Source organism: Hordeum vulgare, chromosome 7H (genome assembly GCF_904849725.1).
Source record: "Hordeum vulgare subsp. vulgare chromosome 7H, MorexV3_pseudomolecules_assembly, whole genome shotgun sequence".
NCBI classification, from domain to species: Eukaryota; Viridiplantae; Streptophyta; class Magnoliopsida; order Poales; family Poaceae; genus Hordeum; species Hordeum vulgare.
Genome location: NC_058524.1, coordinates 85,856,587 through 85,928,675, shown reverse-complemented (window position 1 = coordinate 85,928,675; position 72,089 = coordinate 85,856,587). Strand labels below are relative to the sequence as shown.

Here is a 72,089-nt window from a genome sequence, read left to right as displayed (position 1 = left end):
GATCGCTAAGCGGAAGCGTTGCTAGAACGCGGTTGATGGAGTCGTACTCGTAGCGATTCCGATCTAGTGCCGAACAACGGCACCTCCGCGTTCAACACACGTGCAGCCCGGTGACGTCTCCTGCACCTTGATCCAGCAAGGAGGAGGGAGAGGTTGGGGAAGAAGTCCAGCAACACGAGGCGTGGTGTCGATGGAGAGACGAGGTCTCCCGGCACGGCTTCGCCAAGCACCGGCGGAGAGGAGGAGGAGGAAGAGCAGGGCTGCGCCGAGAGAGAGGGAAAACCGTGTGTCTCAATGGCCAAAACCCCTCTCTATTTATAGGAGGAGGGGGAGGGCTGCGCCACCCCTAGGGTTCCCTCCCTAGGGGCCGGCGGCCACCAGATGGGAGAGGGGGGCGGCGGCTAGGGTGGGAGGGGGTGTGGCGCACCACCTGGTGGGCCTAAGGCCCACCTGCGCCTAGGGTTGCCCCCTCTCCCCACCACTTGCGCATTGGGCTGGGTGTGGGAGGCGCACCAGCCCACCTAGGGGCTGGTTCCCTCCCGCACTTAGCCCATCTAGCTTCTTGGGGTCGTTGCCCCCCTTCGGTGGACCCCCGGGGCCACCTCCGGTGGTCCCGGTGGTCCCGGTACGTTACGGGTGACGCCCGAAACACTTCCGGTGTCCGAAACCATCCGTCCTATATATCAATCTTTACCTCCGGACCATTCTGGAGCTCCTCGCGATGTCCGGGATCTCATCCGGGACTCCGAACAACTTTCGGTAACCTCGTATAACAATTCCCTATAACCCTAGCGTCATCGAACCTTAAGTGTGTAGACCCTACGGGTTCGGGAGACAGGCAGACATGACCGAGAGACCTCTCTGGCCAATAACCATCAGCGGGGTCTGGATACCCATGGTGGCTCTCACTTGCTCCATGATGATCTCATCGAATGAACCACGATGTCAAGGATTCAATCAATCCCGTATATGATCCCCTTTGTCTATCGGTATAGAACTTGCCCGAGATTCCATCGTCGGTATACCTATACCTTGTTCAATCTCGTTACCGGTAAGTCTCTTTACTCGTTCCGTAGCACGTCATCGTGTGACTAACTCCTTAGTCACATTGAGCTCATGATGATGTTCTACCGAGTGGGCCCAGAGATACCTCTCCGTCACACGGAGTGACAAATCCCGATCTCGATTCGTACCAACCCAACAGACACTTTCGGAGGTACCCGTAGTGCACCTTTATAGTCACCCAGTTACGTTGTGACGTTTGATACACCCAAAGCACTCCTACGGTATCCGGGAGTTGCACAATCTCACGGTCGAAGGAAAAGATACTTGACATTAGAAAAGCATTAACATACGAACAATACGATCTAGTGCTAGGCTTAGGATTGGGTCTTGTCCATCACATCATTCTCCCAATGATGTGATCCCGTTATCAATGACATCTAATGCCCATGATCAGGAAACGATGATCATCTATTGACTAACGAGCTAGCCAACTAGAGGCTTGCTAGGGACACATTGTGATCTATTTATTCACACATGTATTACTGTTTCCTGTTAATACAATTATAGCATGAACAATAGACGATTATCATGAACAAGGAAATATGATAATAACCATTTTATTATTGCCTCTAGGGCATATTTCCAACAGTCTCCCACTTGCACTAGAGTCAATAATCTAGTTACATTGTGATGTATCGAACAGCCATAGCATTATGGTGTTGATCATGTTTTGCTCGTGGAAGAGGTTTAGTCAACGGGTCTGCAATATTCAGATCCGTGTGTACTTTACAAATATCTATCACTCCACTCTGCACATGGTCCTGGATGGAGTTGTAGCGGCGCTTGATGTGCTTCGTCTTCCGGTGAAACCTGGTCTCCTTGGCTATGGCAATAGCTCCAGTGTTATCACAGAAGAGTGTCATAGGACCCGACGCGCTTGGAACCACTCCAAGGTCGGTGATGAGCTCCTTCATCCAAATTCCTTCATGAGCCGCTTCTGAAGCAGCTATGTAATCCGCTTCACATGTAGATGCTGCCACGACTTCTTGCTTGCTGCTGCACCAGCTCACTGCCCCACCATTCAACACATATACGTATCCGGTCTGTGACTTAGAGTCATCCGGATCTGTGTCGAAGCTAGCGTCGACGTAACCCTTTACGACGAGCTCTTTGTCACCTCCATAAATGAGAAACATTTCCTTAGTCCTTTTCAGGTACTTAAGGATATTCTTGACCGCTGTCCAGTGTTCCGTACCAGGATCACTTTGGTACCTCCCTACCAAACTTATGGCAAGGTTTATATCAGGTCTGGTACACAGCATGGCATACATTAGAGAGCCCACGGCTGAAGCGTAGGGGACAGAACTCATCTTCTCTCTATCTGCTGCCGTGGTCGGCGACTGAGTCTTACTCAATCTCATACCTTGCAAAACTGGCAAGAACCCTTTCTTTGAGTTTTCCATATTGAACTTCTTCAATATCTTGTCAAGGTATGTACTTTGCGAAAGACCTATGAGGCGTCTCGATCTATCTCTATAGATCTTGATGCCTAATATGTATGCAGCTTCTCCAAGGTCCTTCATTGAAAAACTCTTGTTAAAATAGGCCTTTATGCTCTCCAACATCCCTATATTATTCCCCATTAATAATATGTCATCCACATATAGTATGAGGAAAGCTACAGAGCTCCCACTCACTTTCTTGTACAGACAGGCTTCTCCGTAAACCTGTATGAACCCAAACGCTTTAATCACCTCATTAAAGCGAATGTTCCAACTCCGAGATGCTTGCACCAGCCCATAGATGGAGCGCTGGAGCTTGCATACTTTGTTAGCACCCTTAGGGTCGACAAAACCTTCTGGTTGCCTCATATACAACTCTTCCTTAAGGTTCTCGTTAAGGAACGCTGTTTTGACGTCCATTTGCCAAATTTCATAATCATAAAAGGCGGCAATTTCTAACATGATTCGGACTGATTTCAGCTTCGCTACGAGAGAGAAAGTCTCTTCGTAGTCAACTCCTTGAATTTGTCGAAAACCCTTTGCGACAAGTCGAGCTTTGTAAACGGTTACATTACCGTTTGCATCAGTCTTCTTCTTGAAGATCCATTTATTTTCTATGGCTCGCCGGTCATCGGGCAAGTCCAGCAAAGTCCATACTTTGTCTTCATACATGGATCCTATCTCGGATTTCATAGCCTCAAGCCATTTGTTGGAATCCTGGCCCGCCATTGCTTCTTCATAGTTCGAAGGTTCACCGTTGTCTAACAACATGATTTCCATCACAGGGTTGCCGTACCACTCTGGTGCGGAGCGTGCCCTTGTGGACCTTCGCGGTTCAATAGTAACTTGATCCGAAGCTTCATGATCATCATCATTAACTTCCTCTTCAGTCGGTGTAGGCGCCACAGGAACAACTTCCCGCGCTGCGCTACTTTCCTGTTCGAGAGGGGGTGTAATTACCTCATCAAGTTCCACCTTCCTCCCACTTACTTCTTTCGAGAGAAACTCTTTCTCTAGAAAGGATCCGTTCTTGGCAACAAAGGTTTACCTTCGGATCTAAGATAGAAGGTATACCCAATAGTTTCTTTAGGGTATCCTATGAATACGCATTTCTCCGCTTTAGGTTCGAGCTTTTCTGGTTGAAGCTTCTTCACATAAGCATCGCAGCCCCAAACTTTAAGAAACGACAACTTAGGTTTCTTGCCAAACCATAGTTCATACGGTGTCTTCTCAACGGATTTAGACGGTGCCCTATTTAAAGTGAATGCTGCAGTTTCTAATGCGTATCCCCAAAATGATAGCGGTAAGTCGGTGAGAGACATCATAGATCGTACCATATCTAATAAAGTGCGATTACGACGTTCAGACACTCTGTTGCGCTGCGGTGTGCCAGGCGACGTCATTTGTGAAACGATTCCACACTTCCTTAGGTGTGTGCCAAACTCGTGACTCAAATATTCTCCTCCACGATCAGATCATAGACATTTAATCTTTCTGTCACGTTGATTCTCAACCTCTCTCTGAAATTCCTTGAACTTTTCAAACATCTCAGATTTGTGCTTCATCAAGTAGATATACCCATACCTACTCAAATCATCGGTGAGAGTGAGAACATAACGATAACCACCGCGAGCTTCAACGTTCATTGGACCACACACATCAGTATGTATTATTTCCAGTAAGTCGGTTGCTCTCCCCATTATTCCTGAGAATGGAGTCTTAGTCATCTTGCCCATGAGGCACGGTTCGCATGTGTCAAATGATTCAAAGTCAAGAAACTCTAATAGTCCATCAGTATGGAGCTTCTTCATGGCCTTAACGCCGATATGACCAAGGCAGCAGTGCCACAAGTATGTGGGACTATCATTATCAACTTTGCATCTTTTGGTACTCACACTATGAATATGTGTAACATCACGATTGAGATTCATCAAGAATAAACCATTCACCAGCGGAGCATGACCATAAAACATATCACTCATATAAATAGAACAACCATTATTCTCTGACTTAAATGAGTAGACGTCTCGCATTAAGCAAGACCCTGATACAATGTTCATGCTTAAAGCTGGTACTAAATAACAATTATTAAGGTTTAAAACTAATCCCGACGGTAGATGTAGAGGTAGCGTGCCGACGGCGATCACATCGACCTTTGAACCATTCCCGACGCGCATCGTCACCTCGTCCTTGGCCAGTCTCCGCTTATTCCGCAGTTCTTGCTTTGAGTTGCAAATGTGAGCAACAGCACCGGTATCAAATACCCAGGACCTACTACGAACGCTGGTAAGGTACACATCAATAACATGTTGGAATTATGCCCTAGAGGCAATAATAAATATAGTTATTATTATAATTCCTGTATCAAGATAATCGTTTATTATCCATGCTATAATTGTATTGAATGAAGACTCATTTACATGTGTGGATACATAGACAAAACACTGTCCCTAGCAAGCCTCTAGTTGGCTAGCCAGTTGATCAACGATAGTCAGTGTCTTCTGATTATGAACAAGGTGTTGTTGCTTGATAACTGGATCATGTCATTGGGAGAATCACGTGATGGACTAGACCCAAACTAATAGACGTAGCATGTTGATCGTGTCATTTTATTGCTACTGTTTTCTGCGTGTCAAGTATTTATTCCTATGACCATGAGATCATATAACTTACTAACACCGGAGGAATACTTTGTGTGTATCAAACGTCGCAACATAACTGGGTGACTATAAAGATGCTCTACAGGTATCTCCGAAGGTGTTCGTTAAGTTAGTATGGATCGAGACTGGGATTTGTCACTCCGTGTGACGGAGAGGTATCTCGGGGCCCACTCGGTAATACAACATCACACATAAGCCTTGCAAGCAATGTGACTTAATGTAAGTTGCGGGATCTTGTATTACGGAACGAGTAAAGAGACTTGCCGGTAAACGAGATTGAAATAGGTATACGAATACTGACGATCGAATCTCGGGCAAGTAACATACCGAAGGATAAAGGGAATGACATACGGGATTATATGAATCCTTGACACTGAGGTTCAAACGATAAGATCTTCGTAGAATATGTAGGATCCAATATGGGCATCCAGGTCCCGCTATTGGATATTGACCGAGGAGTCTCTCGGGTCATGTCTACATAGTTCTCGAACCCGTAGGGTCTGCACACTTAAGGTTCGACGTTATTTTATGCGTATTTGAGTTATATGTGTTGGAAATATGCCCTAGAGGCAATAATAAATTAGTTGTTATTATATTTCTTAGTTCATGATAATCGTTTATTATCCATGCTATAATTGTATTGATTGGAAACACAATACTTGTGTGGATACATAGACAAAACACTGTCCCTAGTAAGCCTCTAGTTGACTAGCTCGTTGATCAAAGATGGTTAAGGTTTCCTGGCCATGGGCAAGTGTTGTCACTTGATAACGAGATCACATCATTAGGGGAATCATGTGATGGACTAGACCCAAACTAATAGACGTACCATGTTGATCGTGTCATTTTATTGCTACTGTTTTCTGCGTGTCAAGTATTTGTTCCTATGACCAAGAGATCATATAACTCACTGGCACCGGAGGAATGCTTTGTGTGTATCAAACATCGCAACGTAACTGGGTGACTATAAAGATGCTCTACAGGTATCTCCGAAGGTGTTAGTTGAGTTAGTATGGATCAAGACTGGGATTTGTCACTCCGTGTGACGGAGAGGTATCTCGGGGCCCACTCGGTAATACAACATCACACACAAGCCTTGCAAGCAATGTGACTTAGTGTAAGTTGCGGGATCTTGTATTATGGAACGAGTAAAGAGACTTGTTGGTAAACGAGATTGAAATAGGTATGCGGATACTGACGATCGAATCTCGGGCAAGTAACATACCGAAGGACAAAGGGAATGACATACGGGATTATATGAATCCTTGGCACTGAGGTTCAAACGATAAGATCTTCGTAGAATATGTAGGATCCAATATGGGCATCCACGTCCCGCTATTGGATATTGACCGAGGAGTCTCTCGGGTCATGTCTACATAGTTCTCGAACCCGCAGGGTCTGCACACTTAAGGTTCAACGTTGTTTTATGTGTATTTGAGTTATATGGTTGGTTACCGAATGTTGTTCGGAGTCCCGGATGAGATCACGGACGTCACGAGGGTTTCTGGAATGGTCCGGAAACGAAGATTGATATATAGGATGACCTCATTTGATTACCGGAAGGTTTTTCAGAGTTACCGGGAATGTACCAGGAATGACGAATGGGTTCCGGGTGTTCACCGGGGGGGCAACCCACCCCGGGGAAGCCCATAGGCCTTGGGGGTGGCGCACCAGCCCTTAGTGGGCTGGTGGGACAGCCCAAAAGAGACCTATGCGCATTGGAAGAAAAATCAAAGAGAAAAGAAAAAAAAGAGGGAGGTGGGAAAGGGAAGAAGGACTCCACCTTCCAAACCAAGTGGATTTCGGTTTGGGAGGGGGAGACCTTCCCCCTTGGCTCGGCCGACTCCCTTGGGAGTCCTTGGACCCCAAGGCAAGTCTCCCCCCTCCTCCTCCTATATATAGTGGGGTTTTAGGGCTGATTTGAGACAACTTTGCCACGGCAGCCCGACCACATATCTCCACGGTTTCACCTCTAGATCGCGTTTCTGCGGAGCTCGGGCGGAGCCCTGCTGAGACAAGATCATCACCAACCTCCGGAGCGTCGTCACGCTACCGGAGAACTCTTCTACCTCTCCTTCTCTCTTGCTGGATCAAGAAGGCCGAGATCATCGTCGAGCTGTACGTGTGCTGAACGCGGAGGTGCCGTCCGTTCGGCACTAGATCATGGGACTGATCGCGGGACGGTTGGCGGGGCGGATCGAGGGACGTGAGGACGTTCCACTACATCAACCGCGTTCACTAACGCTTCTGCTGTACGGTCTACAAGGGTACGTAGATCACACATCCCCTCTCGTAGATGGACATCACCATGATAGGTCTTCGTGCGCGTAGGAAAATTTTTGTTTCCCCTGCGACGTTCCCCAACAATATGGTTGGTTACCGAATGTTGTTCAGAGTCCCGGATGAGATCACGGACGTCACGAGGGTTTCCGGAATGGTCCGAAAACGAAGATTGATATATAGGATGACCTCATTTGATTACCGGAAGATTTTCGGAATTACCGGGAATGTACCGGGAATGACGAATGGGTTCCGGGAGTTCACCGGGGGGGGCAACCCAACCCGGGGAAGCCCATAGGCCTTGGGGGTGGCGCACCAGCCCTTAGTGGGCTGGTGGGACAGCCCAAGAAGGCCATATGTGCATTGGGAAGAAAATCAAAGAGGAAAGAAGAAAAAAAAAAGGAGGTGGGAAAGGGAAGAAGGACTCCACCTTCCAAACCAAGTAGAATTCGGTTTGGGAGGGGGAGGCCTTCCCCCTTGGGAGTCCTTGGACCCCAAGGCAGGTCTCCCCCCTCCTCCTCCTATATATAGTGGGGTTTTAGGGCTGATTTGACACAACTTTGCCACGGCAGCCCGACCACATATCTCCACAGTTTAACCTCTAGATCGCGTTTCTGCGGAGCTCGGGCGGAGCCCTGCTGAGACAAGATCATCACCAACCTCCGGAGCGTCGTCACGCTGCCGGAGAACTCTTCTACCTCTCCGTCTCTCTTGCTGGATCAAGAAGGCCGAGATCATCGTCGAGCTGTACGTGTGCTGAACTCGGAGGTACCGTCCGTTCGGCACTAGATCGTGGGACTGTTAGCGGGATAGTTCGCGGGGCGGATCGAGGGACGTGAAGACGTTCCACTACATCAATCGCGTTCACTAACGCTTCTGCTGTACGATCTACAAGGGTACGTAGATCACTCATCCCCTCTCGTAGATGGACATCACCATGATAGGTCTTTGTGCGCGTAGGAAAATTTTTGTTTCCCATGCGACGTTCCCCAACAGTGGTATCAGAGCTAGGTTCATGCGTCGATGTCTTCTTGAGTAGAACACAAAAGTTTTTTGGGCGGTGATGTGCGTTTTGCTGCCCTCCTTAGTCTTTTCTTGATTCCGCGGTATTGTTGGATCGAAGCGGCTCGGACCGACATTACTCGTACACTTACGAGAGACTGGTTTCATCGCTACGAGTAACTCCGTTGCTCAAAGATGACCGGCGAATGTCGGTTTCTCCAACTTTAGTTGAATCGGATTTGACCGAGGAGGTCCTTGGATGAGGTTAAATAGCAATTCATATATCTCCGTTGTGGTGTTTGCGTAAGTAGGATGCGATCCTACTAGATACCCATGGTCACCACGTAAAACATGCAACAACAAAATTAGAGGACGTCTAACTTGTTTTCGCAGGGTATGCTTGTGATGTGATATGGCCAACGATGTGATGTAATATATTGGATGTATGAGATGATCATGTTGTGATAGATAATATCGACTTGCACGTCGATGGTACGGCAACCGGCAGGAGCCATAGGGTTGTCTTTATAACTAACGTTTGTGCTTGCAATTGCGTTTACTATTTTACTAGGATGTAGCTTTAGTAGTAATAGCATGAGTAGCACGACAACCCCGATGGCGACACGTTGATGGAGATCATGGTGTGGCGCCGGTGACAAGAAGATCGTGCCGGTGCTTTGGTGATGGAGATCAAGAGGCACGTGATGATGGCCATATCATGTCACTTATGAATTGCATGTGATGTTAATCCTTTTATGCACCTTATTTTGCTTAGAACGACGGTAGCATTATGAGGTGATCTCTCACTAGAATTTCAAGACAAAATTGTGTTCTCCCCGACTGTGCACCGTTGCTACAGTTCGTCGTTTCGAGACACCACGTGATGATCGGGTGTGATAGACTCAACATTCACATACAACGGGTGCAAAACAGTTGCGCACGCGGAACACTCGGGTTAAGCTTGACGAGCCTAGCATGTGCAGACATGGCCTCGGAACACATGAGACCAAAAGGTCGACCATGAATCATATAGATGATATTATTAGCATAGGGATGCTTACCACTGAAACTATACTCAACTCACGTGATGATCGGACTTGAGCTAGTGTAAGTGGATCATGAACAACTCAAATGACTAGAGAGATGTACTTTTTGAGTGGGAGTTTAGCGAATAATTTGATTAAGTTAAACTCTAATTATCTTGAACATAGTCTAAGTCCACTTTGAATATATTTGTGTTGTAGATCATGGCTCACGCTACAGTCATCCTGAATTTTAATACGTTCCTAGAGAAAGCTAAGTTGAAAGATGATGGAAGCAACTTTGTAGACTGGGCTCGTAATCTTAAGCTAATCTTACAAGCTGGGAAGAAGGATTATGTCTTTAATGCTGCGCTAGGAGATGAACCACCCGCTACGGCTGATCAGGTTGTTAAGAACGCTTGGTTAGCACGTAAGGAGGACTACTCAATAGTTCAATGTGCAGTCTTGTATGGCTTAGAACCGGGACTTCAACGTTGCTTTGAGCGTCATGGAGCATTTGAGATGTTCCAGGAGTTGAAGTTTATCTTTCAGAAGAACGCCCGGATCGAGAGGTATGAGACCTACGATAAATTCTATGCTTGCAAGATGGAGGAGAACTCGTCTGTCAGTGAACATGTGCTCAAAAAGTCTGGGTACTCAAACCGTCTAGCTGAGCTGGGGATTGAACTCCCGCAAGAAGCTATCACTGACAGAATTCTTCAATCACTGCCGCCAAGCTATAAAGGCTTTGTGTTGAACTACAACATGCAAGGGATGAACAAGTCTCCCGGCGAGTTGTTTGCGATGCTGAAAGTCGCAGAGTCTGAACTCCGTAAAGAGCATCAAGTGTTGATGGTGAATGAGACCACTGGTTTCAAGAGAAACGGCAAAGGCAAGAAGGGTAAATCAAAGAAGAGCGGCAAGCCTATTGCCAATCCGACGAAGAAACCCAAAGCTGGACCTAAGCCTGAAACAGAGTGTTACTATTGCAAGGGTATGGGTCACTGGAAGCGCAATTGCCCCAAGTATCTGGCTGATAAGAAGGCGGCCAAAGAAAAATCAGGTATATTTGATATACATGTTATTGATATGTACTTATCCGGCTCTCGTAGTAGTGCCTGGGTATTCGATACCGGTTCTGTTGCTCATATTTGCAACTCGAAACAGGAACTGCGGAATAGACGAAGGCTGGCGAAAGATGAAGTGACGATGCGCGTGGGAAATGGTTCCAAGGTTGATGCAATCGCCGTCGGCACAGTCTCACTTCAGTTACCGTCAGGATTAGTTATGAACTTAAATCATTGTTATTTAGTGCATGCGTTGAGCATGAACATTATATCTGGATCTTGTTTATTGCGAGACGGTTACTCGTTTAAGTCAGAGAATAATGGTTGTTCTATTTCTATGAGTAACATCTTTTATGGTCATGCACCCAATGTGAGAGGATTGTTCATATTGAATCTTGATAGTGACACACACATACATAACATTGAGACCAAAAGAGTTAGAGTTAACAATGATAGCGCCATATTTTTGTGGCACTGCCGCTTAGTTCATATTGGTGTAAAGCGCATGAAGAAACTCCATGTCGATGGACTTTTGGAGTCACTTGACTTTGATTCACTTGACACATGCGAACCATGCCTCATGGGCAAGATGACTAAAACTCCGTTCTCCGGAACAATGGAGCGTGCAAGTGACTTGTTGGAAATCATACATACCGATGTGTGTGGTCCGATGAGCGTAGAGGCACGCGATGGATATCGTTATTTTCTCACCTTCACTGACGATTTGAGTAGATATGGTTATATCTACTTAATGAAGCACAAGTCTGAAACATTTGAAAAGTTCAAGCAATTTCAGAGTGAAGTTGAAAATCATCGTAACAAGAAGATCAAGTTCCTACGGTCTGATCGTGGGGGTGAATATCTGAGTTTCGAGTTTGGTGCTCACTTGACAATGTGGAATTGTTTCACAGTTAACACCGCCTGGAACACCACAGCGTAATGGTGTGTTCGAACGTCGTAATCGTACTTTATTAGAGATGGTGCGATCTATGATGTCTCTTACCGATTTGCCATTATCATTTTGGGGTTATGCATTAGAAACAGTTGGATTCACTTTAAATAGGGCACCATCAAAATCCGTTGAGACGACACCATACGAACTGTGGTATGGCAAAAGGCCAAAGTTGTCGTTTCTTAAAGTTTGGGGATGTGATGCTTATGTCAAAAAGCTTCAGCCTGAAAAGCTGGAACCCAAAGCGGAAAAGTGCGTCTTCATAGGTTACCCAAAAGAGACAGTTGGGTACACCTTCTATCTCAAATCCGAGGGCAAAGTGTTTGTTGCTAAAAACGGAGCTTTTCTCGAGAAGGAGTTTCTCTCGAGAGATTTGAGTGGGAGGAAGATAGAACTTGATGAGGTTGTTGAACCTCTCATCCCTCTGGATGGTGGCGCAGGGCAAGGGGAAACCTCTGTCGTTGCGACGCCGGTTGAGGAAGAAGTTAATGATGATGATCATGAAACTCTAGTTAAAGTTTCTGTCGAACCACGCAGGTCGACGAGACCACGTGCTGCTCCAGAGTGGTACGATAATCCCGTCTTATTGATCATGTTGTTAGACAACAATGAACCTGCAAATTATGAAGAAGAAATGGTGGGCCCAGATTCCAACAAATGGCTAGAAGCCATGAAGTCCGAGATAGGATCCATGTATGAGAACAAAGTGTGGACTTTGGAGGTACTACTTGAGGGCCGCAAGGCTATTCAGAACAAATGGATCTTTAAGAGGAAGACGGACGCTGACGGCAATGTGACCGTTTATAAAGCTCGACTTGTGGCAAAGGGTTTTTCACAAGTTCAAGGAGTTGACTACGATGAGACATTCTCACCCGTAGCGATGCTTAAGTCTGTCAGAATCATGTTAGCAATAGCTGCATTTTTCGATTATGAAATCTGGCAGATGGATGTCAAAACGGCGTTCCTTAACGGTTTCCTTAAGGAAGAGTTGTATATGATGCAACCCGAAGGTTTTGTCGATCCTAAGAATGCTAACAAGGTGTGCAAGCTCCAGCGATCCATTTATGGACTCGTGCAAGCATCTCGGAGTTGGAACAAACGCTTTGATGAGGTGATCAAAGCATTTGGGTTTATACAAGTGGTTGGAGAATCTTGTATTTACAAGAAAGTGAGTGGGAGCTCTGTGGCGTTTCTTATATTATATGTGGATGACATATTGCTGATTGGAAACAACGTAGAGTTTTTGGAGAGCATAAAGGATTACTTGAATAAAAGTTTCTCTATGAAGGACCTAGGAGAAGCTGCTTACATTCTAGGCATTAAGATCTACAGGGATAGATCAAAACGCCTGATAGGACTTCACAAAGCACATACCTTGATAAAGTTTTGAAGAGGTTCAAAATGGAACAGTCCAAGAAAGGGTTCTTGCCAGTTTTACAAGGTACGAGATTGAGTAAGACTCAGTGCCCAGCAACTGATGAAGATAGAGAGCATATGCGCTCCGTCCCCTATGCTTCAGCCATAGGTTCTATCATGTATGCAATGTTGTGCACTAGACCGTCTGTTAGCCTGGCCATAAGTATGGCAGGTAGGTTCCAGAGTAATCCAGGAGTGGATCACTCGACGGCGGTCAAGAATATCCTGAAGTACCTGAAAAGGACTAAGGAGATGTTTCTCGTGTATGGAGGTGACGAAGAGCTCGTGGTAAAAGGTTACGTCGATGCAAGCTTTGACACAGATCCGGACGACTCTAAGTCGCAAACCGGATACGTATTTATTCTTAATGGGGGTGCGATAAGCTGGTGCAGTTCCAAGCAGAGCGTCGTAGCAGATTCTACATGTGAAGCGGAGTACATGGCTGCATCGGAGGCAGCTAAGGAGGGTGTCTGGATGAAGCAATTCATGACAGATCTTGGAGTGGTGCCAAGCGCACTGAATCCAATAACCTTGTTCTGTGACAACACTGGTGCCATTGCCCTAGCAAAGGAACCACGGTTTCACAAGAAGTCCAGACACATCAAACGACGCTTCAACCTCATCCGCGACTACGTCGAAGGGGAGGACGTAAATATATGCTAAGTGCACACGGATCTGAATGTAGCAGACCCGCTGACTAAACCTCTTCCACGGGCAAAGCATGAACAACACCAGAACTGTATGGGTGTTAGATTTATTACAATGTAATTCGCATGATGATGTGAGGGCTAGATTATTGACTCTAGTGCAAGTGGGAGACTGTTGGAATTATGCCCTAGAGGCAATAATAAATATAGTTATTATTATAATTCCTGTATCAAGATAATCGTTTATTATCCATGCTATAATTGTATTGAATGAAGACTCATTTACATGTGTGGATACATAGACAAAACACTGTCCCTAGCAAGCCTCTAGTTGGCTAGCCAGTTGATCAACGATAGTCAGTGTCTTCTGATTATGAACCAGGTGTTGTTGCTTGCTAACTGGATCACGTCATTAGGAGAATCACGTGATAGACTAGACCCAAACTAATAGACGTAGCATGTTGATCGTGTCATTTTATTGCTACTGTTTTCTGCGTGTCAAGTATTTATTCCTATGACCATGAGATCATATAACTTACTAACACCAGAGGAATACTTTGTGTGTATCAAACGTCGCAACGTAACTGGGTGACTATAAAGATGCTCTCCAGGTATCTCCGAAGGTGTTCGTTAAGTTAGTATGGATCGAGACTGGGATTTGTCACTCCGTGTGACGGAGAGGTATCTCGGGGCCCACTCGGTAATACAACATCACACATAAGCCTTGCAAGCAATGTGACTTAATGTAAGTTGCGGGATCTTGTATTACGGAACGAGTAAAGAGACTTGCCGGTAAACGAGATTGAAATAGGTATACGGATACTGATGTTCGAATCTCGGGCAAGTAACATACCGAAGGACAAAGGGGATGACATACGGGATTATATGAATCCTTAACACTGAGGTTCAAACGATAAGATCTTCGTAGAATATGTAGGATCCAATATGGGCATCCAGGTCCCCCTATTGGATATTGACTGAGGAGTCTCTCGGGTCATGTCTACATAGTTCTCGAACCCGTAGGGTCTGCACACTTAAGGTTCGACGTTATTTTATGCGTATTTGAGTTATATGGTTGGTTACCGAATGTTGTTCGGAGTCCCGGATGAGATCACGGACGTCACGAGGGTTTCTGGAATGGTCCGGAAACGAAGATTGATATATAGGATGACCTCATTTGATTACCGGAAGGTTTTCGGAATTACCGGGAATGTACCGGGAATGACGAATGGGTTCCGGGAGTTCATCGGGGGGGCAACCCACCCCGGGGAAGCCCATAGGCCTTGGGGGTGGCGCACCAGCCCTTAGTGGGCTGGTGGGACAGCCCAAGAAGTCCATATGTGCATTGGGAAGAAAATCAAAGAGGAAAGAAGAAAAAAAAGAAGGAGGTGGGAAAGGGAAGAAGGACTCCACCTTCCAAACCAAGTAGAATTCGGTTTGGGAGGGGGAGGCCTTCCCCCTTGGCTCGGCCGACCCCCTTGGGAGTCCTTGGACCCAAAGGTAGGTCTCCCCCCTCCTCCTCCTATATATAGTGGGGTTTTAGGGCTGATTTGACACAACTTTGCCACGGCAGCCCGACCACATATCTCCACAGTTTCACCTCTAGATCGCGTTTCTGCGGAGCTCGGGCGGAGCCCTGCTGAGACAAGATCATCACCAACCTCCGGAGCGCCGTCACGCTGCCGGAGAACTCTTCTACCTCTCCGTCTCTCTTGCTGGATCAAGAAGGCCGAGATCATCGTCGAGCTGTACGTGTGCTGAACGCGGAGGTGTCGTCCGTTCGGCACTAGATCGTGGGACTGTTCGCGGGATAGTTCGCGGGGCGGATCGAGGGACGTGAAGACGTTCCACTACATCAACCACATTCACTAACGCTTCTGCTGTACGATCTACAAGGGTACGTAGATCACTCATCCCCTCTCGTAGATGGACATCACCATGATAGGTCTTCGTGCGCGTAGGAAAAATTTTGTTTCCCATGCGACGTTCCCCAACATAACATGTATATCACATATACCTTTAACGTTGCCGGCCTTCTTGTCCGCTAAGTATCTGGGGCAGTTCCGCTTCCAGTGACCCTTTCCCTTGCAATAGAAGCACTCAGTCTCAGGCTTGGGTCCGTTCTTTTTCTTCTTCCCGGCATCTGGCTTACCGGGCGCGGCAACAGCTTTGCCGTCTTTCTTGAAGTTCTTCTTACCCCTGCCTTTCTTGAAACTAGTGGTCTTGTTGACCATCAACACTTGATGCTCCTTCTTGATTTCTACTTCTGCAGACTTGAGCATCGAGTACAACTCGGGAATGGTCTTCTCCATCCCTTGCATGTTGTAGTTAAGCACAAAGCCTTTGTAGCTTGGTGGGAGAGACTGGAGGATTCTGTCAATTATAGCATCATCCGAAAGTTTGATTCCAAGTGAAGTCAGACGACCGTGTAACCCAGACATTTTGAGTATGTGCTCACTGACAGAACTGTTCTCCTCCATCTTACAGCTGAAGAACTTGTCGGAGACTTCATATCTCTCGACACGGGCGTGAGCTTGAAAAACTAGCTTCAGCTCCTGGAACATCTCATATGCCCCGTGTTGCTCAAAACGTCTTTGGAGCCCCGTTTCTAAACTGTATAACATGCCACACCTGACCAGAGAGTAGTCATCACTCCGCGTTTGCCAGACGTTCAGAATGTCCTGGGCTGCTGCAGGAGCGGGAGGGTCACCTAGCAGCGCATTAAGGACATAAGCCTTTTTAGCTGCTTCAAGGATGAGCTTCAAGTTGCGAACCCAGTCCGCATAGTTGCTACCATCATCTTTCAGCTTGTTTTTCTCTAGGAATGCGTTGAAATTGAGGTTGACGTTGGACATGTACAATATTTATAAAGACAACTTTTAGACCAAGTTCATGACAATTAAGTTCATTTAATCAAATTAAGTATGGACTCCCACTTAAATCAACATCCCTCTAGTCATCTAAGTGATAAATGATCCATGTTGACTAACCCGTGTCCGATCATCACGTGAGACGGACTAGTCACCATGGTGAGCAACTTCATGTTGATCGTATTCAACCATACGACTCATGTTCGACCTTTCGGTCTCTTGTATTCGAGGTCATGTCTGTACATGCTAAGCTCGTCGAGTCAACCTAGGTGTTTCGCGTGTGTAAATATGGCTTACACCCGTTGTATGCGAACGTTAGAATCTATCACACCCGATCATCACGTGGTGCTTCGAGACAACGAACCTTCGCAACGGTGCACACTTAGGGGAATACGTTCTCGAAATTTTAAGAGGGATCATCTTATTATGCTACCGTCGTTTTAAGCAATAATATGTAAAACATGATAAACATCACAATGCAATCATATAGTGACATGATATGGCCATTATCATCTTTGCTCTTTCGATCTCCATCTTCAGGCATCGCATGATCATCATCGTCACCGGCGTGACACCATGATCTCCATCATCATGATATCCATCATCGTGTCTCCATGAAATCGTCACGCCAACTACTACTATCACTACTACTATAGCTAACCGTTAGCAATGAAGTAAAAGTAGTAAGCACATGGCGTTGCATCTCATACAATAAATTAAGACAACTCCTATGGCTCCTGTCGGTTGTCATACTCATCGACATGCAAGTCGTGAAACCTATTACAATAACATGATCATCTCATACATCATACATGCAACATCACAATTTGGCCATATCACATCACATGTCAAGCCCTGCAAAAACAAGTTAGACGTCCTCTAATTGTTGTTGCAAGTTTTACGTGGCTGATTTGGGTTTCTAGCAAGAACGCCTTCTTACCTATGTGACAGCCACAACGATGATATGCCAAAGCTATTTACCCTTCATAAGGATCCTTTTCATCAAATCCAATCCGACAAGAGTAGGAGAGACAGACACCCGCTAGCCACCTTTATGCACGGTGTGCATGTCTGTCGGTGGAACCAGTCTCACGTAAGAGTACGTGTAAAGTCGGTCCGGGCCGCTTCATCCCACAATACCGCCGGAAAAGAATAAGACTAGTAGCGGCAAGCAAATTGACAAATCATCGCCCACAACTTTTTTGTTCTACTCGTGCATAGAATCTATGCATAGAAAACCTGGCTCGGATGCCACTGTTGGGTAACGTAGCATAAATTCAAAATTTTCCTACGCATATTCAGATCTTCCTATGGAGAGACCAGCAACGAGAGAGGGCTAAGAGCATCTTCATACCTTTGAAGATCGCTAAGAGGAAGCGTTGCTAGAACGCGGTTGATGGAGTCGTACTCGTAGCGATTCTGATCTAGTGCCGAACAACGGCACCTCCGCGTTCAACACACGTGCAGCCCGGTGACGTCTCCCGCACCTTGATCCAGCAAGGAGGAGGGAGAGGTTGGGGAAGAAGTCCAGCAACACGACGGCGTGGTGTCGATGGAGAGACGAGGTCTCCCGGCACGGCTTCGCCAAGCACCGGCGAAGAGGAGGAGGAGGAAGAGCAGGGCTGCGCCGAGAGAGAGGGAAAACTGTGTGTCTCAATGGCCAAAACCCCTCTCTATTTATAGGAGGAGGGGGGAGGGCTGCGCCACCCCTAGGGTTCCCTCCCTAGGGGCCGGCGGCCACCAGATGCGAGAGGGGGGCGGCGGCTAAGGTGGGAGGGGTGTGGCGCACCACCTCGTGGGCCTAAGGCCCACCTGCGCCTAGGGTTGCCCCCTCTCCCCACCACTTGCGCATTGGGCTGGGTGTGGGAGGCACACTAGCCCACCTAGGGGCTGGTTCCCTCCCGCACTTAGCCCATCTAGCCTCTTGGGGTCGTTGCCCCCCTTCGGTGGACCCCCGGGGCCACCTCCGGTGGTCCCGGTGGTCCCGGTACGTTACCGGTGACGCCCGAAACACTTCCGGTGTCCGAAACCATCCGTCCTATATATCAATCTTTACCTCCAGACCATTCCGGAGCTCCTCGTGATGTCCGGGATCTCATCCGAGACTCCGAACAGCTTTCGGTAACCTCGTATAACAATTCCCTATAACCCTAGCGTCATCGAACCTTAAGTGTGTAGACCCTACGGGTTCGGGAGACACGCAGACATGACCGAGACACCTCTCTGGCCAATAACCATCAGCGGGGTCTGGATACCCATGGTGGCTCCCACTTGCTCCATGATGATCTCATCGGATGAACCACGATGTCAAGGATTCAATCAATCCCGTATACGATCCCCTTTGTTTGTCGGTATAGAACTTGCCCGAGATTCGATCGTCGGTATACCTATACCTTGTTCAATCTCGTTACCGGTAAGTCTCTTTACTCGTTCTGTAGCACGTCATCGTGTGACTAACTCCTTAGTCACATTGAGCTCATGATGATGTTCTACCGAGTGGGCCCAGAGATACCTCTCCGTCACACGGAGTGACAAATCCCGATCTCAATTCGTACCAACCCAACAGACACTTTCGGAGGTACCCATAGTGCACCTTTATAGTCACCCAGTTACGTTGTGACGTTTGATACACCCAAAGCACTCCTACGGTATCCGGGAGTTGCACAATCTCACGGTCGAAGGAAAAGATACTTGACATTAGAAAAGCATTAGCATACGAACAATACGATCTAGTGCTAGGCTTAGGATTGGGTCTTGTCCATCACATCATTCTCCCAATGATGTGATCCCGTTATCAATGACATCTAATGCCCATGATCAGGAAACGATGATCATCTATTGACTAACGAGCTAGCCAACTAGAGGCTTGCTAGGGACACATTGTGATCTATTTATTCACACATGTATTACTGTTTCCTGTTAATACAATTATAGCATGAACAATAGACGATTATCATGAACAAGGAAATATGATAATAACCATTTTATTATTGCCTCTAGGGCATATTTCCAACAAGAGGTGCCCGACGATCAAGACAAAAGTTGGCTCATCCTTCTTCCCCTAGGAGAGCCCCATCAAGAGTAGGCCCATTTGTGGCTTCGACAGTGAGCGAAGCCAGGAGATGCTGCGAGTATGTGTGTTGCGAAGATTGTTTCTTCGCCCGCGTCTACGATTAGGACGCTGTAGTTTGGAGTGAGTTGTTGTTATTAGCCGCCCAGTAGGGCTGCGTGTTGTGGTACTGCTTGCATTGCTTGTGCATGTGTGTTGTTGTAATGTCATGTATGCTTATTTGCCATGTGTGCTTGGTTTATCTGTCACCCAGTTAAGCAGAAATGTTTAACAGAGCTCGCAGTGGATTCTTAACAAGATTCTAGTCAATAGAGCACTTACACCTAATAAAAACGGACTCGCCCAGACTCCCTAATAAAATGTGAGCTGGTGTAGGTGTATGTATGCCAGGAGTACATACACCCACTAGCATTAAAACACCTTAGTGTAATCTGCTTGATATGATTCTTTCTTCTGCCTGCATTTTGCCACCATGTGCATTCTGCATCTACTTGCATATTAGTCTGAATAGGTTACCTGTGAATCGTGTGAGCAACGTCTGCACGCTGGTTGCAATCTCGGAGAAATTCTGAGAAATTTTATTACAACATAGACCGTTACAACCCTTGCAGACCAAAACCTAAACCGTAATTCTTCCCGAGTACCCACTCGTTGTGGATGTTGTTCAGCGAGGAGTAACCAGCAGCATGGTCTACACACTCGTAGAGCTCCACTGACTACACCACAATGACCCTAGACCCACCAGCGCCTCTGTCACCGTCTTGTGTGATGTTGACAGGTCGCCCCCTTGCCGCCATCGCCTGCGCTTATTCCGCAGGCCTGAGGCGGCGTAGTTGACCCCTAGCCATCCCTCTAGCAGCGACATCGCGACGATCATCGAGGATCATCGCACACAGTAGCAGCGAGCCGCCAACCAACGCCGCCAGTAGACCAACCATTAGGATCGTGAGCAGCTCTCCATTAGTGCCTTGCCTCACTCTCCTGCAACCGAAAAGAGAAGAAAGAAGTGAGGTAGGATGCGAGGTAGAAGAGAGAGGGAACCGCAGTCATTTTTATAGCCCCATCCCGGTGTACGGTGAGCGAGGTCTAGGAGGCTGCGCGCTGCTCGATCACCGCGTCCAGGAGAGAATCTGCGAGCAGTGCCGACCGGCGTTGGCCCGTGATGGGAGTGCTCTCTGCGTCGGCCTCGTGCACGCCGTGCACTATTGCTATAGGGTGCTTTACACCCTAGGAGCTAGGCGTGCGCAGTCCCTAGCCGCACTCCAGACGGCGCAAGAGCGAGAGAGAGTGAGAGCCGTTGGCCGGAGAAAGAAGAAGAAGGCTATAGTGGTCCCTGGTCCCACCTGACACAGAAAGAGTCCATTGTTCATTGTGGTGCCCCAAGCATTTTCGGAAAAAGGAAATTCTGCTTTTTCTAAAATGTTAGGGCTACCCAGTGACCCCTACCTGTGGAATAGATTCCGCGATATCTGTATCTCGATCTGGGTGTACCAGTTTTCGGTACTCATAACTCGGTTGTTTTCATCCACAGGGATAACACCAAGCCTAGAGGTTTTCATAGGAGGCGTGGTAATATTTGTTCTAAGCTAACCCTAGGAATTTCGAGGATGAGATTCTTCTAAGGGGGGAAGGTTTGTAACACCCCAAAAATCGGGTTATCGCTTTTTGTGCTGTTATTCCTTCCTAGCTTTTCTCTCCCAAAATATTCCTCTGGAATTTGGCAATTGACCAGGTGAATCCAAGGCTACCCTCAATATCTCAGTGTTTTCCCATGTCCTTGTGCTAGCTTGCCCTTGTTAAGTAAACCCCAAACCTCTTTGAAACCCTAGCTCCAAAATATGGGAACTAGGAATCATGCCTTTGTGTTTACAAATGAGCTATCATTTCCCCTTAGTCTGTTAATCCTCCAAAAAAAATCCAAAGATCATTCTTCCCTCATAAACCCTAGATGTGCAAAAATATTGCCAAGTTATATGCAATATTCCACATCTGGAATTAATTCCTATTTCTGCCTTTCTGAGGAATTAAATCCAAGAAAATATCTATCCATCTCCCAAGGTCATGAAAACTTGTGGAGATATTCTTTGTGATCATATGGAGCTCTCATAAAATATTGGCCATTACTAACTTGGGAAAATTGACTTTTTCCTATTTAAAGCCAATATTGCATTTTGGGGCCTTTCCAAAGGAACTACCATTTTTGTAGCTACGAAAAATCCCAAATAATTTGTGGAGCTTCTCATATCCATATATTCATCATTTCCATCAAAATATCAAGTCCCCTAATTCAAAAGTTGAGCACAACATCCCTTTGCAAATTCTGTCCAGATTTCCTGTTTGCAAAGGAAGTGCTTGATTCCCTTGGGCTGAAATTTTGCAGGGTAGTTCATTATGATAAATTACCCTTGTCCACAAAAATTTAGCCCATTCCTTCTAGCCAATCTTCCTCGGCAAATTATCTAAGTTTGTGTCCAGATTGGAGCACTCTGAAGGAAGTACCATTTCTACTTATGCAAATGGTATGAAATTTCTACAGTGCCTTCATATGCCTAAATCATTAATCTCCATCAAAATTTAGCCATTTTCATCTAGCCATTTGATCCCAGCACCATCTTCATCATTTCTGGTCAGATTGCCAAGTTACAAAGGAAGTGCTAGTTATCTTTGCTCATTTGAGCTAAAATTCTGCCAGGGTAGTGACCTTAGTGAGTGGTCAACCTCACCCAAAGATCAGGCCAAGAGGTGCAATGTGATGGCCACTTCTCAGCACAAACACCTAGTTGTTGGCTTCTTGTTGAGCAAGGAGAGTTCACACCAGAGCTGTAGTATGGGGTTTGATGGGTTAGCTCACTTCAGGGAAGCTTGGAGAACACCCTAGACATAGTTTGGTAGCAAGTGCAGCGTGGCAATGTCGTGGCAGCGTGGTGACCACACGCAGAGCATGCCAAACCGAAGCTCTCTGCATTAGAGTTGACGGGGGTGCGTCTCCAGCAAGCTCCAGCCTGTCTAGGAGTGTCGTGCAGGTTCCCATGACGCGCGTGAACCCTCAAGATACCTCTCCCCCTTGTTCCCTTGCTCCTAGAGGTGTGTGCTGACCGGAATCTCGCCACGGCTCTCGAAGCTCCGTCCGGAGTCGTCTAGCCCCTCCACTCGGCTATAAATGGTGTGCCCCGAGACCCTACGGTTCAAGGAGAAAACCCCAGACCCTCCCCTAAGCTCGTGGGGTCCCCATTGCCATCAAGGGCTGAGCCGGCCACCATCAATCCCTGCGGCCAACTCCTCCGTGTAGCCCCTCCCCCTCCCTTTTTCTTTGAGTGTGGCATTCCCTTGGAGCTCGCCTAGCCGCCGCCGCCTTCCATTCCGCAGGGAAGGCCCTACTGGGTGGTTCCCCTCGAAACCCTCCGGCTACCGTGCCCGGTCCATGGCAACGGCGCTGTGGCTCATGCCAGGTGGTCCCGCGGCCACCAGCAGGTGTGGTGTGAGCTGGCGGAGCTCCTGCACTCGCCGGTCGGCCCTCCCGCGGCCGCTCGTCGCCGGCTGCACCAGCGGCTCGGCCTCCTCTGTACCGTGGCAAGAGGAAGAAGACGAGCTAGGGGAGGGAAGAGAGAGAGAGCTAAGGCGGGCCTCGCCCGTAAGTGGTTGTAGACCCGGGCCCGGTGCAATAAGTGGAGACCTATTCCCTGGGGTGGGCTTTCTCCTATGTGAAAGCGTATTCCCAGAAATAAGCTTTCTGTTTAAACCCTACCGGCTGAATCTCCTATTTAGTGGACATTCGTCAGTTAGCAACAGAAATGATCACATTTTTATTTGTTTCTCTTCCTAACAAACGAATGGCCACAACTTTGCGACCGTAACTCCGATTGAGGTAAAAACCAGCGGCCACCGTTTCGTCTCGTCAAGCCCGTTTCGATAGTACCATTTTAATTATGCATCATCGCAGGAGAAATGAATGTTTTTCCCTTGCCCTCCGATCGAGCCCTTCGAGAGAGAACCCTTCCGGCAAACCCTTCCTCCAGATGGTCGCGCTTCTTCCTGCGTATTCATCGACCCCCAGGCAAGCCAACCTCTTATCATGAGCTCCGGACTTGCGTGATGACTTTGCTTGCACCATGTGTGGTTATCGTAGTACATTTAGATCATCTCTTATTTTGCACTTGCATGCACCTGTTATGACATCCGTATTAAATACTAGCATTAATTTTCATCTAATGTCATGTCTTGTCTACATATTACCATGCTAATAATAATATTGTTAATAACATTTACATGTTAGTACTAGGGTTTGATCTCATGCCATGATTATCAGCACTATGATTTTGCTATGTTGTTGGTTAGCACTTATACTTGTCGAGGTAATGGTACGGTGATGGATAAGTTGAGTTGAGTTAACAAATGCAACCTAGTTGGTTGATCTTGAGTCACCTGTCCGGGCTTACCCGTGCAACCACATTTGCGAGTATGGGATGACCTTGACTTGGTATGATTGCGTGTTCTTTCACCGTACGTCCAAAGAGGGAGGGTTATGCATGCGCGCTACCCTGATCAGGTAGGCGGTGATAACCCTGTGAGCCAGTTGAGTTGTTTTGTGTCGGCGTCCCCGTTTGGGACAGTTTAGTTTGGCCACGGCGGTGGCAGGTGTCATGAGGACACAGGGCCACCCACGGCAAGACTCCAGGGGAGGATGAATGCCGGTGGTACGATGGAAGAGTCACAGGTCAGAAAACTTTTGTTGAAGCAACGCTGGTCCACCCGAATGGGATCACGAGGTTAGTGATTCATGGTGTGGGTAAGGTGTGCAACCTCTGCATGGTGTAAGAATTTATTCGAATAGCTGAGTCCATGGTATTGGACAACCCGTCCAGACCTCACTAGGTGGTCAACCATATCAGCATAAGTAATGATGGAAGAACTCATCTTGTGTGAACATCAGAGGATGTCGGGAACATGATATGTTAGCCAAGAGATGGCTATATGATGAGTGGTCGGATGACCATGTGATGGGATTTGGATGCATTCAAGTTGGATCATGAGTATATCGAGGGTTGTGGGATAACACAGAAGAGAGTAAGTTGACATTTCGTAACAGTAAGTAATTTAAGCACTTGTTGTGATCTTTGCCATGCTAGTTAGGTAGATTACATGCTTGATCCATGTTATGTTGTTTTCCTATTAATTCCATGCCATGCTTAGAATAATCAGTATATAATTATAGAGCTATCTTTGTCATCTGCTTGTTTGGATGCTATGTATTTGGTTGTCTTGCGAGTACATTCAAAGTACTCACATGGCCTTGCTCGTGGCCAGTTGTAGGAGAAGATTCATCGTGTTAGATCGTAACCCAACCAGTCGTGCGAGTTATGGAGCCCAGCCAGAGATGTCGTTGTCGTTGATCCAAGACCTCTGCTGCCATTTAGTTAACCTTGCAGTTATGTAATATTGTTGTAAGCAACAGTATTGTAATACTCCATTATATTAATAAAGACATTTTTGCCTGGAATTGTTGTGTCATGTCTTTGGCGTGCGTCCGGTCTTATCCTAGGGACGGGCGTGCGTCAGCCCTCTATCGGGGTGCCACACAGGACGTAGGATTTTACCTCCATCAAGAGGGCCCGAACCTGGGTAAAACATTATCTCCATCGTCCCTTGTTACCCATCAATCCAATATCCACAATTTGGATCCCATAACTGAGATCCGCCGGTTTTGACACCGATGGTGATGTTTTTGCAGGTAGTATTGTGTGACAAAACTAGAAGTGTTCAAACAGAACATGAGCCTGAGTTCGGTGAAACCGACGTTGTTCCGTTGGTGGCAACAGGAAATGTGGCGCTGAGTAGGTAGGGATGAGGTAATAAGTTGTACCAAATCTAAACTATATTCCCTCTATAAAGAAATACTCCCTCCGTCCAGAAATACTTGTTAGAGAAATGGGTGTATCTAGACATATTTTAGTTCTACATATATTTATTTTTATTCATTTCTTTGACAAGTATTTTAGGGTGGAGGGAGTATAAGACCTTTTAAATCACTAAACAATAAACACACTATTATCTCATGTTAAAGAAAAGCATTGATCCTCCCTCTTGCTTATTCCCCAAGAATTCTCTATCGCCCTCGGTGTTCTCGCTGAATTCTAAACCACATTTGCATCTAACCGAATCATAGGTAAGGCCAAAACAATTGGCATCATTATTTATCAGTGATATGCATATTTCACATAAAAAGGAAGATCCACCACACATAAATACGACTTTGAATATATACACTAAAATAATAATGGTCACTCTATATTCAAATCAAGTACCATCCATAGCTGAATTTTATTTTACTTATCAAGTTGTGAATTGAGTGTACAGTTGATTTTTTTGGTGTCATGATATAGCTTGCTCTAGGGATGAAAATAGAGCAGTAACAGATGGAACTAGATCCTATCATATTTATTTTCAAAAAATTACAGAAACAAAAATGAATACAAAAACCACGAAAATAAATACGGAAACAACTACTACCAGAAACAGACATGAAGAGAATACAGAGTGAACATAGAAGTGGACATTAACCAGAAATTAAAATCCTTAAATCAAAGAGAAATACATACAAAAACAGACAAGATTAATGAATTGTTAACATGGCTACAAAATAATATGATGATGTTAGCAACTTAGCATTGTATTCTAATAGTATTGGACAAATGCATATAGGGTCTAGTTAAGTACATATGTGGTAGTAGAAGTTGGGTATCAAATGATCCATTAGGCTCATTCCGCTTATTGTGACATTGTGTGTTGTTTGTTGGTTGGGCTACAAAGCACACATATGCCTATAGTTAAAATGGAAATTCCATTTACGACAATGGAAAATTCCATTTTCATGTACATTTCAGCGGAAAACATTGTTCCGTTTTTGTTTTCATTTCCGCATAAAAAATTTCATTTCTGTTTTGTAAATTTCCATTTCCGTTTTCTTATTTCCTCTCCGTTTTCATTTATCATTTGGAAAAACAAAAAAGTTTCCAATTCACTTTCATCCCTAGCTTGCTCCCTCGTGCTTCTTTTTTCCTTTTCTCAGTTTATAAATCTCCCTAGTGCGGGCGTGTTGGTGTCTCTCGCTCGTAGCGAGCTAGATATTGTTGGTTTATTACGTACGTGTTGGTTTATTTATTTATCTTTTCTTTGTTTTTCTAATTTTTATTATACTTCAAAATATGATGTTTATATATGTTGGAAATATGCCCTAGAGGCAATAATAAGTTAGTTATTATCATATTTACTTGTTCATACTAACTGTTTATTATCCATGATATAATTTTATTAATTGAAAACTCAAGTACGTGTGTGCATACATGGACAACACTTGTCCTTAGTGAGCCTCTACTGGACTAGCTCGTCGATCAAAGATGGCTAAGGTTTCCTAGCCATAGACATGAGTTGTCATTTGATAAAGGGATCATATCTTTAGGAGAATGATGTGATGGACAAGACCCAAACCTTAAGCATAGCGTTTGATTGTATTCAGTTTACAACTATTCCATTCCACATGTCAATGTATCTGTTCCTATGACCATGAGATCATGCAACTCACCAACACCTAAGGAAGGCCTTGTATGTATCGAACGTCACAACGTAACTAGGTGATTATAAATATGCTCTACACATATCTCCAAGGGTGTATGTGGAGTTGGCATGGATCAAGACTGGGATTTGTCACTCCATATGACGGAGAGGTATCCCGGGGCCCACTCGGTCATACAACGTCACAATAAGCTTGCAAAAAATGTAGCTAAGGATTTAGTCACGGGATCTCGTATTACGGAACGAGTAAAGAGACTTGCCGGTAGCGAGATTGAACTAGGTATGGAGATACCGATGATCGAATCTCGGGCAAGTAATATACCGATGGACAAAGGGACGTGCATACGGGATTAACTAGATCCTTGAGATCGCTAGTTCGACCGATATAGATCTTCATAGAATGTGTGGGAACCAATATGGGCATCCAGGTCCGGTTATTGGTTATTGATTGTAGAGGTGTCTCGGTCATATCTGCATAGTTCTAGAACCCGTAGGGTCTACACACTAAACGTTCGGTGACGATATAGAGATAATTCAGTTATTGTGTTGGTGACCCGAATGTTGTTGAGTGTTTCAGATGAGATCCCATACATCATGAGGAGCTCCGGAATGGTCCGGAGGTAAAGATTTATATATGGGAAGTCATATTTTGGCTATCAGAAGAGTTCCAGGTTTTTCCGGTAATGTATCGGGAAGCTTCTAGAAGGTTTCGGAAACTTCTGGAGGAGTCCGGAAGTCCACCACGTCCCAAGGATCAGCATGGGATGAGGGGAGGCGCCCTAGTCTTATTGTTCCATGCACACAACTCCCTCAAGGCCCATGCAATTGAGAAAGGTCAAAAGTCCACCTTTGTATGGAAGGGAAGGCGGAGGACTAGGATTCCACCTCCTCCCACCTTGGTCGTACCCTAGGGCTTGGAGGGGTTGTTACCCACGACCCTCCACCTGTATATAGAGGGGAAGAGCGCCCGAAGAGGACACACCCAGCCCTTGGAGCCCCTCTCTCTCCCTAGATCATTTTCTCCTCCGTTTGTGGTTTTGGAAGCGTTTGGCGTAGCCATGCCGGAATAGCAACACAACCGCCGCCGCCACGCCATCGTGTTGCCCAAGAACTCAACTAATACTTCACCCACACTCACTGGATCGAGGTGGTGAAGGCGCCATCGAGATGTATGTGTGCTGAACACGGAGGTGTCGTCCGTTCGGCACTTGATCCGGATGTTCGTGATTGGATTACGTGATGGATCGTGATTGGATCGCGAAGACGTTCGACTATATCAACCGCGTTAATCAATGCTTTCGCTTAGCGATCTATAAGGGTATGTAGATGCACTCTCTATCTCATAGTTGTTGACCTACATAGATTGATCTTGGTGAGCGTAGGAAAATTTTTGTTTCCCATGTGACGTTCCCCAACACTGGCATCATGAGCAAGGTCTATGCGTGCATAACATGCACGAGTAGAACACAAAAGAGTTTGTGGGTGTTGATATTTAGATTGCTTACTTCCTTAGTCGTATTTTGATTCGGCGATATTGTAGGATGAAGCGGCCCGGACCAACCTTAATTGTTCCACGTACGAGAGACGGGTTCCATCGGGTAACATGCAACTTGTTGCATAAAGATGGCTAGCCGGTGTGTGTCTCTCCCACTTTAGTTGAATCGGATTCAACAGAGGCGGTCATTGTAGAAGGTTAAATAGCAACTTGAATATCAACGTTGTGGCTTTGCATAGGTAAGAACGGCTCTTGCTAGTTACCCATAGCAGCCACTTAAAACATGCAACAACAAAGAAGAGTATGTCTAACTTATTTCTGCAGGGTATGTTGTGATACGTTATGGCCAAGGCATGATGAGATATATGTGATGTATGAGATGATCATGTTTTGTATAGATTATCACGACTTGCATATCATTGAGTACGGTAACCGGCACGATCCATAGGGTTGTCTATAATTATTCGTGCCTTTTTGATTTACTAGATCTCTATGAGTTAGCAATAGTGGTAGAAGCATATTTGGCGTGACAACCTCAATGGTTACGCGATGATGGAGATCATGGTGTCAAGCCCGTGATGATGGATATGATGTCGGTGCTTTGGATATGGAGATCAAAAGCACAAGATGATGGCCATATCATGTCACTATTTTGATTTGCATGTGATGTTAATCCCTTTATGCACCTTGTTTTTCTTAGGATGAAACTGGCATTATAAAATGATCCCTCACTAAAATTTCAAGATCTTCGTTTTGAGGCACCACGTGATGATCGGGTGCGATAGACTCTACTTTCGCATACAATGGGTGTAAGCCAGTTTTGCACAGGCTGAACACTTGGGTAAAACTTGATGAGCCTAGCATGTACAGACATGGCCTCGGAACACAGGAGACCGAAAGGTTGGACAAGAGTCATATAGTAGATATGATCAACATGGAGATGCTTACCATTGAAACCACCTCATCTCACATGATGATCGGACTTGGGTTGGTTGATTTGGATCATGTAACACTTGAACAACCTGAGGGATGTTGAGTCGAGTGGGAGTTCTAAAGTAATATGATTAACTGAACTCATTATCATGAACATAGTCTAAGTTGTATTTGCAAAGTATGTTGTAGAACAATAGCTCGCGCTGTAGCTCCCCTATATTTTTGATGCGTTCCTAGAGAAAACTAAGTTGAAGATGACAGTAGCAATTATGTGGACTAGGTCCATAAACTGAGGATTGTCCTCATTGTAGCATAGAAGGCTTATGTCCTTGATGCACCGCTTGGTGTGACACCCCCTCAACCATCGTATGTGGGTGTTATGAATATCTGACACACACGTTTTTTATGAGTACTTGATAGTTTAGTGTGTCATTATTTAAGGCTTAGAACTGAGGCTCCAATGGCATTTTGAATGTCACGAAGCATATGAGATGTTCCAAGAGCTGAAATTGGGATATCAGGCTCATGCCCGTGTTGAGAGGAATGACACCTCCGACGAGTTCTTTGCCTACAAGATAAACGAGAATAGCTCAATCGGTGAGCATGTGCTCAGATTTTCTCGGTACTACAATCGTTTGAATCAAGTTGGAGTTGATCTTCCAGATAAGATAGCGATTGACATAGTTCTCCAAAGGCACTGCCACCAACCTACCGGAGCTTCGTGATGAACTATGGCATACCAGGGAGGAGAAGATGATCCTTGAGCTATTCACGATGTTTGAAACTGCGAAGGTAGAAATCAAGAAGGAGCATCAAGTGTTGTGTTGGGGATCGTTGCGTGGGAAACAAAAAAAAATCTACACACATGCAATACCTATCCATGGTGATGATCATCTACGAGTGAATCTATATACCCTTGTATATCGGTAAGCAAAAGCATATATAACACGGTTGATATAGTGGAACATCTTCGCGATTCAAATCGTAGCCCGTCCCGCGATGTCATCATGATCTGTCCTGCAATCCCATCACAATCCATCCCGATCTAGTGCCGAACGTACGACACCTCCGCGTTCAGCACACGTACAGCTCGATGACAATCTCCGCCTTCTTGATCCAGCAATAGGGGCGGAGAGGTAGATGAGTTCTCTAGCACGGCGGTGTGGTGGTGGTGGTGAACTAATCCATCAGGGCTTCGCCTAAGCATCGCCGAACTAGACTAGAGGAGAAACAGATCTAGAGAGAAGTAGAGGGAGCATGTAACAATAAGGGTTAGGGCTGCCTCTAATTCCTCTAGTATATATAGGAGGGAGGGAGGGGAGGAGGCAGCCTCAGACCCTCAAGGTTTTTCCAAAATTGGAGGTCGAGGAGTCCTACTCCAATCCTACTAGGAGTAGGATTCCTCCTCTCCACTTGGAAACCCTTTCCTCTTATTCCACCTTTGGGTTTTTTCCTTCTCAAACCTCATGGGCCTTAGTGGGGGCTTAGACCAGCCCACTAGGGGCTGGTTTGTCTCCTCCCACAGCCCATGAGGCCCCTCGGGGCGTGACACCCCTCCTGATGGTCCCCGGTACCCTCCTGGCACTTGATGTCTACTACGCAACCTTCTTCTTGTAGACGTTGTTGGGCCTCCAAGTGCAGAGGTATGTAGGACAGTAGCAATTTTCCCTCAAGTGGGTGACCTAAGGTTTATCAATCCGCAGGAGGCGTAGGATGAATATGGTCTCTCTCAAGCAACCCTGCAACCAAATAACAAAGAGTCTCTTGTGTCCCCAACACAACCAATACAATGGTAAGTTGTATAGGTGCACTAGTTCGGCGAAGATATGGTGAAACAAGTGCAATATGGATGGTAGATATAGGTTTTTGTAATCTGAAATTACAAAAACAGCAAGGTAACTAGTAACAAAAGTGAGCACGAACGGTATTGCAATGCGTGGAAACAAGGCCTAGGGTTCATACTTTCAGTAGTGAAGTTCTCTCAACAAAGATAACATAATTGGATCATATAACTAGCCCTCAACATGCAACAAAGAGTCACTCCAAAGTCACTAATAGCGGGGAACAAACGAAGAGATTATTGTCGGGTATGAAACCACCATAAAGTTATTCTTTCTGATCGATCTATTCAAGAGTTCATACTAGAATAACACCTTAAGATACATATCAACCAACACCCTAATGTCACCTAGATACTCCATTGTCACCTCAAGTATCCATGGGCATGATTATACGATATGCATAACACAATCTCAGAATCGTCTATTCAACCAACACATAGGACTTCAAAGAGTGCCCCAAAGTTTCTACCGGAGAGTCAAAACGTGTGCCAACCCCTATGCATAGGTTCTGAATGTCATGAACCCGCAAGTTGATCACCACAACATACATCGAGTACTCACATGAATCCACGTGTGCCAACCCATATGCATAGGTTCCCAATTGTCACAAACCCGCAAGTTGATCGCAGCAGATAGACTCGTGCAAGACATACATCAAGTGTTCTCAAAGACTCAATCCGATGAGATAACTTCAAAGGGGAAACTCAATTCATTACAAGAAGGGAGAGGGGGGAGAACATCATAAGATCCAACTATAGTAGCAAAGCCCACGGTACATCAAGATCAAGACATCTCAAGAACACGAGAGAGAGAGAGAGATCAAACACATAGCTACTGGTACATACCCTCAGCCCCGAGGGAGAACTACTCCCTCCTCGTCATGGAGATCGCTGGGATGATGAAGATGGCCACCGGAGATGGATTCTCCCTCCGGCAGGGTGCCGGAATGGGCTCCAGATTGGTTTTATGTGGCTACAGAGGCTTGCAGGGGCGGAACTCCCGATCTAGGTTTCTTTCTGGGGGTTTCTGAATTTATAGGAATTTATGGCGGTGGAATTGCGTCAGTTGGGCCCACGAGGGGGTCACAAGCCTGCACGGTGCGACCTGGGGGGTAGGCCGCGCCCCATGGGCTTGTTACTCCCTCGTGGCTCTTCTGGCTTCTTCCAAAGCTTCGGGGGTCTCTTTTGGTCCAAGAAAATCATCGTAAAGTTTCATTCCATTTGGACTTCGTCTGAAAAAGGGTCAAAAACACGGAAAAAATAGAAACTGGCACTTGGCAATTAGTTAATAGGTTAGTCCCAAAAAAGATATAAAATAGCATATTCATGCATATAAAACATCCAAAGTTGACAAGATAATAGCATCGAACATCAAAAATTATAGACACGTTGGACACATATCAAGCATCCCCAAGCTTAACTCCTCTCGTCCTCGAGTAGGGAAGTGATAAAGAATGAATTTTTGATGTTTCATGCTACCTAGCATAGTTGTCCTTTGTAACTTCTCTCACGTGACATGAATGTTCAGATCCGTAAGATTCAAAGCAATAGTTTGCTATTGACATGAAAACAATAATACTTCAAGCAAACTAGCAAGGTAATCATAAACTTTTGAAATAACAAGGCCAAAGAAAGTTATCCCTACAAAATCATATAGTCTGGCTATGCTCCATCATCCTCACACAACTAATTTAAATCATGCACAACCCCGGTATTGGCCAAGTAATTGTTTTCGCACTCTTACTTTCTCAAACTTTTTATAACTATGACGCAATACATGAGTGTGAGCCATGGATATAGCACTATAGGTGGAATAGAGTGTGGTAGTGGTTGTGAGACAAAAAGGAGGAGATGGTCACACTAACTCGGCGTATCAATAGGCTATGGAGATGCCCATTAATAGATATCAATGTGAATGAGTAGGGATTGCCATACAAGAGATGCACTAGAGCTATAAGTATGTGAAAGCTCAAAAGGAAAACTAGTGGGTGTGCAGCCAACTTGCTTGGTCACAAAGACCTAGGGCAATTTTGAGGAAGCCCATCAATGGAATATACAAGCCAAGTTATATAATGAAGATTCCCACTAGCATATGGTAGTGACAAAGCAAGAAGCTCTCAATCATGAAGAACATGGTGCTTATTATGAAGCACAAGTGTGGAAAAAGATAGTAGCATTGTCCCTTCTCTCTTTTTCTCTCATTTCTTTTTTTATTTGGGCTCTTAGGCCTCTTTTTTCTTTTCTTTTCTTTTCTTTTCTCCCTTTTTTGTTTTTGGGCTCTTTGGCCTCTTTTTTTCTCACATGGGACAATGCTCTAATAATGATGATCATCACACTTTTATTTACTCACAGCTCAAAGATCACAATGATGATGACTCCATAGGAAATGCCTCCGGCAGTGTACCGGGATGTGCAACGATCTAGCATGGTGTATGACGTTGAAACATCTCGCTAGCTATCTTACGATCAAGCAATGGCAATATGAGAGTGACGGCACAAGTCATGAGACAGAACGGTGGGAGTTGCATGGCAATATATCTCGGAATGGCTATAAAAATGCCATAATAGGTAGGTATGGTGGCTGTTTTGAGGGAGGCATATGGTGGTTTTGTGCACCGGTGAGAGTTGCGCGGTACTAGAGAAGCTAGCAATGGTGGAAGGGTGAAAGTGCATCTATACCATGGGCTCACATTAGTCATGAAGAACTCACATACTTATTGCGAAAGTTTTTATTAGTAATCAAAACAAAGTGCTAAATGCATACTCCGAGGGGAAGGGTTGGTAGGTGTAAACCATCGCGCGATCCCGACCTCAACACAAAGGATGACAATCAATAAATCAATTATGCTCCAACTTCCTAACATAGCGGTTCACCATACGTGCATGCTATGGGAATCACCAACTTCAACACAAGTATTTGTAGATTCACAACACCCTACTAACATAACTCTTAATATTACCGAATCCACGTCTCAAAACTAATTGAGAGGAAACAAAACTTCTCTTTCTATTCAATGCACATGAAGATGGAGGTTTTTGTATCCTCTTTGGGTACATATCACATTTGGGACTACTTTCATAGCATAAGCCAACTATCAAATCACGCACCGCCGTGCTCTAAAGATATAAGTGAAGCACAAGAGCAAAAGTATCTAGCTCAAAAGATATAAGTGAAGCACAAGAGCAAAAGTATCTAGCTCAAAAGATATAAGTGAAGCATAATGAGCATTCTAGTAAAATCACGATGAGTGCATGTCTCTCTCAAAAGGTGTGCAGCAAGTATGATTGTGTCACAACAAAAAGAAAAGACTCCTACGATACAGGACGCTCCAAGCAAAACACATATCATGTGGTGAATAAAAATATAGCTCCAAGTAATGTTACCGATGGATTGAAGACGAAAGAGGGGATGCCTTCCCGGGGCATCCCCAAGCTTAGGCTTTTTGGTGTCCTTGAATTTGGCTTGGGATGCCTCGGGTATCCCCAAGCTTGAGCTCTTTCCACTCCTTATCTCTTTGTCCATGAGAACATCACCCAAAACTTGAAAACTTCACAACACAAAACTTAAACAGAAACTTGTGATAACATTAGTACAAGAAAACAAACTACCACTTCTTTTGGTACTGTAGCAAACTTGAATTCCATCTATATTGATGATCAGCTACTATATTCTCACTTTTCCATGGCTAGTAGCCCCGATACTAACCATAGTTTCATCAAAACAAGCAACCAACTCAACAAAAACAGAATCTATCAAAAACAGACCAGTCTGTAGCAATCTGTATACTTCGTATACTTCTGGTACCTCAAAAAATATGAACAATTACGACGGCCTGGGAAAAAAAGCATATCAATCAGCTTAAAAAGAATCAACTCAAAATCTCTTTCTGAATAAAAATGAAAAATCATCTCATGAGCAGAAAGTTTCTGTCTTTTTCCAGCATGATCAAACAACTATCACCCAAGCTATCATAAAGGCTTTACTTGGCACAAACGATAAAAGAAACACAAAGAACACAATCATAACAGAATTATGATTGTGTGGAAAAAGCAAAACAGAAAGCAAAAAGCAAAAATAAATTCATTGGGTTGCCTCCCAACAAGCGCTATTGTTTAACGCCCTTAGCTAGGCATTGATTTCAATGATGCTCACATAAAAGGTAAGGATTGAAACACAACGAGAGCATCATGGAGCATATGGCTAGCACATTTAAGTCCAACCCACTTCCTATGCATAGGGATTTTGTGAACAAACAACTTGTTGGAGCAAGAATCAACTAGCATAGGAAGGAGAACAAGCATAGCTTCAAAAATTTCAACACATGGAGAGGAAGCTTGATACTATTGCAATAAGTAGAAGCATATGATCCTCTCTCATAGTAATTTTCAGTAGCATCATGAATGAATTCAACAATATAACCAGCACCTAAGGCTTCCTTTTCATGATCTACAAGCATAGGAATTTTACTACTCTCCACATAAGGAAATCTATTCTCAAGAATAGTAGTGGGAGTATCGTAAAAGACTTTAGCACTACAAATTGTGTCCACAATGAAAAAGCAAGGTTTAGCAAAGGGGTTTTCGAAAGTATGACAAGCTTTATCATCCCTCTTCTTCAAAGCATAAGTATCCTCACAATAATCATCATAGATAGGGGGCATACTTTCATCAAAATGATTTTGATCATTCAAAGTGGAAGAGCTAAAAAGATCATCTTCATCAAATATAGCATCCCCAAGCTTGTGGCTTTGCATATCATTAGCATCATGGGTATTCAAAGAATTCATGCTAAGAATATTGCAATCATTCTCATCATTCACATATTCTATGCCAGGCATTCTATGTATTCTTCTTTCAGCACTTGAGCACAATTTTCCTTCCCATCATGCTCACGAAAGACATTGAAAAGATGGAGCATATGAGGCATCCTCAATTCCATTTTTTTTTGTAGTTTTCTAGCAAAAGAAAAAGAAACAAAAAGATTCGATTGCAAGATTTAAAGATATACCTTCAAGCGCTAACCTCCCCGAAAATGCTTCATTGACGGGATGTTAGTGCCGCTTACCTAGCCTCCCCGGCAACGGCGCCAGAAAAATGCTTCGTTGACGGGAGGTGAGCGCCGCTTACCTAGCCTCCCCGGCAACGGCGCCAGAAAAATGCTTGATGTCTACTACGCAACCTTCATATTGTAGACGTTTTTGGGCCTCCAAGTGCAGAGGTTTGTAGGACGGTAGCAATTTTCCCTCAAGTGGGTGACCTAAGGTTTATCAATCCGAGGGAGGCGTGGTATGAAGATGGTCTCTCTCAAGCAACCCTGCAACCAAATAACAAAGATTCAATTGTGTCCCCAACACACCCAATACAATGGTAAGTTGTATAGGTGCACTAGTTCAGCGAAGAGATGGTGAAACAAGTGCAATATGGATGGTAGATATAGGTTTTTGTAATCTGAAATTACAAAAACAGCAAGGTAACTAGTAACAAAAGTGAGCACGAACGGTATTGCAATGCATGGAAACAAGACCTAGGGTTCATACTTTCACTAGTGAAGTTCTCTCAACAAAGATAACATAATTGTATCATATAACTATCCCTCAACATGCAACAAAGAGTCACTCCAAAGTCACTAATAGCGGGGAACAAACGAAGAGATTATTGTCGGGTACAAAACCACCATAAAGTTATTCTTTCTGATCGATCTATTCAAGAGTTCGTACTAGAATAACACCTTAAGATACATATCAACCAAGACCCTAATGTCACCTAGATACTCCATTGTCACCTCAAGTATCCATGGGCATGATTATACGATATGCATCACACAATATCAGAATCGTCTATTCAACCAACACATAGGACTTCAAAGAGTGCCCCAAAGTTTCTACCGGAGAGTCAAAACGTGTGCCAACCCCTATGCATAGGTTACCAATTTCACGAACCCGCAAGTTGATCACCAAAACATACATCGAGTACTCACATGAATCCACGTGTGCCTACCCATATGCATAGGTTCCCAATTGTCACAAACCGCAAGTTGATCATAGCAGATAGACACGTGCAAGACATACATCAAGTGTTCTCAAAGACTCAATCCGATAAGATAACTTCAAAGGGGAAACTCAATTCATTACAAGAAGGGAGAGGGGGGAGAACATCATAAGATCCAACTATAGTAGCAAAGCCCACGGTAAATCGAGATCAAGACATCTCAAGAACACGAGAGAGAGAGAGATCAAACACATAGCTACTGGTACATACCCTCAGCCCCGAGGGAGAACTACTCCCTCCTCGTCATGGAGATCGCCGGGATGATGAAGATGGCCACTGGAGATGGATTCCCCCTCCGGCAGGGTGCCGGAACGGGCTCCAGATTGGTTTTTGGTGGCGACAGAGGCTTGCGGCGGCGGAACTCCCGATCTAGGTTTCTCTCTGGGGGTTTCTGAATTTATAGGAATTTATGGCGGTGGAACTGCGTCAGTTGGGCCCACGATGGGGTCACAAGCCTGCACGGTGCGACCTGGGGGCTAGGCCGCGCCCCATGGGCTTGTGACTCCCTCATGGCTCTTCTGGCCTTCTTCCAAAGCTTCGGGGGTCTCTTTTGGTCCAAAAAAATCATCGTAAAGTTTCATTCCATTTGGACTCCGTCTGAAAACGGGCCAAAAACACGGAAAAAACAGAAACTGGCACTTGGCACTGAGTTAATAGGTTAGTCCCAAAAAAGATATAAAATAGCATATTAATGCATATAAAACATCCAAAGTTGACAAGATAATACCATGGAACCATAAAAAATTATAGATACGTTGGAGACGTATCAGCACTCCCAGTACACTACTGATGAGCCCGAAACTTTTCCGATGGCCAAACCAGGACTTCCTATATATCAATATTTACCTACGAACCATTCCAGAGCTCCTCGTGATGTCCAGGGTCTCATCCGGGACTCCAAAAAACCTTCGGTCACCAACACATATAATTCAACTATACTGAAACGTCACCGAACCTTAAGTGTGTAGACCCTGCGGGTTCGAGAACTATGCAAAGATGACCCGAGACACTCCCTGGTCAATAACCAATAGCGAGATAGATGTCCATATTGCCTCCTACATATTCTACAGAGATCTTTATCGGTTGAACCTCTATGTCAAGGATTCAGTTAATCCCATATGTTGTTCCCTTTGTCCTTCGGTATATTACTTGCCCGAGATTCGATCGTCAGTATCTCCATACCTAGTTCAATCTCGTTACCGGCAAGTCTCTTTACTCATTTCATAATACATGATCACGTGACTAACTCCTTAGTCACATTGATTGCAAGGCTTGTTGTGATGTTGTATTACCAAGTGGGCCCCGAGATACCTCTCCGTCACACGGAGTGACAAATCCCAGTCTTGATCCATGCCAACCAAACATACACCTTTGGAGATACCTATAGGGCACCTTTATTGTCACCCAGTAACGTTGTGATGTTTGATACACACAAGGTATTCCTCCGATGTCAGGGAGTTTCATGATCTCATGGTCATAGGAACACATACATTGACATGCAGAAAACAATAGCAATAAACTCACACGATCATATGCTACGTTTATAGTTTGGGTCTTGTCCGTCACATCATTCTCCTAATGATGTGATCCCATTGTCAAGTGACAACACTCGTCTATGGCCAGGAAACCTTGACCATCTTTGATCAAACATCTAGTCAACTAGAGGCTCACAAGGGACAGTGTGTTGTCTATGTATCCGCACATGTATTTGAGTTTCCAATCAATCCAATTATAGCATGGATAATAAATGATCATCATGAACAAGGAAATATAATAATAACCAATTTATTATTTCCTCTAGGACATATTTCCAATAGTCTCCCACTTGCACTAAAGTCAGTAATCTAGTTCACATCACTATGTGATTGTAATGAATCTAACACCCACACAGTTCTGGGCTTGATCATGTCTTGCTTGTGAGAGAGATTTAGTCAACGGGTCCGAACCTTTCATATCCGTGTGTGCTTTACAAATATCTATGTCATCCTATAGATGTTGTTACCATGTGCCATTTGGAACTATTCCAAATGACTGCTCCACTATACGAATCCGGTTTACTACTCAGAGTTATTCGGATTAGTGTCAAAGCTTGCATCGACGTAACTTTTTACGACGAACTCTTCAATCACCTCCATAATCAAGAAAAATCCTTAGTCCACTAGTTACTAAGGATAACTTTGACCGCTGTTCAGCGATTCAATCTTGGATCACTCTTTGTACCCCTTGACAGATTCATGGCAAGGAACACATTAGGTGCGGTACACAGCATGTCATACTTTAGAGCCTACGGCTAAGGCATATAGGACGACCTTCGTCCTTTCTCTTTCTTCTGTTGTGGTCGGGCTTTGAGTTTTATTCAAATTCGCACCTTACAACACAACGAAGAACTCCTTCTTTGTTGATCTATTTTGAACTCCTTCAAAAACTTGTGAAGGCATGCACTTCGTTGAAAGTTCTATTAAGCACTTTGATCTATCTCCGTAGATCTTGATGCTCAATGTTCAAGTGGCTTAATCCAGGTTTTCCTTTGAAGAACTCGTTTCAAACCACACTTTATGATTTCCATAAATTCTACATTATTTCCGATCAACAATATGTCAACCACATATACTCATCAGAAATTCTATAGTGCTCACACTCACTTCTTTGGAAATACAAGTTTCTCACAAACCTTGTATAAACCCAAAAACTTTGATCATTTCATCAAAGCATATATTCCAACTCTGAGATGCTTGCTCGAGTCCACAGAAGGATCGCTGGAGCTTGCACACTTGTTAGAATCCTAAGGATTGACAAAACCTTCTCGTTGTATCACATACAACCTTTTCTCAAGGAAGCCGTCGAGGAAACAATGTTTTGACATCCTATCTGCAAGATTTCATAAATAATGCAGCAACTGCTAACATAATTCCAACAGAATCTTAGCATCTCTACGAGTGAGAAAGCCTCATCATAGTCAACTCCTTGAACTTGTTGAAAATATCTTTGCGACAAGTCGAGCTTTCTTAATGGTGACCTTTCACCATCATTGTTTGTCTTCCTTTTAAAGATCCATCTATACTTAATAGTCTTATGACCATCAAGTAGTTCTTCGAAAGTCTACACTTTGTTTTCATAAATGGATCCTCTCTTGGATTTCATGACCTCCAGCCATTTGTCGGAATCCGGGCCCACCATCGCTTCTCCATAGCTCGTAGGTTCATTGTTGTCCAACAACATGACCTCCAAGACAGGGTTACTGTACCACTTTGCAGAAGTACATGACCTTATCGACCTACGTGGTTTGTAGTAACTTGATCCGAAGTTTCATGATCACTATCATTAGCTTCCACTTGAATTGGTGTATGCACCACAGGAACAACCTCCTACGCCCTCCTACACATTGGTTGAAGTGACGATTCAATAACCTCATCAAGTTTCCACCATCCTCCCACTCAGTTCTTTTGAGAGTAACTTTTCCTCGAGAAAGGACTTGTTTCTAGAAACAAAAACTTTGCTTTCAGATCTGAGATAAGAGATATACCCAACTATTTTGGGTGTCCTATGAAGATGCATTTATCCGCTTTGGGTTCAAGCTTATCATGCTGAAACTTTTTCATATAAGCGTCGCAGCCCCAAACTTTTAAGAAACGACACCTTAGGTTTCTCCAAACCATAGTTCATACAGTGTCATCTCAACGGAATTATGTGGTGCCCTATTTAAAGTGAATGTGGTTGTCTCTAACGCTTAACCCAAAAACGATAGTGATAGTTCGATAAGAGACATCATAGTATGCACCATATCCAATAGGGCAAGGCTATAATGTTCGGACACACCATCACACCATGGTGTTCCAGTTGGCATTAGTTGTGAAACAATTTCCACGTAGTCTTAATTGTGTACCAAACTCGCAACTCAGATATTCATCTCTATGATCATATTGTAGACATTTTATCCTCTTATCACGATGATCTTCACTCTAAAATAGCTTGAACTTTTCAATATTTCAGACTTGTGATTCATCAAGCAAATACTCATGTATCTACTCAAATCGTCAGTGAAGTAAGAACATAACGATATCCATTGTGTGCCTCAACACTCATTGGATTGCACACATCAAAATGTATTACTTCCAACAAGTCAATTTCTTGTTCCATCTCACTGGAAAACGGGGCCTTCAGTCATCTTGCCCATGTGGTATGATTTGCATGTCTCAAGTGATTCAAAATCAAGTGAATCCAAACGATCCATCTGCATGGAGTTTCTTCATGCGTTTATACCAATAGGCATGGTTCGCATGTCTCAAACGTTTCAAAAACGAGTGAGTACAAAGATCCATCAACATGGAGCTTCTTCATGCGTTTTATACCAATATGACTCAAGCAGCAGTGCAACAAGTAAGTGGTACTATCATTACTACTTTGTATCTTTGGGCATCAATATTATGAACATGTGTATCACGACGATCGAGATTCAATAAACCATTCATTTTAGGTGCAAGACCATTGAAGGTATTATTCAAATAAACAGAGTAACCATTATTCTCTTTAAATGAATAACTGTATTGAAATTAACACAATCTAATCATGTCTATTTCAACGCAAACACCAAATAATAATTATTTAGGTTTAACACTAATCCCGATGGTAGAGGGAGCATGCAATGTTGATCACATCAACCTTAGAATTACTTCCAACACACATCGTCACCTCACCCTTGCTAGTATGTGTTTAATCCGTAGCTATAATTTCGAGTTACTAACACTTAGCAACTGAACCGGTATCTAATACCCTAGTTCTACTAGGAGTACTAGTAAGGTACACATCAATATCACGTATATCCGATATACTTTTGTCGACTTTGCCAGCCTTCTCATCTACCAAGTATCTAGGGTAGTTCCGCTTCAGTGACTGTTCCCTTCATAATAGAAGCACTTAGTCTCGGGTTTGGGTTCAACCTTGGGTTTCTTCACTAGAGCAGCAATTGGTTTGCCGTTTCATGAAGTATCCCTTCTTGTCCTTGCCCTTCTTGAAACTAGTGGTTTTACTAACCACAAACAATTGATGCTCCTACTTGATTTCTACTTTCACGGTGTCAAACATCGTGAATAGCTCAAGGATCATCATATCTATCCTTGATATGTTATAATTCATCACGAAGCTCTAGTAGCTTAGTGGCAGTGACTTTGGAGAACCATCACTATCTCATCTGGAAGATCAACTCCCACTCGATTCAAGCGATTGTAGCACTCAGACAATCTAAGCATATGCTCAACGATTGAGATTTTCTCCCTTACTTTGTAGGCAAAGAATCTTGTCGAAGGTCTCATACCTCTTCACGTGGGCACGAGCCTGAAATCCCAATTTCAGCTCTTGGAATATCTCATATGTTATGTGACGTTCAAAATGTCTTTGGCGCCTCAATTCTAAGCCGTCAAGTATTACGCACTAAACTATCATGTAGTCATCAAAAAAATGTGTATGTTAGATGTTCGCAACATCCACAGATGACGTTCGGGGTTCAGCACACCAAGCGGTGCATTAACGACATAAGCCTTCTGTGCAGCAAGAGGACAATCCTCAGTTTACGGACCCAGTCCGCATAATTGCTACTATTATCTTTGAACTAAGTTTTCTCTAAGAACATACCAAAAATAGTAGAGCTACATTGCAAGCTACAACATAAATTGTAAAGACACTTTTGACTATGTTCATGATAATTGAGTTTAGTTAATCATATTACTTAACAATCCCACTCAAATTGGCATCCCTCTAGTCATTTGAGTGTCATACGATCCAAATTCACTAACTCAAGTCCGATCATCACGTGAGTTGAGTTTAGCTTCAATGGTGAACATCTCCATGTTGATCATATCCACTATATGACTCATGCTCGACCATTCGGTCTTTTGTGTTCCGAGGCCATGTCTGTAAATGCTAGGCTCATCAAGTTTAACCCGAGTGTTCCGCGTGTGCAACTGTTTTGCACCCGTTGTATGTGAACGTAGAGTCTATCACACCCGATCATCACGTGGTGTCTCGAAATGATGAATTGTCGCAACGGTGCACAGTCAGGGAGAACACAATTTTATCTTGAAATTTTAGTTAGGGATCACCTTATAATGCTACCGTCGTCCTAAGCAAAAACAAGGTGCATAAAAAGATTAACATCACATGCAAATCACAAGTGGCATGATATGGCCATGAACTTGTGCTTCTTGACATCGTCGCAGACGCCACACCATGATCTCCATCATTGTACTGCCATCGAGGTTGTCGCGCTAACTATGATGTTACTACTAAAGATACTACTAGTGATGAAGCAAAGCATCTCCAAGCGCAAAAATAATTAAAGACAACCCTATGGCTCCTGTCGGTTGCCGTAGCATCGACTTGCAAGTCAATATTTAACTACTACAACATGATCATCTCATACATCCAATATATCATATAATGTCTTTGGCCATATCACATCACATGCATACCCTGCAAAAACAAGTTAGACGTCCTCTAATTTGTTGTTGCATGTTTTACGTGGCTGCTATGGGTATCTAGTATGATCGCATCTTACTTACACAAAACCACAGCGGTGATATGCAAGTTCCTATTTAACCTTCTCCAAGGACCGCCTCGGTCAAATCCGATTCAACTAAAGTTCAAGAAACAGGCACCCACCAATCATCTTTATGCAACAAGTTGCATGTCTGTCGATGAAACCACTCTCTCGAAAGCGTACGAGTAAAGCTGGTCTGGGCCGCTTCAATCCAACAATGTCGCTGAATTAAGAAAATACTAAGGAGGGCAGCAAATTGAACACCAACTCCCACAAAATCTTTTGTGTTCTACTCGAGATATCATCGACGCATGAACCTATCTCATGATGCCACTGTTGGGAACATTGCATGGGAAACAAAAAATATCCTACACACACGCAATACCTATCCATGGTGATGATCATCTACGAGAGGGGAGAGTGAATCTACATACCCTTGTAGATCGCTAAGCGGAAGCGTATATAACATGTTTGATGTAGTGGAACATCTTCACGATTCAAATCGTAGCACGTCCCGCGATCTCATCATGATTTGTCCTGAGATCCCATCATGATCCATCCCGATCTAGTGCCGAACGTATGGCACCTCCGCGTTCAGCACACGTACAGCTCGATGACAATCTCCGCCTTCTTGATCCAGCAAGACGGGCGAAGAGGTAGATGAGTGCTCCAGCACGGCGGTGTGGTGGTGGTGGTGGTGAACTAATCCAGTAGGGCTTCACCTAAGCACCGCCGAACTAGACTAGAGGAGAACCAGATCTAGAGAGAAGTAGAGGGAGCACGTGGCAATTAGGGTTAGGGCTACCTCTAATTCCTGTAGTATATATAGGAGGGAGGGAGGGGAGGAGGCAGCCTCAAACCCTCAAGGTTTGCCCGAAATTGGAGGTGGAAGGGTCCTACTCCAATCCTACTAGGAGTAGGATTCCTCCTCTCCACTTGGAAACCTTTTCCTCCTCTTCCACCTTTGGGTTTTTTCCTTCTCAAACCTCATGGGCCTCAGTGGGGGCTTAGGCCAGACACTAGGGGCTGGTTTGTCTCCTCCCACACTCAATGAGGCCGCTCGGGGCGTGACACCCCTCCCGATGGTCCCTGGTACCCTCCCGGCACTCCCGGTACACTACCGATGAGCCCTGAACTTTTCCGATGACCAAAACAGGACTTGCTATATATCAATCTTTACCTACGGACCATTCTGGAGCTCCTCGTGACATCCAGGATCTCATTCGGGACTCCGAACAACCTTCGGTGACCAATACCTATAATTCAACTATACTGAAACGTCATTGAACCTTAAGTGTGCAAACCATGTGGGTTCGAGAACTATGCAGACATGACCTGAGACACTCCCTAGTCAATAACCAATAGTGGGACCTGGATGTCCATATTGGCTCCTACATATTCTATAAAGATCTTTATCGGTTGAACTTCTATGTCAAGGATTCAGTTCATCCCGTATGTCGTTCCCTTTGTCCTTCGGTATGTTACTTGCCCGAGATTCGATCATCGGTATCTCCATACCTAGTTCAATCTCGTTGCTGGCAAGTCTCTTTACTCGTTCTGTAATACAAGATCCCGTAACTAACTCCTTAGTCACATTGCTTGCAAGGCTTGTTGTGATGTTTTATTACCGAGTGGGTCCCGAGATACCTCTCCGTCACACAGAGTGACAAATCCCAGTCTTGATCCATGCCAACCCAACAGACACCTTCGAAGATACCTGTAGAGCACCTTTATAGTCACCTAGTAATGTTGCAACATTTTGTACACACAAGGTATTCCTCCGGTGTCCGGGAGTTGCATGATCTCATGGTCATAGGAACAGATACATTGACATGCAGAAAACAGTAGCAATAAACTGACACAATCATATGCTACGTTTATAGTTTGGGTCTTGTCCATCACATCATTCTCCTAATGATGTTATCCCGTTATCAAGTGAAGACACTTGTCTATGGCTAGGAAACCTTGACCATCTTTGATCAACGATCTAGTCAACTAGAGGCTCACTAGGGACAGTGTGTTGTCTATGTATCCACACATGTATTTGAGTTTCCAATCAATACAATTATAGCATGGATAATATACGATCATCATGAACAAGGAAATATAATAATAACCAATTTATTATTGCCTCTAGGGCATATTTCCAACATGTTGATGGTTAGTAAAACCACTAGTTTCAAGAAGGGTAAGGGCAAGAAGGGAAACTTCAAGGATGACAAGCCAGTTGTCACTCCAGTAAAGAAAACCATGGTTGAACCCAAACCCGAGACTGAGTGCTTCTGTTATGAGTGGAGTGGTCACTGGAAGTGGAACTGCCCTAGATACTTAGCAGATAAGAAGGCTGACAATGTCAACAAAAGTATATTTGATATACATGTTATTGACATGTGCCTTACTGGTGCTCGTTGTAGCCCCTAGGTATTTGATACTGGTTCAGTTGCTAATTATTAAGTAACTCGAAATAGGAGTTGTGGAATAAAACAGAGACTAGCTAAGGGTGAGGTGTAGATGTGTGTTGGAAGTGGTTCCAAGGTTGATGTGATCACCATCACACGCTCCATCTACCGTCTGGGTTAGTGATAAACCTAAATAAATGTTATTTGGTGTGTGTGTTGAGCGTGAATGTTATATTTATTTTGTTTATTGTGGGGCGATTATTTATGTAAGTTAGAGAATAATGGGTTATTTTGTTTACATGAATACTATTTTATACGATCATGCACCCAAAGATGAATGGTTTATTGAATCTTGATCGTAGTGATACACATGTTCATAGAATTTATGCCAAAAGATGTAAAGTTAGTAATGATAGTACCTCTTACAAATGGCACTGGCGCTTAGGTCATATTGGTGTAAAAACCCATGAAGAAACTCCATGCTGATGGATCTTTGGACCCACTTGACTTTGAATTGCTTGAGACATGCTTACCATGCCTATTGGTGTAGAACACGTGAAGAAACTCCATGCTGATGGATCTTTGGACTCACTCGATTTTGAATCTCTTGAGACATCTGGACCATGCCTCATGGGCAAGATATTTACTTGATATATTTACTTGATGAATAACAAGTTTGAAATGTTAAAAAGTTCAAGTAATTTCAGAGTGAATTTGAAGATCATCGTGGCAACACGATAAAATGTCTATGATGTGAATATCTGAGTTACGAGTTTGATATACATTTAAGACAATGTGGAAATTGTTTCATAACTCATGTCACTTGGAACACCATAGAGTGATGGTGTGTTTGTACGTCGTAGTCGTGCTCTATTAGATATGGTGCGTACTATGATGTCTCTTACCGATTTGCCACTCTTGTTTTGGGGTTATGTGATATGTCTCCAACGTATCTATAATTTTTGATTGTTCTATGTTGTTATGTTCTCATTCTTGGATGTTTTATAATCATTTTATAGCAGTTTTATATTTTTTTGGGGACTAATCCATTGACATTGTGCCTACTGCCAGTTGCTATTTTTTGTTGTTTTTTCTTCACAGAAAATTCATATCAAACGAGGTCCAATTGCCACAAACTTTATGGATATTTTTTTGTTCCAGAAAGAAACTTGGGAGCCAAGATGTGTTTGTTGGGATTCGATGAATTGCGAGTTTATGATCATATCTATGAAAACATATTCATGCTTGATTATTATAGCCTCGTATTTCTTCTCTGATATTTGGTTTTTGTCTGGCCAACTTGATCTTTTATATTGTAATGGGAAGAGGTTCTTTGTGATGGGTTCGATATTGCAGTTCTCAATCTTAGTGACAGAAAGAGACATGACACACATGTATCGTTACCATTAAGGATAAAAAGATGGGGTCTATTCCTACATGAATAGATCTTGTCTACATCATGTCATCGTTCTTAAGGCATTACTCCATTTATCCATGAACTAAATACACCACACGCATGCTGGATAGCGGTCGATGTGTGGATTAATAGAAGTAGATGTAGGCAAAAGTCGGTCTACTTATTTTGTACGTGATACCTATATACATGATCATTGTCATGAATATCGTCATAATTATTAGCTTTTCCATCAATTGCCCAATATTAATTTGTCTACCCACCGCTTGCTATTTTCTCGAGAGAAGCCACTAGTGAAACCTACGGTCCCCGATCTACTTCACATCATCTATTTGCAATCTCTACTTTGCTATTTGCTTTCCTACTTTGTTTGCTCGTTTGTTTTCAGATCTATATTATCAAAAAACCCAAAAATACCTTGTTGCATTTTATTTTCTATCACTCTTATTTGCATCTATCATTTTATCCTTACTTTACCCACGAGGGATTGACAACCCCTCTACGCATTGGGTTGCGAGGATTTGCTATTCGTGTGGGGGGTTGCTTACATAGTCTTGTGGATCTTCCTACTGGATTGATACCTTGGTTTCTTAAGTGAGGGAAATACTTGTCGTCGCTATGCTACATCACCCTTTAAGCTTGGAGGGAGACCAACGCACCCGTGAGGGACATCAAGATTTCTGGCGCCGTTGCCAGGGATATCAAGTCAAGATCTATCAGGTTCCTACATACAAATCTCATCTCCTTGTAATTACATTTTGCCATTTGCCTCTTGTTTTCCTCTCCCCCACTTCACAAAAATTTGCCTTTTTATTTGCCTTTTTCTTGCTTGCTTGCTTCTATTGCCTTCATGTCAATACTCAGAAATAGAAAAATAAACTTTCTAATCCACTCTATAATCTTTTCAAAAGATCCAATTATCTTGAACCAATTGTTAGTAAGTTGAGTGCTCATGATTATTTTTGTGAAGTTTTGCTTGAAAATCGTGAATCTAAATATTGTGATGAAGTGTTAAAAGAAGAAATTTGTAAAGTGATTCATGATATCTCCTTGAATGAAAAGCATGATTGCAATGATGTTATTATAAATTCTATTTATGTCAATTTTGCTAATAATATGCAAAATTACTAGCTTGGGGATAGCAATTTTGTCATGTCCACTACTCATTGTAATGATCATGATTGGGGTGATGCTTCTTATGATCTTGAAAATTTATCTAATCCTCATGATGAATATGATATTGATAATAATGTTTGCAATAGTATTGAAAGTGGGTTTGTAAGAGTGTCAACTTTATGTAATAATAATCCCACTATTTTGGAGAATTATCTATCTCATGAATTTTTTGATAAAGTGGGTTTGGAGAGGTCGTGACTTTATTTAATGTCAATCCCACTATCTTGGAAGATTGTAGGACTTTTATGCATGTGGATCATCAAGAGAATATTTTGTGATATATATATTGTTGAATTTGAATATGATCCTACATGTAATTATTATGATAGAGAGAAATATGGTTATAGAAATATTCACGTTACTAAATTAAATCTCTTCATGTTGAGATTGCTATTGTTTCTTTCTTCTTCCATGCATATGTTAGATATTTCTTGTCTTCATAACTTGTTTGCTTATGAGATGCCTATGCAGAGGAAGTATGTTAATCTTAAAGTTGTTTGTCTTATGTTGCATGATGCTCTTGTTGTGTTTCAACTACTATCTTTCATGTGAGCATCAACAAAATCTCAAGCCTATCTTAATGGCTATAAAGAAAGAGCTTGTTGGGAGGCAACCCAATGAATAAAATTTATTTTCACTTTTGATTTCTATTCCTGAGTGTTTGCACAATTATTCTATGGTTATAATTGTGTTCTTTGTGTTTATTTTAGTGTTTTTACCAAGCAAAGCCTTTAGGATCATGCGGGCTATTAGTTGTTGTAATCCTGCTGTAAAACAGAAACTTTTGCGTCAAGTAAAAAAATTCCTAAAAATCAGAGAAATGTCAAAAGTGTCTGAATTTTTTACACAATATTAATATAAAAATTCCCTACATTGTCCTAATTTTCAAAAAAAAAATAGTTACATAAGTATAAATAAATTTTGAATCTTTAGAGACTATTATGTTCTTAACAAATTTTGTTTTCTTTGTGTTACGTGCTTATTTTAATGATTATATGGTTTATATTGGGGGGGGGCATAAGCCATAGTAAAGTTAGAATACAGTACATATACTACAAATACAAATTTGGAATAGGTTTTAAACAATACCTATAGTAGAGTTTAGTTTTCTTATACTAGCAGATCTCACAAAATTTTGTTGAGTTTTGTGTGATTGAAGTTTTCAAGTTTTGAGTGAGATCATGATGGATGATGGAACAAGGAGTGACCAAAACCTAAGATTGGGGATGCCCATGGCACCCAAAGGCAATATCTAAGGAGTACCAAGCAGCTAAGCTTGGGGAATCCCCTCTTTCTTCTAGAAATCATCGGTAATTTTACTTGGAGCTATATTTTTATTCATCACATATCATGAGTTTTGCTTGGAGCATATTGTATCATTTGTGTCTTTGCTTTAGTTGTTGTTATTTTTTCATAATAAACCTTGCTGGAAACACCCATTTGAGAGAGATAAATTATACTATGATTTATTAGAATCGCTCTTTATGCTTCACTTAAAAAAATTTGAGCCATGGAATTGCTCAAATACTTCACTTATATTTTTTTAATCATGGTGGTGTTATTATTTTGAAGAAATTTGCTCTCATGCTTCACTTAGATTATTTTGAGATTTGCTGAACTTGTGAAGAAATTCTCTCTTGCTTCACTTATATAATTTTGAGAGTTGAAAATTTTAAAGAAACTTGTGCTCTCGTGATTCACTTATACTTGTTTGAGAGCTTGTTATTTACATTGGCAATTTGCTTTAAATGAAAATTAGTGCCAAAGTGATGAATGTCCAGGAAATATATAATTAAAAAATCATGAATATCATTGGATATTAAGCTTGATTGTTTGCAATAGTTTTGCGATATGAAGATAGTAATATGTGAGTTATGTTGATGAGTAATTTTGCTCTAGTAAGAATATTGGTGTTAAGGTTTGTGATTTCCTATGCATGCACATGAAGTCAATAATTTTGCTATGAAATTACATCCTACTTGTGTTCCATTATTCGTTATTATTTATGTTTAATGTTCACCTATGATGAATTTTGTTCCTTGGTTGGGCGCTTCTCAATCTATTTGCTAGCCTACAATTGTACTCTACTTGTGCATCCAAATCCTAAACCCAATGATGTGCCAAATGAGTCAACCATACCTACCTATATGCGGTATTTCAACGTTGTTCCAAGTAAATTTGCAAGTGTGAACTCGAATTTTCAAAATAAAATTATGTTTTGTGTGCTCATACTACTCATGAAGCGGTAGGGGGTGGCTGGTATCTTCCATGTTAAATAGGTTATTCTCAAGGTGAGTATTTATTCACTTTTCATTGCACGAGAGTATGGTGGTGATAGGGATGCTCAGCCCCAACAAGATGAAAGGTTGTATGTGATACAACCAGAAGGTTTTGTCGATCCTAAGGATGCTAAAAGGCATGCAAACTCCAGCAATCCATTTATGGACTGGTGCAAGCACCTCGGAGTTGGAATAAGTGCTTCTATGAGCGATCAAAGTTTTTGGTTTATACAGAGTTTATGCAGAAACTTGTATTTACAAGAAAGTGAGTGGGAGCACTATAGAATTTTTGATAAGTATATATGGTTGACATATTGTTGATCGGAAATGATGTAGAATTTCTGGAAAGCATAAAGGGTTGTTTGAAAGAAGTTTTTAAAAGGAAAGCCTGGATAAAGCTACTAAAAATATTGGGCATCAAGATCTATAGAGATAGATCAGGACGCTTGATGAAACTTTCAATAAAGACATGGAAAGCCTGGATAAAGCTACTAAAAATATTGGACATCAAGATCTATAGAGATAGATCAAAACGCTTGATAAAACTTTCAATAAAGACATACCTTGACAAGATTTTGAAGGAGTTCAAAATGGATTAGTCAAAGAAGGAGTTCTTGACTGTATTGTAAGGTATGAGTTTGAGTAAGACTCAAATCCCTTACATGGAAAAATAAATAGAAAGGACGAAGGTCGTCCCCTATGCCTTAGCCGTAGGCTCTATAGTATGCCATGTTGTGTACCGCACCTGATGTGTGCCTTGCCATGAGTCTGTCAAGGGGTACAAGAGTGACGCAGGAGTGGATCACTGGACATCGGTAAAAATTATTCTTAGTAAATAGAGAACTAAGGAAATGTTTCTTGATTATGGAGGTGATAAAAGAGTTCGTCGTAAAGGTTTACGTCGATGCAAGCTTTGACACCAATCCGGGATGACTCTGAGTAGAAAATCGGATTCGTATAGTGGAGCAGCCATTTAAAATAGTTCCATATGGAGAGTGGTAGCAGCATCTACAGTATGACATAGAGATTTGTAAAGTACACACTTATATGAATGTTGCAGACTCGTTGACTAAAACCTCTCTCACAAGAAAAATATCTCTAAATATGCGTATATTGTTTAATAATTATTATTTTTGTAATGTAAGGTGAATGGTTGTGGTAAACCATATGTATTATACAATTTGAACCTAAGTATCGAGTGCATAGTTCAAAAATATTCATGTAAACCTGTGTTAAATGTATAAGAGCATGGAAAATTATAAACTGATCTATTTTGCTTTTATTACTACAGCTGGAAAAGGATGGATCGAGGTTGGATGAGTAAACCAAGATCGACTACTGCATATAAAGACGACGTTGAGCAATTTCTATCTTTTGCCTTACGTGATGTTCCAGTCGGTGATAAAATCCTTTGTCCCTGTGTAAACTGTGCAAATAAAGCAACACAGAATTATGACAAAGTGAAAACCCACCTAAGATGTGATGGTATTCTTCAGGGTTATACAAAATGGGTTTGCCATGGAGAAGAGTATGATTCACCATCATTTGCATTTGTCCCATGTGAAATAATAACAACAATTTTCATATTCCTGGTTTTCTAATCAATTCTGATGTAGAAGGCAGTAATAGAAGATTGCATGACATTCCTGGACTATTAAGTGCTATTTTCCCCATGGCTGACAGCTTCCAATCACTATCAAGCTCATTGGATGGGGAACTAGATGGTGTTCAGTCTGAATTTGTGGACTTGGAACCTGGTGTGGCTAAGAATGTTAGTACAACATTTGCTGATGATTATAAAATGAGAGAACAAGACATATACACTAGTTTCTTAAAGGAAGCAGACACATATTTATACCCTGGATGTACAACATATTCGAGGTTGTCATTTCTTGTCACTTTTATATCACATGAAAGTCTTGCATGGGTGGTCACAGGAATCATTCACACAGCTACTTGGTGTATTATCAGTTGCATTTCCTCAGATAAACCCGCCGAATAAATATTATGAGGCAAAAAAAATCATACGCGGATTAGGGATGGATTATGAGAAAATCCATGCATGCCCAAGAGATTGCATGCTTTTCAGAGGTGAAAGAGCTAAACAGGAGTCTTGCCATGTGTGTGGTGCCTCTCGTTGGGTTACCAATGAAAATGAGAAGAAAGATTCAACAACTGAATCTAAAAATAAGAAGAAGAAACCAGCCAAGGTGTTGCGATATTTCCCATTGATTCCAAGGCTCCAAAGGTTATTTGCAACTAAGAAGACATCAACTGACATGCGTTGGCATGATGAAGGTCGTACAAAAGATGGATTGTTGCGATGTCCAACTGATGCAAAGGCATGAAAGATCTTGATGCCAGATATCCTAATTTCGCTGAGGATCCCCGTAATATATGACTAGGCCTTGGGTGTGATGGGTTTAACCCTTTCCGACTCATGAGTGCAAAACATAGTACTTGGCCAGTCATGCTTATTCCATACAACCTACCACATTATTCCATACAACAAAGTAAAGGACGTCTAACTTGTTTTTGCAGGGTATGTTGTGACATGATATGGCCAAGGACATGATGAGATATATGTGATGTATGATATGATCATGTTTTGTATTGATTATCACGACTTGCATGTCGATGAGTACGACAACCAGCAGGAGCCATGGGGTTGTCTTTAATTATTTGTGCCTTTTTGCTTTACTTGATCGCTATGAGTTAGCAATAGTGGTAGAAGCATATTTGGCGCGACAACCTCAACAGCGAAACGACGATGGTGATCACGGTGTCATGCCGGTGACGATGGAGATCATGTCGATGCTTTGGAGATAGAGATCAAAAGCACAAGATGATGGCCATATCATGTCACTATTTTGATTTCCATGTGATGTTAATCCTTTTGTGCATCTTATTTTGCTTAGGATGATAGTAGCATTATAAGATGATCCCTCACTAAAATTTCAATATAAAATTGTGTTCTCTCCAAGTGTGCACCGTTGCGAAGGATCGTCGTTTTGAGACACCATGTGATGATCGGGTGCGATAGACTCTACGTTTGCATACAACTGGTGTAAGCTAGTTTTGCACATGCAGAACACTTGGGTTAAACTTGACGAGCCTAGCATGTACAGACATGGCCTCGGAACACAGGAGATCGAAAAGGTCGAACATGAGTCATATTGTAGATATGATCAACATGAGTAATATTGTAGATATGATCAACATGGAGATGTTTACCATTGAAACCACCTCATCTCGTGTGATGATTGGACTTTGGTTGGTAGATTTGGATCATGTAACACTTGAACAACCTGAGGGATGTCGAGTTGAGTGGGAGTTCTTAAGTAATATGATTAATTGAACTCATTATCATGAACATAGTCTAAGTTGTATTTGCAAAGTATGTTGTAGAACAATATCTCGTGATGTAGCTCCCCTGTATTTTTTTATGGGTTCCAAGAGAAAACTAAGTTGAAATATGATAGTAGAAATTATGTGGATTGGGTCTGTAAACTGAGGATTGTCCTCATTGCAACACAGAAGGCTTATGTCCTTGATGCACCGCTTAGTGTGCCACCCCCTCAAGTTTCGTATGTGGGTGTTATGAACATCTGACGATCACATTTTCGATGACTACTTTATAGTTCAGGGCATCATGCTTTAAGGCTTAGAACTGAGGCTCCAAAGACATATTGAATGTCACACGTCATATAAGATGTTCCAAGAGCTGAAATTGGGATTACAAGCTCGTGCCCGTGTCGAGAGGAATGAGACCTCCCACTAGTTCTTTGCTACAAGATGAACGAGAATAGCTCAATTGGTGAGCATGTGCTCAAATTGTGTGCGTACTACAATTGCTTGAATCAAGTTGGAGTTGATCTTCCAGATAAGATAGTGATTGATATAGTTCTCCAAAGACACTGCCACCAAACTACTGGAGCTTCGTGATGAACTATAGCATAATTGGGATGGAGAAGATGATCCCTGAGCTATTCGCAATGTTTGACACTGAGAAGGTAGAAAACAAGAAGGAGCATCAAGTGTTGATGGTTAGTAAAACCACTAGTTTCAATAAGGGTAAGGGCAAGAAGGGAAACTTCGAGGATGACAAGCCAGTTGTCGCTCCAGTGAAGAAACCCAAGGTTGAACCCAAACCAAGACTGAGTGCTTCTGTTATGAGGGGAGTGGTCACTGGAAGCGGAACTGCCCTAGATACTTGGTAGATAAGAAGGCTGACAATGTTAACAAAAGTATATTTGATATACATGTTATTGATGTATGCCTTACTAATGCTTGTTGTAGCCCCTGCGTATTTGATACCGGTTTAGTTGCTAATATTAAGTATCTTGAAATAGGAGTTGCGGAATAAAACAAAGACTAGATGAGGGTGAGGTGTAGATGTGTATTTGAAGCACTAGTGGGGACAGGGCCTATAGCCCCGGCCCGTAAGGGGCTTTAGTCCCGGTTCACCAACCGGGACTAAAGGGGCGGGACTAAAGGCCTAACCTTTTCGTCCCGGCCCTGTTACACACCGGGACTAAAGGTGCTCCTCGTAGCGCCCCAGGGGCAGGACCTTTAGTCCCGGTTCGTTACACGGACCGGGACTAAAGATTTTCAGATTTTGCTGGGTTTTGGTTTTTTTTTTTTGAATGGAATTATTTTTGGGTTTTAGGGTTTTAGGGTTTAGGTGTTCGGGAGATTAACGTGATGCCTAATTTGGTGTTCGGGAATTAGTTTTCATATAATTTAAATAGAAATAATTATGCATATATATATATATATACGATTAACTTATCTTACAAGCGATCATATATATACAATTATATGGAGATCTGAATTATCGGGACTAGAGCCCGTCTATTCGATTACATGGACGAACATCAGTAATGGCCCTTAGCTACACTAAATCGTCCTTTGTCTTCTATAGCTTCCGTCCTCAGAAATCCTGCAAGCTCCTCTGCAATAGCAATCACGTGTTGCTGTGGTAGGACCTTCGTCCTCATGGCCGTGTGCTATATAAGAAGAGGAGATGAATATGAATATCAATCATGATAACAAAGAATGACGGGTAAAAATAGAGGTGTGAATGTTCATTGCTTACGTCGAATCTGTGATCCTTGAACTCAGAGGTAAACGTGCGAATGGTCTCGCAAACATAGTATCCGCATAGATGCGTTCCCCGTGGCTGCTGGTCGCACTTTACGAGAATAGAATATATATAATCAAAATAATAATCTAGCATCATAAATGTATTGAAAATTAATAGAAGTATATCATACTACTACTTACCTGAGCCGCTCTAAAGGTCAGCTTCTCACGAAAGTTACCGGTAGTCACGCACTTGAACCGCTTCCAAACCCTGAAATTGAAAAGCACTACAAATGAACTCTGAAAATGTTGAAAGTTGGCATGCTATCATCATTTCACCCACATAGCATGTGTTAAAAAGTTGAGAGGGCTACGACAAAAACTGGATGCAGTTCGTGTACAAAACTGACAATCTCTCTCGAAGTAGCAGGGTTTCGAACGAGAACTCATCTCTTACAAAGGGATTTCATTTTTTTGAACTTATTTGAACTCCATACTTTTTGTGTGTTCAAAATGCACCATTCAAAGGCACATCACAAAATTTCAACAATTTCTGACTTCATTTGGTATTCTTCGTGCATTTACTTATTCTTCGATGATGGTCGCTACTCCTACTTCCCCTAGTGCATAACCAATATCTAGCACAAGGAGAAGAAGGAGAAGCGACCCCCACAACAAAAGTGGTTCCGCGGCACGCCACGTGGTTCCGCTGCACGCCACATGGTTCCGCTGCACGCCACATGGGACTAATGGTCTTTCATTTTTAAATGATTGTTTTAATCAAAAAACAGATCTGTTACAAAAGGGATTTCATTTTTTGAACTTATTTGAACTGAAGACTTTTTGTATATATATGTGGTCGAAATGCATGATACCATGAAGTTAGAAAGGGCTAAACCATTCAAAAGTAGCAAATGAAGTTAGAAAGGGCTAAACCATTCAAATTTGGAAATTGTAATGGCACAAACAGAAACTAGACATATATAAATTGGTCCAAGAAGTACATGATACTAGTCCAAACAATACATAATAATAGCTACCATAGATATATATACAAGTGTTCGACGTTAAGAACACTACTCGTCTGAATCATCTAAATCAGAATGTCCACGTTCCTCGAGGTGACGCTGGCCATAGTTGACGACTCGAATCTTGCGGTACAACTCGTATGAAACGTATGCATCTTTTGCTGCATACTCAATGTTGATATCATCAAGTGGGCCCTTCTCCCAAAGTCTGTGCTGAGACTTTGGGAAACTGGTCTTCATATCACCATATGACTCGTCGATCAAGGCAACTGCCATATGAGCCATCGAAGTCCTGTCATGTCGAAGCCTGAATATCGTTTGGAGATCAACGAGGCAACCAGCTGGTATCTCAATACCGAAGATGTGCCTCATCTTCAGCTTGTCGTTCCTTATGTCAACGGAAGCAAAAGTGATGCCGCTGCGAAGGAACTCCATGAGTTCTGGACAATGCTTGTCACTCCTGCAACATAAACAAATTAAAATGGAACAAATGTTACATACTGCTGCAATAAGGAAACATGTTTCACTACAACTAAAGAGAAACTTATCTTTAGGATTCAAATAGAACATATGCAATGGAACCTAGAGAGATCACTATAGCTATCCAATGGAACCTAGAGAGATCACTAGCTATATGCAATTTTCATGACTATGACATATCATATTGCTATCCAATGGAACCTAGAGAGATCACTAGCTATATTCAATTTTCATAACCTTGGATCAAAGAACACCGCATAAAATTGTATCACTACAACTATGATTTCATTGGAACATATTGAACCAATCAGATTTTTCAGATTATGGAACACTATTCCAATCAGATTGTGTTTTCTTCAACTAATCAAAATTGTTTCACTACAACTATTTGAAGCGAACCAACTATGATTCCAATGGAACATATTAAACACTAGTTGATTCTAATACGATTTTTCAGATTATGGAAGACTATTCCAATGAGATTGTGTTTCCTTCAAGTAATCAAAATTGTTTCACTACAACTATTTGAAGGGAACCAACTATGATTCCAATGGAACATATTAAACACTAGTTGATTCTAATACGATTTTTCAGATTATGGAACACTATTCCAATGAGACTGTGCTCCCCTTCAACTAATCAAAATTGTTTCACTACAACTATTTGAAGGGAACCAACTATGATTCCAATGGAACATATTAAACACTAGTTGATTCTAATACGATTTTTCAGATTATGGAACACTATTCCAATTAGATTGTGCTCCCCTTCAACTAATCAAAATTGTTTCACTACAACTATTTGAAGGGAACCAACTATGATTGAAACAAATAAACTTACAATGTCATTATCTTGGATCAAAGAAAACCTCAAAACTTACCTCGCCCATTGGAAGATCAAGACATGGCGTTGGAAGCATAGCTAGATGACGGCAACACCGCGTTGATCGGCTGTGTACTCCAGATCAAGACCCAAGAACTTCTCATGATCCGCTGCGTGGTCAAACCATTTTTCCTTCAACTGTTGAAGAAAAAACGGCACCTCGTTGCTCAGGTTCGTGTACACGACATCGAGCATCGTCGTGCCATGTGAGAGCACCTTACGAAAGCTAGTTGGCATGGTGGAAGAAGAGAAGGGAAGAAGAGAGGAGAAGAACAGAGAGGGCGACGCGAGAGAGAAGAAGAACAGAGAAATGGCGACTGTACGCTTCGGTTCGTGCTTTTCATCGCCCGAAACGATGCGGGATGCAAACTGTTTGGGCCTTTAGTCCCGGGTTGAGCCACCAACCGGGACTAAAGAGGTATACCAAACGGTTGCCACCACTACGGCAGGCCACGTGTTAGGCCTTTAGTCCCGGGTTGAGCCACCAACCGGGACTAAAGAGGTATACCAACGGTCGCCACCACTACGGCAGGCCACGTGTTAGTCCTTTAGTCCCGGGTTGAGCCACCAACCGGGACTAAAGGGGGATACGAACGGTTGCCACCACTACGGCAGGCCACGTGTTAGTCCTTTAGTCCCGGGTTGACCCACCAACCGGGACTAAAGGGGGATACGAACGGTTGCCACCACCACTGCCCGCCGCGTAGCCCTTTAGTCCCGGTTTGGGACATGAACCGGGACTAAAGGCTCCTTACGGGCCGGGACTAAAGCCTCGAGGGAGGCATTGAGAATTGGGGCGACGTGGCCGGGCCTTTAGTCCCGGCCCAGAGGCAGGCCGGGACTAAATGGTCCAGGCCAAAGGCCCGTTTTCCACTAGTGAAGTATTTCCAAGGTTTATATGATCACCATCACACGCTCCATCTATCTTCGGGATTAGTGATAAACCTAAATAAATTTTATTTGGTGTCTCGTTGAGCATGAACATCATATTGATTTTGTTTATCGCGAGATGATTATTTATGTATGTTAGAGAATAATGTGTTATTATGTTTACATGAATAATATCTTATATGATCATGCACCCAAGATGAATGGTTTATTGAATCTCGATCGTAGTGATACGCATGTTCATAGTATTGATGCCAAAAGATGTAAAGTTAGTAATGATAGTACCACTTACTTATGGCACTCCCGCTTAGGTCATATTTAAATAATGCAAATGTGTTCAACAATGAAGTCAAGGGATTTTATGAAAATTTTATGCCATTTTATAATTGGGTCATGTAACTTTGGAAAAAAACATAACATACTTTTTTCATAACTGAAAGCACAACTTCTCCCTATGTTGTTTTGGTACTTAACAACAACATATAGTTCATTGAACTAATGAGCTTATCTAGAATATTTCAGGAAACTTTAATAAATGGACTGGCTAGGAGTTGTGAAAGAAGGACCCCCTAAGATGCAAAGAACACCTATTGGCAAGAGCTTCAATACTCTACATTTTGTTTTACGTGAGCAATGACAGTTGAGTCCATAGAAAAGCCAATATTATTAAAAAAGGGATGAGGTAGTGATGATGATCTGGTTGCTCAAAGTGCTTAGAGATATGCCACCAAAGGCCTCAACCAAAATATCACAAAAGATTGTGTCCAAAACCTAAACTACCAAATTCGGTGCCACCAACATTACCATATTGGTCCCACCGAGTTAGTCCTAGACAAAACCCAAGCCAAACCCTAGCACATCAGTACAACCGAGATTTGGTTTGGTGATGCCGAAAAGAAGTGATCAAGTTGCTAGCGTCAAATTGTTCAAATTTGAAATTTCCAAGTTTAAATTCTCACAACTTCCGAAACACTGGAGCTGCTTATGCATAGCCGAATCGGTCTCACCGATATGTTCTCTTCTGTCTCACCGAGTAGTCAAAAGTTAAGACATTTTGCACTAGTTGATACAACCAAGTTTTCTTTACTTCAGTTTCACCCAGTTGGGCAATAATGTTGTAACGGTTAGATTTTTGGAGATGGATATAAATACCACCCCACCCTTCTCTTTTGTGGAGAGAGCACTCATAACATTTCTACACTTCCATCATCCATTTTCTGAGAGAGAACCACATACTCATGTGTTGAGATCAAGACATTCCATTCCAACCATATGATTCTTGATTTCTAGCCTCCCCAAGTTACTTTACATCCAATCATCCTCTTCTACCAAGTCAAATTCTCTGAGAGGGTGATTGAGTGTTGAGGAGACTATTTTTTAAGTACAAGAGCAAGGAGTTCATCATCCATACATCATCTATTACCTTTTAGAGAGTGGTGTCTCCAAGATTGATTAGGTGTTGCTCGGGAGCCTCCAAATCATGTGGATTTGAACGTAGAAGTTTGTAAGGGCCAGGAGATCGCCTACTTGGTGAAGATCTACCCCGAGTGAGGCTAGTACTTCGTAGACGTAAGCCATGGTGGAATAGACAAGGTTGCTTCTTCGGGGACCCTTCGTGAGTGGAACCCTCCGTGCACTCGTGCAGCCTTTACCCTCCGTGGATCGAAATATCCATCAACATAGACGTATGATAGCACAACCTATCGGAACGACGCTAAAAATTTCTGATCTTCATTGTGTTTGATCTTCCTAATCCTCCTTTACTTACACTTGCAATGTCATTACTTTCGCCTACTATACTCCTAGACTTGCATGTGTACGATGTGCTAGACTTGGTAAAATCGCTAAAACTTGTCAACCGGTAAAATTGGGAAAAAGTGAAGTTTCGATTTGATTAAGCAGTCTACTCACCCCCCCCCCTCCTTTAACATACTTTCGATCCTACAATAACACTAGAGATTTTTCTTGCAATTTTTCTAAAATGTCTATGATATTTTTGAAAAATATGCAACATATTTTTGAAAATAGTTCATCATGTATTTAACAAATGTTTAATATATATTGACAAATGTTTAACATGTATACGAACACATTATTCATCATATATTTGAAAATAGTTCATCATATATTTGACAAATGTTTAACATGTTTACGAACAATGTTTAGAGTCTACTAAAAGAGGCCAGCGTGTATTTAGAAAAATGAAAAGGAAAAATGATAAAACAAAAGAAAAGCCTGAAATGAAAGCTGAAATAAAAAGTGATGAAAATTGATAGGGTAAAACATTAAAAAACACATGGAACGTTCTCAATACCGGTAGAATATTACACGAACCAGTTGGGACACCATGCTATGTCTACCCATAGGCGAGTATGAATCTCATACATGTTGAACATTTTTTAAATCAATGATAAACATTTCCAAATTCATGATGAACATTTTTCAAATATATGGTTTGAAATTTTTGAACATGTTTAAAGTATTTTTGGAAATTCGTTGAAAAGTTTTTCTGAAAGCTACATACCATTTTTTAAAAATACCTGAACATTTTATTACATCACGTAAACTTTTTAGTAAATCACAATCATTTTTTCTGAAACACGTGATCATTTTTAAAATTTTCATGAACATTTTTTGAATGCTATGAAACATTATTTTTAATTATAAGAACTTGTTTTGCGTTGTCTAAATAATTTTGAATGCCACAAACATTATCTTGAAACATATGAACATTTTTGTAAATGTTACCGACATGTTTTTAAATGCTATCTACATTTTTTTAATTGTTTTCACATTAACATTTTTGTAATGCATGGTGAACTTTTTTTTGTAAGTAAATTATTTTTTTTTAAATATGATTTACAACATTTATCAAAATATAAACTACTCCCTTCATTCCTAAATATAAGTCTTTCTAAAAATTCTACTAGAAGACTATATACGGATGTATATAAACATACTTTAGTGTGTAGATTCACTCATTTTGCTTCGTATATAGTTCCGTAATAAAATATTTAAAAAGACTTATATTTAAAAACAGAGAAAGTAAAATAAAGATACAAATAAACATGCAGAATGCTACTTGGGCTGATCAAATAAGAGCGACGGGGAGGGCGCCCTTGAGGTGTGACCTCCTCGGGAAACGTATCTGGTGCAACGGTGAATTTGGTGCTACCGCTGCACCGATGTCCGTATCTCACTTCATAAACATTGAAAAATTATGAAATTTTGTGAGGATGTAAGTATAACACATATCTATCATAGTACAAAATTTTAGATTCAAATTCAACGTACAGAGTTAGAAACAAAAGAAAAAAGACAAAACATGTTGTTAATAGTACCTAATGCAGCCCGGGCCTTTAATTCAGCCACTTTCTACATAATTGTGAATTTGTCTTTTGTGTTTACTAATGTCGTGTTTTCAGTTTGGACCTCAAATTTCGTAGTATGACAGATTCTTGTTGCTAGTATGACATATTTTTTGTTTAGAATTTTTTGACATTCATAAATTGGATCTTGTTAACTTGATGCATAGGTAGCACAAAATGGCTGGGTGCCCTAAATATTTCCCCCTGCTTCGGTCTCACATGAAACTACACAAAGTGGTTCCCTTTTAGCATTTGCGCTCTGGTCACTCAGGACCGTTCTGCACTGATGTGTGCTACGTCTAACTGCCGCCATGTATCGCATGCCAGGCGCATCGCGGGGCTTCGTTTTTTAAATTGTTGCATTTGTTTTGGTTTGGCGGGGGGTAGGACTATGTTGTTCGTTTATAGATTTTCATATTTTTTTTTACCTTTTTCCTAGGATAAAACACACAGTGTGAAAAAGCATAATTATGCTTTATGGTGAAGCATAACTGTGCTTTTTGAAAGTGAAAAGCATAGTTGCATTTCACTAAAAAAGATAACGACGCTTCGGCATGAAGCACATATGTGCTTCCTACATGATACATCTATGCTTTTTCAAACAGTGAAAACCACGGTTGTGCTTCTATGAGCAGCACAACTGCACTTTTGAAAAAGTAAAAAAAAGCACAATTGTGTTTCCAGAAAAATAAGAAGCGAAAACGCAGTTGTGCTTCTAGTTTCCTATTTTTGACCTTTTGTTTTTTCAACTTTTTTGTGTTTCTATATTTTCTTATGATATTTGTTTATCCCCTGGTTTTATTTTTGGTTTTCCTCAGGGTTTTTGGATTTTTATTTTACAAAACCTATTAACATGCGAAATAATCCCGAAGCTCTCAACGCGAGAAACGCATCGGCGAACAGTTTATGATTTGGACACACGATTTAAAAGATAAAATATTTAGAAAAGAATGGAAAAACACAGAAAACTTCTGTTTTTTAGGCAAACAGAAAACTTTTTTTCACTAGGCAAACAGAAAACTTCAGATTAAGTGTCCCATATTGTGATTTCGGCATTTTCTCATTTATTTATTTTTTGAGATCGGCTTTTTCTCATATTAGCAGGCTGTGGGAGGCAGACCCCAGGCCCTTCTTTTTGTCAGTTTGACGAAACAATGGGAGCAAAGCCCACTTACGTCGCGCACTTCGACGAGCTTCCCGAGATCTGCCCCGCAGGAAAAAACGGCGCCGCCCCTTCTCCGTTAACCTCCACCGCACTGGATTCCTCGCCGTCGTGCGCCACCGCCGTTCTCCTATCCGCCTCCACCAAAAGCTGCCGGCCCTGTCACCCCTGCTCATAACCGTCTCGAGAGGACTCCTTCCTGGGCGCAGCGGCCTGTCCTCCGGAAGCGGATCGAAGGCGGCGAACGAGCGGGGGAAAGCGGCGGCCGGAGGAGATGCTCAAGTTTCTGTCCAGGGTGGTGGTGGAGTACAACCCTCTCGACCCGCGCAAGGCGGCGGCCGTGGAGCTCCTGGCGCAGTGCAACGGCCGCAAGGCCAAGGACTCCAACCCCACCTGCTCCGTCGAGCTGCGGCGCCTGCCGTCCCCGGCCGCGGCCGACGACCCCAAGGCCCAGCCGCCCCCGCGCGTCCTCGTCACCTACCTCAACGGCGCCGAGGAGGCCTTCGTCGCCGCCGACGGCGCCACCGCGCAGGGCATGCGCGACCAGATCCTCGCCCGCGGCCGCCTCCTCGAGACCGAGCAGCTCTTCCGCGAGGCCGGGGAGAAGTGGCCCGTCGTCATCCCCGAGGAGGAGCTCGGCATGTCATTCCCTGGGATCAAGGTGCCTCTTCTCCTCTGTTTCGTTATCTTCGCTTTCTGTCGAACACCTTATGTGCGCGGGCGTATCTTACTAGTTTGCGCTGAAATTTCTCGTCGAATTCAGATATTTGCTGTGTACATTTTGCTCATTCAACTTCTATATGTGGCCATGGAACCTCTTTGACAATGGCTCGCTTTATCAAACATCTTAGGCGCACTCCAGTCTAATGCTATTATCCACATGTAGAATGGAATAAGTAGGATTATTGCAAAAAAAAAGGTAAATTAATAATGATGTAGCCTGTGCTGTGCTTTGCCTGTAGCCACGTACCATGTTTAACATATATCATCTGTGTTGTGCTACTGTAGGGTTTGTTTTATTTTGCTTGATGCTTATTTCGGTTGTATTGCTACTGTAGGGTTTGATCTAACCTCTTTTACCTTCTTTTCTTTTCATCAAGCATTGCTAACATTGTGTATATTTTTTTCTCCAACTTACTGTTCATGTCATACCATGTCTGCATACTTATTTTGTGTGGTCATGAATTATTTCACCATGATTGATTCTGTGCATATACTAAGCAAAACCATTGAAAATGACATTTGAATGCATGATCCTTTCTAGCTGCTGCATGAAGTTCAAGTTCTTGTATACTGTGTCGAGGTGTCCTTTTTTTTTGGAGAAAATATCGAGGTATACCATTTGCATGCAACTTGATCAAGATCATTTGACATCTAATCCAGTTCTACAAAAGGGAGTTAGGATCACAACTGGTTTTGGCATTTACAATCCAGTTTGATGAGGAAAACATGATCACTACTGCCAGCCCATAAGCTGGTACTATGCATTTAATGCTGGCTCATGGAATACACTCTTTTGTAGTCGTTCATAACACTGAAAGTGAAAAATGTTTTTTCTAAGTCAAGAAGATGTCTTGTTGACCATTGAATTTGATTGGATGTCACTAGATTTCTCTGACCAGCATTGATATGGTTTGGCCGCATACATTTTAGGGCATCATCCTTTTTTTAAGCTGGCGGTAGTAAAAGTTATTACAAGAACTTCTTAATTTCGAAAGATGTGTACTAATCTTAGCATACCTTTACTCTTGGTTGTCCGTAGGGGCAGTCAAGCAACCAGAGATGCATCATTTTGACTTCTTTTCTTGTTTTGTTCACCTATTGTTAGTTGTTTTAGTCTATTATTTATTTGAGCTCTCTCAGAGTTTAATTTCTACTCCCTCTGTCTTAAAATGTAAGACGTTTTTTGGCACTATGATAGTGTCAAAAAATGTCTTACATTTTGAGACGGAGGGAGTACCTTATTGGTCATCCTTCCATGATTTATCTAGACATTCTGACGTTCCACTCCTACAGAAATGTATGCCTGGGTCATTGTAGGAAATAAATGCTTAACGTATTACACTAGCCATTAACCAGAATACTGCATTGGCTCAGTACCTTTGTAATAAGACCATAAACATGTCCGTTTTTATTAATGCAGTAGGCAGTCATCCTGTCTGTTCTGTCGAAAAAATAAATTGAACAAGCATATTTGAGTGGCCATTTTATACGCCTCCTCAGCCAACCTTCTACATAGGTTTTTTACCCTTTTAGGAACAAATTCATTTAATTTAAATAGCAAAGAGTGCTTTGTGTTCCTTCATGCAGATAAATTTTAGTTTTCTAAAGGATTTCCAATCTACAGAAGTAGAACCTGAACATAGTTTCATTGTCATTACTTAATAACATTTTTTATTAAAGTTATTTTAAATTAGTTTAGAAACTGTCATTAGTAGAAGAAGACAGTGTTATATGTAACGCTTACTTGTGTGGCCATGAGAAAGAAGTTTACTAATAATTGGATTGAACCTCCATATGGTTCTCTTGACCACAAGATTTCCACCGAAATACTCCAGCGGCGGACCTATAATCGTTGCACTGGGGGTGCCAAATAATGCAATTTGATCTAAATGTCATCATAATCCTAAATACTCCTCAACAACAACAACAACAACAAAGCCTTTGTCCCAAACAAGTTGGGGTAGGCTAGAGGTGAAGCCCATCAAATATCATTAAATCGTTGGAACTTGTAAGATTAGTGTGTAGTGTATATTAAAAATTAGATTGCACTTTTAGAGGAGGTGCCATGCACCCATGGCACCCCCACTAGATCCACCACTGAAATACTCAGATAACAGACTGCATATTGCACACTTCATTAGTTCCTGTGTAATACTCCCTCTGTCCCAAAATAACTGTCTTAACTTTACACTAGCTCTAGTATAAAGTTGTATTAAGCTGAAGACACTTATTTTGGGACGGAGGGAGTATTTATTTTCTATTACCCCAACTAGATGCAGCAACACATTTCTCTTCGGCATAAGTTTTGCACCGAAGTACTCAAATAATGAACTGCGCATTGCACGCTCTAATAGTTCATGGACACCATATAGTTTCTAGTTATCCGTACTGTTACATACTCCCTCCGTCCCAAAATTCTTGTCTTACATATGTCTACAAATGGATGTATCTAAATACTAAAATGTGACTAGATACATTGATATCTACACAAATGTAAGACAAAAATTTTGGGATGGAGGGAGTACATGTGTATACAGTACATACATATTTACATTGTTGTGTATGCCCCTATATTTCTCTGTTCTTCTGTACCCTTTATTCTTCACAGTAGCACATGATTTGATTTTCTGTTAATGTCAGATACGTTTCACGCACCAAAGGTTATTTTTCTTAAAAAGAATGATACTCTTGTTTTCGACCTTATTATTCCCTTTTTCCTATGATCGAATGAAATTCACTACACATTCTTATCTCTGGTTGCTGTCATGCCATTTTCTTGTTTGGAGAAGCATATTTGTTTTCTTTGGGCCATACTATGCCAGTGATGTGCTGGAGAGTCATTTAGAAGTAAAATTTAGGAGCCATGTTGAGATATCTAAGTCATATGAAGCCACGTTGCTCCTAGAGATTACGGGTTTCAAGGTGCGGGTGATATTTCTAGTTTTGTTTAGTCTCTAAATAATGATACCTTGGACATCCGTGGTAGATTTATTTTCTATATATACAGGTGTTACCCATTATAGGAAGTGATTTTCTGTATGGCCAAGAAACAACGTGTTGCTATAGATTAAGAGAAAACATATCACTACATATTTACAAGATTAACTACTTCAGTGAATTGAGGCATTCTCCGGCATATCCACATCGTTCATGGTACATCGGGGTGTCTTTGCTACACGCATTTAAGTAAGTTGAGGGCATTCCATAGTCTCACTTGTCCGTAAACCTGGGAATAGTTTGTAATCCAAACTAAACCAGCCCAATCTGTACATGTATAGGTTCAGCAACCAAACCGAACCAGACCAAATAATAACTGCTACAGTCCAAACCAATCCAAACTATATCTATTTTCAAGCCAAACCCATCCAGACCATCCCCTACATATAGTTGGAACCCGAATTTTCAAACCAAAGTCCATTCCAAACTGTGTGTGTGCAGTATTTAGCTGCTGGTGCTCCATGTACGTATTGATATGTGAAGAAGCATGACACTGATAGACTGAAGAAACATGGCACTTTGTAATGCTGCTCGTCAGTTACAGGAAGCAAAGTAACTGATGCATGCATATTAATTGTACACCGGTACATGAATAGCATTACAAGCTACATGCCCACTCCAGCCGATTTGGTCGCGCGATTTGGTTATCATCCATGGCTCGAAATGATCTGTGACCATTCGGCCTCTGTCCAGACCAAACCAACTCAGTCCAACAATAGGTAAGGCCCAGACCAAACTAAATTGATTTAGGGACTTGGCCCATTTCATCCAATCCAAAAGCAGCCCAATACAAGAAGTCAAAAACTGACTGAAACCGTGGTTTCAGTCCAAACCTTTCTGTTTGGGTATTTACAAGATTAACTACTTCACTGAGTTGAGGCGTTCTCCAGCATATCCGCGTCATTCATGGTAGAGTAGGTCGGGGTGTTTTTTCTGCACGCATTAAGTAGGTTGAGAGCACCCATCTGTCTCACTTGTCGGTAGTGGATCGGAAATTGGTAGGATCGTCACGTGGTCGCTTGGGACTGAAATATCTGTGCTGTGGGTAGTTTGAATTTCATGCTTGAATTTTCAATTCTGTGGACGAGGCATGCTATTGCTCAGTACTTTGGCAGTATGAGTTTTTTTGCTTCTCTCGTGAATCCTTGACGAAATTCTTGCTATCCGTTCTTGTTTGCAGCCAAAGAAGGCCGAGGAGAAGCCCCAGGCTGCTTGATCCAGGCAGAGCTCATTCAGTCTCTTGTGGTTAACTAGCAACTAGCAGAACATGTGTTGTCCCATAAAATGTAGTACCATCATGCTACCAAAGAAAACTTACCGCATTTCGGGAACTTGTCTTCATTGGCTAGTTGTACGTTCAGCCTGATGGTTATTGGTTTCGCTGAAATGTCTTGATCAGAGATGTAGTGGCGTAGCTAGGGGGTGGACAGGGTGGTCCATGGACCATCCTGAAATTCCACCATAGCCAATATATAGGATAGAAAAAAGATATATATTTTTTACAATGCATAAAATTACATGAAAATTTTAATATTGGACCACCCTGGCTCACCGAGCTAGCTACGCCACTGCAGAGATGAAGATATTTACATGGAACAAGTTGGCTAGTTGCCATGATTAGACAATGGTACCACCAAAGATATTTTGAATCTGGTCTTGGGGAAAATTCCCAAGCAATTTAATGAGGCGGGTCGAAGAGGCCCGTCGCATTAGCCAGCCCAAGTGCACCATGCTTGCTCTGGCTGTCAAAATACAGCATCGCCTAACGGCGACAATCTCGCTGAACCGATAGCTGTGGATTTGATGTTCTGTTTGGTGCAAAGAAGATTCATTGCATGTTGCAGGCAAAAGGGGGAGACTTGGCTGCGAAGATGCGGTTAGTTTCCGTGAAGCAAATTAACTCCCATGGTTGGTAGGTAGCTGGCTAGCTTCTCTCTTCCATTCGACGCTTATCAGGATTCGTTCCTTGCCATGATCAAAGGTCATTGAATTAGGACAGGTTAGAATATACTATTTCATAGAGAGCGAGAACAAGGAAAGAAAAGGGTTGTCCTTAGGCATGCAGATTTGGAACCCTAGGACTCTCTTTATAGTTCAACTAAGTGAACCAAATGTTCAGAATTCACTTCAAGTTTTGAAACTTTAGTTTCATTCGGTTAAACTATAAGTAGCGTCGGAGGGTACCCTAAAGTTTTCCAAATTTGCATCCCTGGTTAGTGGTTACACCCATCGGCATCTGTGACGCGCACCGTGTGTTCTCGGCGGTGAACCGAAGAGTGTTCCGAAGGTGAAGTTGTTCCCCGTCGTCAAAGATTTCAGCTGCATGGAGGGAAAAGCTGGCGGGATCTTGCAGCATTCCGTCGTCGTGCTGATCTCGTTCCGACCTGGCAAAACGGTGTGCTGCGCCAGTAACCCCCGACTCTCTCCCCAAGTTGGAAGCTGACGTATCCTTGAATGAACAAGAGAGAAAAGAACTGGATTTAGCTGATCTCGATGCACGTCTACTATACATAACATGCCCCCACAAACCCTTTAAAATACGGCAAGGTCAGAGCTGAGGCAGCAGCTGGGTTCGGGTTCCTCTGACTTGCCGCGGCCACGCGCTTCCGATCGCGGCCGCCGCTAGAGCACAGACCCACCACGGCGTATACAACCGATCGAAAACAGTACGATCCAGTTCAGAGCCCGTGCGTGCGCAGTCGACGTAGGATGGATGACTGGCTAACCATCACGCATCGCAGGCTTGGCACGATGCGCTGTGCTCCGTATCTCGACTTGTCAGATCGCGCATCGGGGCGCCAGATTAGATTAGGCTAACAGATTACGGCGCTACGCTAGCAGCACGGGGTGCCGTCGAGACGCGCGCGCACCGACGTCCAGGGACACACTTGCAGCTGCCCGCGCTGCCACGCTGCGTTTGTTTGACGGCAACAAGTTGAGAATGGTAGGGAGTACTTCATCACGCGGTAGCAAAGAAACTACGTCTCAAAGATGAGATCCTTGGTTATCTTTTAAAAAAACACTTCTGATCTAGGAGTATTCATCAGTAAGGTGAACATCAGAAATAATAAAAATATATGTAAATCTGTAGATTATCTAACAACGACTACAAACATTGCAGCAAGCCAAAGACGTGTCGCCGTTATCATCTCGCCCTCGTCGGAATCAGGTAAAGCTTGTTCTAGTAGATAGTTAGAAGGTCATCGTGCTAAGACTTCATAGAGCTAGCGCACCAGTACAACAACCGCCACCACTATGAAGAGACACGTAGCTCGGAAAGATCCAACCTAAAGACACATGAACGTAGACCGGATCTGAGTAGATCCACCAAAGACAACCACCGATTAAATTGTACGAGATCCTCCGGAGACATACCTCCACACGACCCCTGACGATGCTAGACGCACCATCGAAATGTGGGCTAGGCGGAGAGAATCTTATTCCATCTTAAGGAAGCCTGCCGTCTCGTCTTCCTGAGAAGGAAAACCGTAAGAGCATCAACAAAAGGACCCCTCATACCCGCCTCAAACGCCCGAACAGGCTGCCTGGTCACTGACGAGTCATAAAAATTTGACCCAGCCGGGCGCCTCAAACGCCCGGGCTGACCGACACACCTCATATCTAGCCCAAATATGGGGCCGATATTGTGACGCCCTTGGCTTAATCGTACGCTAACCAAACACGCAAATGTGTACGATCAAACCCAAGGACTCACGGGAAGATATCACAACACAACTCTAGACACAAATAAAATAACATCAGCTTCATATTACAAGCCAGGGGCCTCGAGGGCTAGAATACGAAAGCTCGATAAACACACGAGTCAGCGGAAGCAACAAATATCTGAGTACAGACATAAAACATGGGGTGCCTTAGAGAAGGCTAGCACAAAAGATACAACGATCGAACGAGGCGAGGCCTCCTGCCTGGGAACCTCCTAACTACTCCTGATCATCAGCGGCCTCCACGTAGTAGTAGGCACCGTCGGGGTAGCAGTCGTCGGCGGCGGGGACCTCCATCTCCTGGGCTTCATCATCTGGTCGCAGCAAACGGATCAAGGAGACAAGGGGGGAGCAAAGCAGCGGTGAGTACTCATCCAAAGTACTCGCAAGTCTTACATCAGAACTATTCTAATTATGCACCAGTATCAAAGAAAGGGGTTATATGTGGACTGACTGCAGCAATGCGAGAATAGAGAGAGAAGGCCTAGTCCTATCGAAGACTAGCATCTTCAGGGTCTTGCAGCAATAGACGAGAGTAGAACAGGGGTAACACATTAATAGTCATATTGTTGCAGC

General features: G+C 42.8%; 1 protein-coding gene across 1 annotated transcript; it reads left to right on the top strand.

The window, feature by feature from the left end:
• Positions 1–64,063: 64,063 nt before the first annotated feature.
• On the top strand, positions 64,064–69,178 carry LOC123412112. The gene is made up of 2 exons (XM_045105057.1): positions 64,064–64,732; positions 68,972–69,178. The coding sequence occupies exons 1-2, from the start codon at positions 64,346–64,348 to the stop codon at positions 69,005–69,007; spliced, it is 423 nt and encodes a 140-aa protein (XP_044960992.1). The 5' UTR covers positions 64,064–64,345; the 3' UTR covers positions 69,008–69,178.
• The last annotated feature ends 2,911 nt before the right edge of the window (positions 69,179–72,089 follow it).

Bases quoted from the DNA above. Each gene is read 5' to 3' on its own strand.
- LOC123412112 (XM_045105057.1), top strand. From the start codon at position 64,346: ATGCTCAAGTTTCTGTCCAGGGTGGTGGTGGAGTACAACCCTCTCGAC. The intron at 64,733-68,971 runs GTGCCTCTTCTC...TCTTGTTTGCAG, and splicing joins TGTCATTCCCTGGGATCAAG to CCAAAGAAGGCCGAGGAGAA.